The sequence below is a fragment of the Melanotaenia boesemani genome, chromosome 17, assembly GCF_017639745.1.
Source record: "Melanotaenia boesemani isolate fMelBoe1 chromosome 17, fMelBoe1.pri, whole genome shotgun sequence".
NCBI lineage: Eukaryota > Metazoa > Chordata > Actinopteri > Atheriniformes > Melanotaeniidae > Melanotaenia > Melanotaenia boesemani.
The window spans coordinates 12,218,187-12,290,275 of NC_055698.1; the positions used below are offsets into that span (position 1 = coordinate 12,218,187).

Below are 72,089 nucleotides of genomic sequence, written 5' to 3' on the forward strand. Positions count from 1 at the left end.
GTGGATCTTTAATGCTTCATCCAACAGAAAAGCGTAAATACACAGCTCTTACCTCTGACCTACCACTTGTCCCAGAAATCTGCCAGGGGTTTGTTAAATGTTACACAACCTGTGTTTCACAACCTGTGGGCCTCTTTCAGTCCCTTTAGTTAATCATGTGGTAAATCCAAGCTATTCCTATTTCCGTCTAGGTATTTGGACATTGTTCCGTTCTGAAACATCCTGTTGTTGTAGTCATGGCTGTTCCATTAAGCTAAATAAACAAATCAGCTATTTTTGACACAACGGTTTGGACATGAACAGAGAGTCATTTCACTCAGAATTATAAATGATTCAAAATGACTTTCTTTTGTCAAGAAACAGTCATAAGTCACACATAAAATGGCTCTGAAGGCAAAAGTAGATGTTTGATATTTGTCATGCATTTACTCATTTGTTTTAAGCAGACTCAAGTTTTCAGCATCTTCACAGATTTTGCAATATACTATTAGAATGGCCTTTTTATAACAAAGTAGGTCAACCTTTAGTGTGATAAAGATTTATTTAAAGGTAATATAGGATTACAAATCAGTGATGTCACGGTCAGAGCATGTGATACATTTGCCTGCAACATGGTGATGCAGTGCAAATGGGAAAAATCAGATCAATACAAGGAAATGGGTTTCTGATCCAACAGTACATATATCTTTACTGTCCATCTGCTTTAGCATTCAGCATCTATTCTACAGCGTGTAAACATTTACTCTATGCATGCATATCTTTTGATTAGTCCTAAAAGTTAAAAAGACATTTTTTCTTGCTAGGTAATGTTGATCCTCTTTAAAGGGGCAAATTAGATCTAATAATCCTAATATTGTAAGGTCATATTTATTCCAGGTTAGAATGAGTTGGATTGGTAGTTCAGAAAATGAGAAGACTCTCCATTATCTTAAATGATTTTATATATATATATATATATATATATATATATATATATATATATATATATATATATATATATGTACATATATATATATATATATATATATATATATATATATATATATATATATATATATATATATATATATATATATATATATATATATATATATAATCCCATTAATAACTTTAATGTAGCAATTATTTAAAGTATCAGAGAGGTCAAACAAAAGAAGAAGGGAAAGTGAAGGTAATGGAAATAGAGCACCAAGTCACTTGTTTTGTGGCTGTATTTTTTTGCCTATATTTTCTATTTTGTGGAGTTGTTCTTTATGAGAATATTGTCATTTATGGTTCAGATGATACACATGGGACGTGACTGCAGCTAGGGAACGAATCATTCCCCAGGGTTTGGTGATGTTGTCCTTATGTCAGAGCATGTGGGCAGGATGTGCAGTCACATGGGAATGTCTGTTACTAGCGCATTACAAAGTAAGGCACTAAATAGTCTGAATCCAATAAACAACAACAACAACAATGATGACAAGGATCAAACAATAACAATAAAATTATGACAATATAATAATTAAAATAATATAAGCTAAAAAAAAGTCAAATAAAATAAAAACAAAAACAACATAAAATACAACCCAAAACACACATTTGCTGGACACTGAAACAAAGAACACAGTATGAAAATCCTTCCTCTGTCTTTTAAACTTTCATATTTCATTTCACAAAGTTTGTTTTATGTTTTGCTGTTGTTGATATCGAGGGTGAAACAGATATGGTGATGTCAATTATATATTTTTAAATTCATGTTGGTTTTTTGTTTGTTTGTTTGTTTGTTTCTATCATGGCTGCTGGTATCCTAGGTTTAAGGGTACTCTGAGGTGCCATACAGGTACATTTTTTATAGGTTTTAAGGAAAGGATAGGGTTATGTGGGGCATAGCAGGAATCCTGAGAAGGAAGAATGAATGTACTCGGTAGAATAAAGGCCATTTGCCTGATCGGAGGGCATCTGGACCCATACCTGGTCACCTTCCTTTAGCTCTAGGACAGCACTACCAGATGCTTGGTCCATATAGCCTTTCTTGTATTCATCATAGGTGTAAGTGGCTGGTACATTGTTCTTGTACAAAGCCACCCACAGGCTAGTTCCCTTTACATGCATGTGGTACGCAAAGTAGTAGACACCAGACAAAGGAGCAGTGAAGATGCCAGTAGAAGGGCTGTAAGCATTTTGTCCGTTGTACAGGGTCCTATCAAATTTGATTGGCATGCCGGAGGGAGGGAATGGTATGGTGAGAATAGCCGTGAAAGCTGGTGCTATGGAGGCAGAGAGTGGAACCTGACTATATACAGGCCCCTTCCTGTCTCCTGGAACTTCCTCCCCACCCAACCCTGTATCTGATGGCCCCGCAGAAACTGTTTGGCCATTTCCTGGAAGTCCAGGGGGTCCTGGAGGCCCAGGTGGACCAGGGTTACCATTAAGTCCAGCAGGGCCTGGTTTGCCTGGGGGACCTTGAGGACCTATTCCTCCCTTTTCACCAATCTTGCTTGGCCCTGGAGGCCCTGGAACTCCAGGCTCCCCCCTTGGACCTGGGACACCCTGTGGGCCCATGGGACCCATCGGCCCCTGAAGACCAGGGATGCCTGACTGGCCCCTGGGACCTGGAGTCCCCATAAACCCTAACTCTCCTTTGGGCCCTGGAGCACCTGTCAGTCCTGGATTCCCAGGTGAGCCAATGTTCCCTGCCTCACCTTTGGGTCCAGGTTTTCCTATAGGACCAATGAGTCCAGGGATACCTTTTTCCCCAGGGTTACCAGGATTTCCAGGAGGCCCAATGGAGCCTTGATCACCTCTAAGACCAGGCAATCCTGGAGGGCCCTTGGGGCCTAGCTCTCCCTTCTGCCCTGGCATTCCATGTTTTCCTGGGAGACCCATAGGGCCTTGAAGTCCTGGTGGTCCTGGTAGTCCATCAAGACCTGGTTCTCCATTTGGGCCCATCATTCCTTGATCTCCTTTGTCCCCTGGGAGACCAGGAAATCCAGTATGACCTTTTTCACCCTTTTGCCCACTCAGACCAGGTTTTCCATAACCAGGAGTCCCAGCAAGTCCAGGATTTCCTCTAGGCCCTAGTTCACCTTTTGGACCAACTAGACCTGGTCCTCCCGGAAGTCCATCTAGACCAGGCTTTCCTATCCCAGATGGTCCTGGCAGACCTTGGAGACCTGGTGCCCCAGGTTCCCCTGATGCTCCTCGATCCCCTGGGAGCCCTTGATCACCTTTAAGACCAGGAGGTCCAGGTAAACCTTTTGATCCTGGTTTCCCAATACTTGGAAGACCAGGTTGTCCTTTACTGCCTTTTAATCCAGGAAGTCCCCTTATACCTGGAGGTCCTGGTTTTCCATTTCCATTCTCACCTTTAAGCCCACGCTCACCTGGTGGCCCAGTGATACCATTAATTCCTGGTTCACCACGAGTTCCTGGGGGGCCTCTGATTCCTGGAAGTCCAGGTTTCCCATTCAGAGACAGACCAGCTGGGCCAGGGAGTCCAGGCTGCCCAGGAGGTCCACGGGGACCAAGTTCACCACGAGGTCCAACCTCACCATTTAGTCCTGGAAGCCCTTTAGGCCCTAACTTTCCTGGAAGACCTGGAAGTCCTGGCTTACCTATTCCCGGAAAACCAGGAGGACCCTGAGGGCCTGGTTGGCCAGGCTGACCTGGTTTCCCCATTCCAGGTTTTCCTGGAACTCCTGGTGGTCCTGGAAGGCCTCTTGGTCCAGATTTCCCTTGAGGACCCGTTTCCCCTTTCACCATGGGTGGCATATCTAGAAAAAAGGAACAAAGAAGGATGAAAATAATAATTAAAAAAACAAAACTAACTAAATGAATCAGTCGACCGATTAATCAGTCAATTACAGACAGACAGACAGACAGACAGACAGATAGATAGATAGATAGATAGATAGATAGATAGATAGATAGATAGATAGATAGATAGATAGATAGACAGACAGATAGATAGAGATAGATAGATAGATAGATAGATAGATAGATAGATAGATAGATAGATAGATAGATAGATAGATAGATAGATAGATAGATAGATAGATAGATATATAGATGGCAATGGACGAGTTGTTTACCAGCAGGATCAGCTGACTGAGTTCTACAAAACCAAATTAGTGAGTGAAATAACACAAGTTCAACACCAGTTGAGGGGGGGAAAAAAAATAAAAAAAAAAAGGTGCAAGGCCTGCATAGAGAAAAGCAGAGAAAAATTTAAAAAATTTCTTCCAAGTACTCTGATGTGTTGTCGCTAGCTAACAAGATGCACAAGTTCAAAATGCTTACAAGGACACAAAGAGAATACAGTGTTGCATGCTCCACCAAGACATGGCTGCAGATATCCCAAACTCTCGTGTCTCTACAGTACGAGCAGACTGACACATCAAAGTAGGTAGCAGGAAGTAACAGGAAGTATTGCAAATACATCCTGGACTCGTCACTGTAATGAAGAGGACCTGGATTGATCTGTTAGCAGTGAGTTTTTACTCTGTTCTGCTTTATCTGCCACTCTATGCAAGAAAACAAGATTTTAGATGTATTTTATGCAAATGTACAGAAACACTTTTTGAGGCTACAGACTGGAATGACCTTCTATAAGCCACATGGATACTATATCAATCCCATGACTGACTGTGTGACAGATTATATCAATTTCTGTGCAGAAAACATCATCCCCACAAGAATAGTGAAATACTGGAATCACCTGGTAAATGTAACAAGAAAACATTTAGAAAAGGGGAAATGGAGAGTTATTGAAGATAACAGAAAAACAGCTTAGAACAAAGATTAAAGACAGCATAGAGGACAACAGAAACAAATTAGAAAGTCAGTTTCAGCAGAGCAACATAAAGGATGTGTGGTCAGGAGAAAGAAAAAAAAATCATCAGCTTCAAGTCAAAAGAGAATCAGACTGATGGAAGTCTGGACAGAGCAAATAAGCTGGACATTGTCAGTTCAGAACAACATTCAACATTTCCCCCAGGCTCCAAATCTCACACCTTTCACAAGTCCATAGTTTCCCTGTCATACATCCACTCTGTCACCCTGTAGCTCAGTCATAGACCACAACACAGCCTCATCTCACCTCAGGAGATGAGGCCTCCCCATCGAGCCTGTTTGTCTCCTGAGGTCAAGTGAAGAAGCAACTGGAAAGATTGAACTGAAACAAGGCTGCAGGTCCACATGGTGTCAGGCCCAGGGGTTTGAAAACCTCAGAACAACCAGGGTTAATTCTACAGCAACCTGTCAATATCAGCCTGAGTAAAAAAAGTTCCTGTGCTGTGAGAAGAGGTGGAGATGGTGAAGGAATACAAACACCCTGAGTTCAGCTGGACAACAGACCAGACTGGAAATGCAACACAGAAGCCATCTACAGGAAGGGACAGATCAGACTCTACTTGTTCAGGGAGCTGAGATCTTATAATGTCTGCACCAAGATGTTGCACATCTTCTATTAGTCTGTTGTGGAAAGTGCAGTCAGCTTTGTAGCATCTGCTGAGGCAGCAGAATCAGAGCCAGAGACTTACTGAGTCTGAATAAACTGACCAAGAAGGCTGGTTCTGTGCTGGGGAAAACTCTGGAGCTACTGGTGCTGATTGTCCTGAAAATAATTCTGCCCAAGTTGCTGAACATAACTGACAATTCTGCACAGCATTAACTTAACACAATTTGAAAGCAATGGCATGTGTTCAGTGAGAGGCTTCTTCATGCCCGTTGCAACACAGAAAGGTACAGGAGCCCATTTCTGCCAACAGCCATCATACTCCGGCACAAGAACTTAAATGAAGAATTTTTAACTGACAAATAAATAAAAATGAAATGAAATAGATAAATAATAGATTTATAAATAAATAAATCCAAAAACAGAATTTCCCTTCAGTATTAATGTTCTTTATTTGATTTATTGTAACAGTCAGTATACATGGTAATATTGACAGTTATAACTATTATTCACTTTCAGATTTTTAGAAGTTTGATACCAACTAATTATTGATGTAATGTTAAGATATGGCCACTGAGTGGCAGTAAAATCATTGTATCCAATGGGAACCACAGAGTAGAGTGGCTTCACTTCACTCATCTTCTGTTACAGTGCATCACTATTGGTGGCGATTTGGTGAGGTAGTGGATGGTGCCAGGGTGTGTGAGAGGTGGATTTCCGGTGCATGGGGAAGATGTTTGTGTATGTATGTGTGGGGGACAGCCAGATGCCTTTGGGGGGATGGCTTGGGTTAGTCTGGGGCCAGAAGGCTGGAAGACTTTGTTGTGCACCTTTTAGTGGTAAGAGTTTATAGGTGCATCTTTGCACTTATTTGTGATAGATTAGGAGTACAGAGCTATAGTCTCCAAAACCAAGGAGGTGACAAAAGGTCATGCATCATCCACTTCACCCCTGATGCAATATAAAAATTTGTGGTAACAGTGGTGGCATTTTTTTTTTTTTTTTTTTTTTTTTCCTATACTGTCTGTCTCATTCTTGGTTCCAGCTTTAAAAAAAGTGGAACTTTCTAACATTGTCTAACTGTAAACACAACAGGAAGTAAAGCACATAACTCAAATTTATAACACAGCAATCACAAAAGGTAAACATTTCTGCTGAATATGCATCTCCCATTAGCCTTTGTGGTCCAGACATGATGAGTTTTGCAAGTAGCCCCTTTGACAGAAACATGACATGTTGCTAATCATTTTTACCAGTCTGCACAATGTTGAAAACTATTAGACATGACTCTTTTGTTTTTTATGAGATAAAGAGATATGAGACGCTGTTTATAAAACATGAAGCGATAATTAATAATTACTAAATATTACTAATTATATTAAAACAAAATGTGGGTTTACAGTGCAGCAGCCAAACCAAATGTCTGCTTGCTATGTTGCTGGACAAAACAAGTTAAAAAAGCAATAATAACCAAAACAAAACAAAACAAAAAAAAAAAACACAAAAACGAAACAAAACAAACAAACAAACAAAAAAACAAAAAACAAACAACAACAAACAAATAAAAAACATTTTTTAAACGTTGCTGCAGAGATGTAAATGCAAAATTTAAATAGTTTCTTAGCATCAAACTATGTGGTTTATTTTCCTTCTTTTTCTGTTTGAAACAGCTTTTAATCTCAAATGGGTTATTTTTGCTTTGGATTTGTTTTGAAGATGGGGCCTCTGATTATTCAAAGCACTCCATATATGATCCTGAACTTGTGGCGTGTAGTTAAAAATCCAATTCCATAATAATACTGACAATGATAGCGAGCATGTTTTTTTTTTATTTTATTGATTTTTTTTCAAGAACGATGACCACCTTCTGCCTTTCCCAGTTTTCTTGCTCAAGTCTCTCTCTCTCTCTCTCTCTCTCTCTCTCTCTCTCTCTCTTTTATGTAATCTATTTTGGTTTCCCCTACACTTTTTCCTGGGAAATATGTGATAAACAGTGGGGTAACAGCATCCAGATGGTGAGAGGAGTAAGTAGCCTTGTGGTGTTCAGCTAACGATTAGCAATCGGGGCTCCATTAGGCCTCAGCTGCAGAATGCCAGATGCCAGGTATAAGCATTTGTGTACATGATGCAGAGGTTTTAAGTATTGTTGAACTGGTTTTAAATTACTTTAATATATGCCTCCACATACCCATATGACTGATGCTCAAACTGTGAATCTTTTAGCCTGCAGATTTGTTTAACAGCTTTAGCAGAGCAGAATGTGACTTACTGAACCACATGGACAAGGATCACTCACCAACATAATGTCCCTTGCCTTCTCGAAATGGTGGTCCAATTGGCCCTTTCATCATGGGCTGCATGTACTTCATGTGGGGAATGGGGGGGTAGCCTCCAGCAAGAACACGACCCCCAAGCATCAGTAGCACACAGACAGGAACCGACAGCATGGTCACCAGCATCCCAGACTTTTGTCACAGGCAAAGAACTGCAAGTAACAGATAAAAAAGAAAGTTAAGTTGTCTGGTTTGGGTCAGCGATATTAAATATTTGCTGTTATAAATATATGACCTTCCATGTTTTCTACATCATCAACAAATAAGATGAACCTAAGGGCATAAAACGGATGCATACAGTTAAAGACACAAGTTTCCATACACTCATCAAAGACATGAATGTTATGGCTGTTAACCTATTTTAAATCTTACTTGTCTATAGTGTAGAATGAGCTGACCATAGTCATAAAAAAATCCAACAGGAGCAACATTTTATGTATAGTTTAGACAAATGGCCAGAAGTATGTTTAATGGGGTAACGCTGTTGTATGGATCAATGCACCAAGTGCTGGTAATGGCAGTGGTAGTATTATGATCTGGGCTGCCAGTGGAACTGGTAGATTGCATGGAGAGGACAGGATAATAACAAAGTTAGAATATTCTGCATAAACTCAACCATCAGTTAGACCAGTGGTCCCCAACCCTGGTCCTCAAAGCCCACTATCCTGAAGGTCTTAGATGTCTCCCTGTTGCAACACACCTGATTCAAATGAATGGCTCACTAGAAGACTTGTGCAGATCTTGTCTCAGAACCATTTAATTTGAATCAGGTGTGTTGCAGCAGGGAGCTATCTAAGACCTTTAGGATAGTGGGCCTTGAGGACCAGGGTTGGGGACCTCTGAGTTAGACAATAAACTTGGACAAATTTGGTGTTCATATAGCATCAAACACATAAAATTGTTTGTGGTATGAATATAGCAGTCCAGCATTATTCAGTAACCTTTGAAATAACACTTTCAAAGTCATGCCTCAATCCTATCCATTCAAATAGGAATTTTACTTTAAAGTTCTGTCTGTGCTCCAGACCAAACCCTTTTAATTAAACTTTACCTACTTTGCAAAGAAAAGAGGTCACATACACCAAAAGTGCCAAGTCAACAGCATTTAAATGATCACCTGTGAGATATAGAACACCTTAAATATCGGTGACATATATTTCTCTTTAATTTACATTAAGAGGAAATATCTCACATTGCAGTTAGATATTTTCTCAGCCATGACCAAAAAGCAAAAAGGAGACCACCACAACACACACCACATGTTTGTGTATCACATGCAAGCAGCTGTAGGTGTGCTTACATATGACCAGTGAAATGATGTGTGGAAAGCATTCATTTCCACTCCAGCTGTCCCCTGAGCTATTTTCCTCAACCCTCTTTGGACTAGGGTTTTATTTTATGATGATGTGGGATGCAAAATTTAATTTCAGGCTCAGGCTGCTTGGTTTTAAATGCCAACCCTATCACAATTTTATTAAGCATGGAAACTGTAAGCCAGGTTACTTTTCACTGCGCAGCCGTATTTGTTTACATAAGAATTTACCGAACTAACTGAATTGTTGTCCTGTTGTTCTTGTACAGCATTGTGCACCATATAACAAGAACACAAGTGTAATATCTGCTGCCTTTGTTTCAGGCACTTTTTTTCAAATTAACATTTAGTACCACTCTAGTTTATTTTATTCTAGTAGCTATCTTGTGTCTGTTCATGTGAAATAATCATTTGCATCCCTCTGTAACCTCTTTCCATTTGGGTAGTTATCATCCTGTCACTTCCACTGTGGGCGCCTTGTTATGTTCTCTGATGATATGAACTCTGTTTGGACTGCAAGAATGAGAAGAGGGCTCGCTCTGAAAATTTATACTGAACCACAGCACTTACACGAACATGAATTGACATTTTCTAATTTGAAAATTACATCTCTTTACACAATACGCTTAATTAGCAGCAGGATTGGGAGTCATCTGGGAATTCACTTTAAATCACAAGTACTTAGAAAAGGGTGTGTTCATTGCCACCAGATGTGCTGAGTTTAGTTTTACAGCTCTGCTTTTGCTGTTGTCTGTGATTGTTTTGGAACCATATACTGGTAGCAAGATAGGCAAATTTTTGTTTTAATGCCATTTACTGAAGTGTTTTTGAGGTTTCTTGGACTCGTCTTGGATACATCTGCCTGTGAGTTCTGCTTGTTTATGTTGCTGGAGTCTTGGCAAGGAAGAATCAAAGATCTTCACAATTTTCACATCAAAGCATAATCTAAGAAAAACGAGGAAAGCAATGAGAGAGATGTTAAGAGAAATAAACAGAAGAAAAGGAGAGCAGTATTAGTCGGTGACTGTTTTGTCGTTGGCCGACTTTCTGGCTGGCTGGCAGGGAAGTTTGTCTGGTACAGGGGTCTGCGGTTTTGGTGTAAATGTAATTTAACTGGCAGGTCTGGATGCCCACCATTCTGCAGGCATCAAAACCAACCAAGAGCCAAATTGGCACAAGCCCAGGAGCTTGTGCAATGAGCAGGGATCTGTCGCATAGTCCTCTAAACCCTGTTTGTCAAATGTTTTTGTTGAAAAGCTCTGCAGACAAAGTTTAAAGAAAAATAATAATAAAAAAAGGGAAGAATCTCACACGATGGCCACTATGAGCTGCTGCTGGACAGGGACTCACACATGCTCCCAAGAACACCCAAGTAACAAAATACACAGTCTTGGTATGCATGAGAACACAGTAAATGGTTATGAAGGGTGTCTCGAAAATGCTCGTTAACCTTCACCCATTTTCTCCTAAATCCAGTCCACTGAAAACAAACTATCAGAAAAATGGCTCTAAAAGGGGATAAGAGCAAAGATGAATCAATGCCTTTTTCAGTCATTAAATATCTGCCAGGTTTAGTGATGCTTTACACATACATTTATACAAAATATATAGCTTGCATTATTCATCATATCTCCTGCTACTGTAGATAAATCTCACTGTGGCGATAAGAGGATAATGTGTCCCTCTATTAGTCTAAAATTCATATAAAGCAGATTCAGAGATTTCTAGGAAAACATGTTATGTGTATTAGACAGTAATAGTTTCAAACATAAAAAAAGGCTGAAAACTGTGTCTTACTGAACGGTTACACAGATTTTCATCAATTTTCTGTTCAGGATTTTTAGGACATGTCTAAAATGACCAGTGCATGACACAGTGAGAATGAATATATTCAGTATATCAAGCAAAGCTGACTGGAATAGCTATACATCAGCTTCAAATTAGCCACTAGCTTGCTAGCTGTTCTGCCTAGATCACTGAAATATGTCTCTTCTGGATGCAAGAATTTGCATATTTTAATCTGATTTTTTAAAATGCAGAGGAACAATGACAGCAAGAACATCTGGAGTAATTTAGCAAAGAGTGAAGCTGAAATACAGGATGAGCTGACAACACACCAGCTTAGAGAATCAGATTAAAGCTTGATGGACAGAAGCGTTGAGTTAACCATCTTGTACTGGAGTTATTGATTATTTGTCCATGTATTGTGGATTAGTTTTGTGAAGAGCCAACACCACCCTGTGGTGGCCTCAGGACTGTGCATCTACTAAGAAAACCAAAGTGCATGAGAAGCTACAGTCAGTGGATGCTCAGTAAAATCATTTTGAGCTGCAGTGATCGAGAGATCAGGATCACCATCAATATTTGCCAAATTTGTAAAGTGGCACTTTTGTAAACCTTCGCTGGAGACAGTCTGGAAAACATGCTACACTGCTGTGAGTCAAGGTGTGATAGTTTTAATCATTCATGCGTGGCTGGGTGGTTAACACATTTATCTGTAATTTGACACAGATAAATGTATTAATCCACTGTTTTAAACTAATTTGTAAGAGTTGTTATGATTTTATGTAGTTTTTTTTTACATTAACATTAATATTCAACTCAAGAAGAGTTCCCTACAAGGAAGGTGCAGAAGAAGAGATCTAAGCGAAACATCCACCAAAAACATGATGGTGTCATAATCAATATTCTACAAAGAAGAGGAAGTCAAGCTTAGGCTTAAATTGTTCTGTCATTGCTGTTTATCGCTAGGTTCTAGTAGCGGTCTCATGTGGTCTGTTGATGCTCCAGGTGTGTTGGCTTCTTTTCAACTCAAGCCACGGCTTTTTTATTTGAATAAACTTCCCACACTTCCTTTGGAAAAAGTGCCCTTTAAAAAAGGACCAGAGGCACATGATAGTTTGGGCAAAATATTTAAAATGCCTCTATTTTACAAGGAAATGCATTTTGATTGACATTGTTTTGGTGTACATTTTGGAAACAATACTTAGAGAACCAATACAGAAATCTTTCATTTACAGTAAACCTAACAGATCTAACTCCATTCAAAAGAAACTTGTAATCATATTATTTCTTGCATATGTGTTGGATGCTACTTATATATAGCTGAAACACCAATTTGCAGGTTGCCAAAGGAGACACAACAGCCTCCAAACCCAAATTCAGCATCATCTCTAGAGGCCTGCTCAGACATGCTGAAGAGACATAGCGAGACAGCACTGCTGAGGAAAAGCCAAGTACACACTTTCCTAACTGCTCTGTCTACCCACTAATAAAATTAACAGCGTCAAGGAGGTGAGGCTGCATAAATTTTACCTCCACTTCCCTTAAGCTGTATATGTGTGGATATTTCCTGAACCACATGGCACAGAAAGATTATTGGTGAAGCCTCATGTAAGGATTCACTGTCTTGCTCAGGGGGAGTGACGCTTGCTTTTGTGGGGAACATATGAACTATTTGAGTGGAGGAATCACCACCTCAACATCATGTACAGCATAATGTCATCTTTTACAAAAACACCAAATGGATCTGCAAAAGTCAAGTTCCACAATGATGAAATAGTTTTGGTTACAACCACAGAGCTGCTCTTAAGACCTGGCCATATATTTTAGCTGATTCATCCAATTCTGACAAACCTCAGCCACAGCTCTGACCATAATGATTCTTAACTCTAACCATGAACCCACATGGGTTATTCAGCCACAACTATCTTCCCTTACCAAACTCTTGTGAATTAAACAAGCAAAAGCTGGAAAGTTTCAGTGAAGCATAGGCAGCAAAGAGAAGGAAGGACACAGTTTTATCTGAATTCGTAGTCATTCAATGTACAGTCTGCATAAGAATATTGGCAGTTTTTTTTTATGCTAGTATTAAAATATTTTGCATGTTTGAATGCAAAAAAAAAAAAAAAAAACTCGTACAAGTTATGAAACCAGGTCCACAATGCTATCTTATTAACTTTATTGGCCATATGAACTCTTACTTCTTTTAAGTCACAAAATATCTTCTTATTCTTAACTCACTGCTGCTTGTTCAATAACCCCTTGTCTTACTTTTCATCCCCTTTTTCATCATTCCTACCGCACAGAGAGCTGCTTTACACCTTCCCATTTTAACTGATCAGCACCATTGGTAAAGAAAAAAAGAATATCTTGACTTTCAAATGGCCACACAATACAGTATATTTAATTTCAACTAGTTTTTCTGACATTTTCCATGTTGTCTGGGTGACACATCCTGCAAAGATTATGCTATCAACCCAGAAAATCCAGTAGCAGCACCAAGAATTATGCTTTTTAGGTACGCTTTGCTTTCAAAACCAATGGAGCGGACTCCTTTTCAACCATCAGTATGTAAAGCCTTAGGTTTGAGAACAGGTGGTTTAAAAATACAAAGAAGGAAAAGCCAGAGAGGAGAATAAGCGCAGTGAGTCCTGATGTGTATTTATGTGAAGGAACGTGAGTAAGTTGAATATTTTTGACTGAAGATTGGAGTTTTATGTTGGGGTTTTATTAAGAGCCACCATCATTTGAATGAGGTAATCCCCCCATCAGCCTGCGCACCACTTTGAGGTGTCAGCTCACAGCGTAATATGTGAGTAAAAGTATAAAAGTGGCTGTAAAGTTATACTCCATGAGTATGAGTCGAGACATTTACATCTGCTACTTTAGTTGCCACCAGCTGGAACAGGTATTACAAGTTATATTTGGTTGCATTTCAGGAAAAAATTGCTCCCACCTGCTCTGCTACAATGAAAGGTCCAGTGTTCACTTATTTGTGTTTCAAATAAATCATTAGTTAGGCAAAGAACTGTCATGAGAAACTCTGTAAATGGTCTTTGTTGACTTAGAGACACAATTATTTATGCACATATACATGACCACGTGTTTAAACATAAAGTACACAAGGTACCTAACATAAAAAGATCAAGTCCAAAAGATCTTAGGACACCAGAGCCAAACAAGCGTCATCCATCTTTCCCTCTTTGAGCAAAATCCAAAATCCTGTATCAGATATAAACTAAAAACACAGAATTTTAGACTTTTTTTTTCTTTGAAAAATGAAAGAATATGCCATCAGAAATGGGATTTCTTAATGTGCAACTAAAGTAAGACTTGTTATCCTTTTTTATTCTCCAGAAAGACACTCTTTGGTTACTCTTCAAATAAAGCAATGGACAAAGAAAATTTACAGTAGAACATTTTACCTGATTTCTTTAGTAATCGAAGTGGATTATAAAACTGCCCATGAGAATTTACAAAGATAGCAACCCAACAAAACAAACCCGATGGCACGCTTTACTCTCAAAATATCAAATACAAGTGATTTTGAGTTTTGACTTTTTGCTTCAGAGGAAAGTAACATCTGGAATATGACCTGTAAATGAAGCAATTACATCCTTGTTTGATTTCAGTGGTGGTCTTTAACTATTTAACTCTGCAATTTCATGGGGTCATGAGGAGATAGTTTTCAGAGGATGTCAGCTGGTGTCAGTCATTGATATGGATCTCATCCACAGCTGCAGCGTATTGTCGGATGAACAGTCACATTAACAGATGTACAGCCTGAAGCATCTGTACATGTCAATCCGCCAAGCCAAAACAGCATCTAATGTCACTTCTATGAAATAGGGAAAAAATTTAATAAAAAACTAAAAATTTGTATTAAAATCAGGTAAATCTAAAAGCCCATGTTAGATTTACTCTGGCAGAACCAGTCATTTATAGATACTCTAAAACTACATTAGCACAGCTCATCCCTTAATACTGAATTACATTTTTCCATGTACATCATGCTGTTGCCACAAAGGTAAATATGAGAGATTTCAGACTAATTTGTGTTAGAATGCAAGTCTGTGACATCTAGAAACAATTAACAAGAATTTCTTCATTAGTTCAGCAAAAGCTAACGTATCAATCTTAACTGCAGATGAAAAGGAAAACAATCATGATTTTTTCTATTTTTCTAGAAGACTTACTTATAACATGCACAAGAGCTTCATGGCTTCAAGTTATCATAAAGTCAGATATTCAGATATGCATGCTGTTATCATAATAATAAGAATATATAGATGATACTCCAGCCTAGCTTGTAGCAGACAGCTTTAGCATACCAAACCACTCTACTTGTGTGAGGTGTGTGGTGACATGTTCAAACAGGAAATGTATCTCCTCTGCAGTAATCACCATAGCCTCCTAAAACATGCTTTCACACAGACTGTTATGACTACCTCTAGCATGAGGCTGTGGTATTATGAAGACAACACTTCATGCAGCTCTAACTTTCACAAAAAAAAGAACTAGCTGCCAATGATCAGTGCCACACCTACGCAAATAAGTCACAATAAAAAATAGCTTCTTTAACATTAGCAGTGCAGTAAACTTTATCAAAGTTTTTGCTAACATTTCTTGGTGCAAGGCACTTCTCACAGTATCTTTAACTTATAGACATTCAAAAAAAAGGACCATTGATGGGGACACTGTCCACTTCGGTACACCCAGTTAGTCTGTTAGTTGTGCCTGCCTCATCTTTCCTGCACATCCCAAGGATTCCCTTACCAAGTTGATTTAATGGGAAAATTAATCTGGTTTACAGCTCAAAACCATGCAGTTATCCCCAAAAAAGTTTCTGGACAGTTTCTTTGGAAACATTTTCACAACACGATGGAGTCCAACTGCAATACATTACAGCATGACGATGCCATTCATTTCTGATGTTACTACATGACACTGTAGTAGACATATCGTAGCCTGCTGCATGCTGACTGTCAGGCAAAAGACTGCAGGGCCGGTGCTCTAGTCCAAGACAACTTTCCTGATTTCCTCCATTGCTGTTATTTTAAAGTGTTCAAGATTAGGAGTAAAAATGTATATGATTAGAGCAAGAATTACTATGAATACACATGACTAGGATTAGATACGGTGATGCCATGTGGACGCTCGTCTTGACAACCCAGCTGCCTATAAATGCATTGCTATCTTATGTATGTGTTAACATATCCACCACTTACACATTTTCTTAGGAGACATCCTTAGCTTTGAGAGAAATTTTTTTATGTGTTAAAAAGCTATTATTTAGCATAAACTAAGGACAAAGGGGGAAAAAACATTCTTCAGGAGATGACTTGGATAACAGAAAAACAAATCAAACACAGAAACTAAAATAAAAAAAAAGATGGAAGAAAATAGTCGTATTAATTCCTGGAAAATGTACCAGTGAATCTTGAAACAGGTGCGGAAGGATTGAGAGAGACTGAGTTTATGTTGATGGATTGGCTAAAAAAGGAACAAGCAAGAGTAAAAGGAAATGGAGGTCCAGGTCGTGTAAAGTGTGGAAAGGGAGAGAGGTTGTGTAGAGGGGAAAGGAGTGAGGAGGTCAGAGAGAAGATTTTCATTTTCTTGATGACTTCATTCAGGGAAGCATGTTAACACCCTTGGGAGCGTAGCTGAGTGCAGAAGCAGACAAGCTAATAATAAATTGGGGGCTGATGCAGTGTGCAGATGAAAGTGCTTGTGTGTGGGACAAAAGGTGAAGAAGTCAAAGTGAGGCTAATTAGTGACATAAAACGTAAGCTGTAGGTCCGCACACATGTTACATGTTACACAGTTCCGTGCAGAAACAGTTTCAGGCCAGCGAAAAAGCATCAATTACACTATATTAGCCAGACTGATCCCCTGCTGCTTTGTCAATTCATGCTCCATCAGCTCATCTTTTTGAGAGCTTGTGAAAGTTTGCAATACATCCAAAGGTACCTCTGACCTGCCAGGAAGTCAGATACAGCAAATCGGGAGCTGAATGAGAAAAAAGGGAGAGTCTGCAGGCAGACACAGACAGCTGTACCTTTCCGCCTGCCCTGCCGGTGCACCCAAACTCTATACGAGAGCTTGATTAGGTAATCGAAAGGAAAGAGTAGAAAAATAATCTCATAAAGGGCTGTCTGCTTCCACCTTTCCAAAGCAATAAATGTTCTGCTTTTTGAAGCTGCAGGACAAGTTACTGAAAGCCCACTTCTGCGCTCTGAAAAACTGACATTACAAGCTTTGTAGCATTTTTCTAATCTGGTGAAAATGAGAAAGGAATGCTAAGAGAGAGAGAGAGACTTATAGATGTGAGACATGAAGCTATAAAGGGAGTTGTTTGTTAGAGGGCACTGTGGAGATGACCTCACCTCGGAAGGAAAACCTTGAGGAAGTCCAGTAATATAAGCTCCTGTAAATCAGAGCGATCGCTCTCTATTGCTGTCTTGCAGGTCTCAATGACCCCCCTCCACTCTCCAATTCCCCCCTTTCTCTTCCTTAAGCCTCCTGCTTTCTGTGTTGCTCATTGCTGGTGTGAATAGTCTTATTGTTTGCTGCCAAACTGAGACCAAGCGAGGCGATTCTTTCCCTTCTGTTAATTTCAGTGTAAAAAGTGTAGGTGGAAAAACAGGAAAGAACAAATTGGAAAAGGAAATGAGTGTTTGGAGGATATTGCTTTTTAAAGTGAAGAAGATGTAGATACACAGAAAAAAAGGGCAGTGCAGATATCAGGTTAATTAAAGAAAAATCTTGCTTTATTGTCTGGTTTTTGTCAAGTTTTTTGGCTCTTTGTACAAAGGTGAGCATCACAGATCTCAATAAATACAGCCTCAGAGCTGATTTAAAAACAGTGTTACTTTGCAGGTGTATAAACAAATGTGAGGATGTTAAACTTGCTTGGCCATTCCCATAATCTTTTACAATTTCCACTTTTGTTCACATGCTGATGATTGAGGCACACCCTGCTAACATTATTTTGAATTACACTTCTCATATGTATTTCAGTGTTAAAGGTACAGCCAAGTCTTGGTACAACATAAAAACAGCTTGAAGTGAGAATATGCTCATGCATCGTACGTGCCAGGCCGGGACCATTTTGGTGTAAATTGTTTTTTCTCCTTGTTGATTGAATTACTTGTTGCTATTTCCTATCAAGTTCAAAGCTTAGTCAGTTTTAAGCAGCTGTTTAAAATGCTTGGTTTAGGTAACAAATCCGCTGGTTTATGCACTAAAACTACAAGGTTAAGTTTAGGATCAAATACATGGCTTTATTGACTTATATTATCCATTTATATTAACCTGCTGCCTTTCAAACTGATGCATAAACCTTTCTGCTGGTAGAAGTCTTTAACGGATTGGCAGTTTATGATGCAGTGAGATGTGTATTTAGCAATGAGGTAAAAGTATCAGAAGTGATGTTACATCCAATGAAAGTTAAGGTTTGTAATTAAAGAAGAAAAAAAAAAAAGGAAGGACATTTTTTGATCTCTGCAACAGATGATAAAACTTAAAGATTAAAAATTATGGAATTTAAGGTAGTTATTTGGAGAGAAATTATAATCTAAATGACCTTAAAAAGGTGGATTTTTCTGCTCTGAAGTTTCTTTCAGCTCCATCTGCAGTCAGTCTTTATGCATTACCAAATAACATAAAAACTTAAGGATGTGGTTGAGCTATTTTATACTAATACAGAGAAGGCAACAAAAACTAGCGGGGATACGAGTTTCAAAATTTTGACAAATGAAGCTTTATCATTCAGATGGAAAATAACATTTTAAGTACAAATTTAATCTTAAACAAACAGCAACAGAAACAATGGAGAAGTAGCTGTACACATATATATTATATATACAAGTACGGGCTGATAGAAGTTAAACATTATTGATTTTATTTCACTTTTATTTTAGATTAAAGCATGTTTGCATGAACAAATAACTTCACCACCTAAATCACGTCTGTCACATCATTGTTCAGTGCAGGATTTGGTGAACAGTCTTAGGCAGGATGGTGTTGTGCAGGATCAAGGACTGAATGCTGAGTCTGTATGGCTCTAATGTGGTGGTAAATGTTATGTCTCTTGTTTCTATACTGTGTCTTTAAGTAGATGTTTCTTGGTTCTCTCACTGGGTGGGTGGTTTAACCTCTGCCTTAACAGAAACCTTTAAAAGTGCAGAAGAGAGAGGTAATGCAGAGAAAAACTGACACAGTAGACAAAGAAAACAGCTCAAAAACAAGCCGCCACACAAATTATTCACAATTTTCCAGAAAGCGAGTTCTGCTGTGAGCTTTTTGCATTATAGCTTAGTTATTCCGTAACTGTGTATCAAAATATTCCTGGTGGCAGGTCATCCAAAGTCAAAGCCGGTTGTGGCAGAGTGTCAAAGCTCATGTGGAGCAGGAGCACATGGGTCTATTTAGGATTCAGCTCTCTGAAGGTGAGAAATGTTCTAGGGCCCTGTAATAAGGGGGCTAAACCCGGAACAATCACACATCATCAATTGTTCCATTCTTATTTGCCAGGACTGGAAAAAATCCCAAGCTGCACGTAGCTGGGGCTAACTTCCAGAAAGGAAAAGCCCAGAAAAATCCTCTAGTAGTCTGTTTCTATCAAAGGATTCCAGTCTTTTACATTCCATGAAAACACTGAGCTATTACTAATCAGGCTGTTGAATGCTATCACTGCTGGTGATGGTGGGGAGCTGAAACTTGTGTCAGGACTGCAGTACCTCAGACATTTAAACAAGACTGGAGCAAAAGAAGAGAAACGGGGGAAAAAAACTCCATGAAGGAGACATGAAGTCATTACAAAAGGCTGAAAAAGAAACAGAGAGATGGAAAGAGGGAAGAGAAAAGTGAAAGCTTTAGGTTTTGATCTCCCCGTTGACCTATTTCAGATGCACACTCTGCCAATCATCTCACAAACTCTTTCCGCTGGCTGCAATGACAGCTTCACAAGTACATGCACATGGCGCACACGCACAAATGCACACATCGGTTGGCAGAAAAACAGAGAGGGAGGCCTATTTTTCTGACCAAAAATGAAGGGAAGGATAAAGAGAAGAAGTAGAGGGGAGATTATAATTTAATAAGGGGCAGGAAATCTTGGTCAAATCCCCCTCAAGGAGTTGAAATGCCTCCATGCCGGAGGCTATTGCACTGTAGTCTGAACGCTCCATCTGAATGGGCTTCTCTGGCACGGACAACCAAAAAGACAACAAGGAAGAGAGATATTCCACTATAATGTTGATTTGGGTACTGTAACATGAAATCTCTAAGCACAAATTTAGGAATTCCTTCAAAGTGAAGTATAAAAACATGGTTATCGGTTTCCAAAACTAACTTCAGAAATGCATTATGACTTAAAAAGCCAAGCTGTGCAACTTTTGGTTTTGAAAAAATAACAAGTACTTGTCAAGAATCTAAAAGTACTTGTCTGTGTTATGTTAACATTTAGTGAAATCAAACAGCAACCTCCGAGACAGAAAAAGAATCCAACAAAAAGGGGTCAATATCTGCAATTCCTCCAATGTTCGACTGGTGCCGACTCCAAAAGCTACAGTAATCAATCCCCCCTATAGACCCCCATGTAAAAACTTCCAACTTTATAGCTAAAGAAAACATTCACAAGTTTTTTTTTTTGGTCCTTTTAGCCTATTAGTGTTTAGAGACTAGATATATTCTTCTTAAGGAGAAGTTATACCTTTTCACTGTCACCTCCATGCTTAAAACGGGGGATTAAATTGAAGATTTAATTGGATCTATAAGGTACTTTAGCTAGACTAATTTTTATAAACTGGAGATTGAATTAGACTGAGATGTATAAGACCCAGCACACATTGGATGGACAACATCTCGCAGCTGGCCTGGGAATGCCTCAGGATCCCCCAGATGAGTTGGTGAATGTGGCCGGGGAGAGGGCAGTCTGGGTTTTCCTACTTAGGCAGCTGCCCCCGCGACCTGACTCCGGATAAGAGGCATAAGATGGATGGATGGATGGTATATTTTTGTGTGATTCAAATAATGAAGAAGGAGTCTTATGGAAATTGATTTTGTTCTGTGCTTGACATTGTACCTAATGTTCATCTTTTTGTAATTTTCATTGTGTTCACTGATGACTTGAGGTGTATGTTGTTTGCATCACACTAGCAGCTTCTTAAATTTTTAGAAAAGTAAATAACGCTCTGTACATCAGCACAATGCAGATTGTAAGTTAACTCCAAGGCCGGTCCAAACAGTCTCCAGGATCTATAAAATTAATTTCCAGCCAAATCTCACAACAGTAACAACCAAATGACAAACCCAAAACTTCAAAACTCCACAAACCAATGGGTATAACAGCAGCACCAAAGAGAGAAAATGATGTGATTCAAGTCAATGGAAAACCATTTGTATGCCAACTGAGAATTTAGCAGCATCCTATCATTAATTACATTAACCACCAGTAGTTCATTGGATGTATTGTTCATAATTTAACAGTTGCTTTGTTCTAGTGTAAAACTAACCAGACGGTACATTGCAAGATTACCATAAAACCAAGAAATGAGCAGGAATGTCATAAAGGGATTCACTGATTACTGTACTGTTAATGCAACGTATTAGTGCACGAAAGCCTTCCTACTGTATCTGTTGTAGTCAAGTTTTGAAGACCAAATCACACAAGTTTCTACAGCTGAAGGTCCATGCACCTGTATGCACATGCATTATTTTAGTCAGTCATCCAACTTTAAGTAGAAAAAGGTTGTACAATGAGTCTGATGTATTTAATCTTTTTGTCTGTATATCTGCAATACTGATATTTTGACATTCTAAGCACCCTGCATCCTCGATAGAAACTGCTTCCACTTCTTGCTGGCTCCCTGTTCACTTCAGCTCTGCTCCTCTCACTTGTTGCAGCCATTTGTCTCACAGGTTACGTTACATTATTTGCATAGCCTTAATTCACAATTATACAAAATTAGAACATAAATACTTATTTTAAGCTCCCAAGAACAAAATTTCTACTTGAAATCAGCACTCAACCTACTATTCTCTAATCAAGCTGTTCTGCAACAATCTGCCTTTACATTGTTTGTCAGCCAGTGTTTTGCTCTGTATAACAAAAGTAATCAGTTTGTAGAATATCAAACCTGTCCCAAAACCTTTAATGATGAAGAAAAGCTTCATACAGCCTGTGCAAATATGATTTATTGTTAGAAAATATTACATAAAAATATACAGATTTTGGGAGCAAAGGTCTTAAATGCTAGGGTCACAGTTACTTGTCAAACTGAGTAGGGGATATTTAGAAAAGTGACTCTTTCCTCTAAGCTTTTTCTTTGCAAGCTAAAGAAACCTCACTGTACACCTCTCTGTTCAGAAATCTCTTGTTCTTTTACCCCTCAACATTTCAAATTCAATAGATGGTTTGGATCCAAGTTGAGGACCAAACAGTTCATTGATCAGTCATTCAAAGCCCCAGCTGGTTGTTTCAGAATTCAGCTCTATTCAGCTAAAAAGAACACACAAAAGCACCTCACACAACTTACACGCATACATGCATATCGCCAGACCACCAACATACAGCTCATACTTCCCTCTGACTGTGGTCCCGGCTGAAGCCCACCCCACCCATCAGGATCAATGCAAGTCTTTATTAGCAGCTGGCTAAGACTGCTGGCTGTGTAAGAGGACTCCACCAGTTCTGGCCTCACACCTCCCAAAATCTACTGCTGGGCTGTATAAATATGGCCCAATGTCTGTGTGCAAGCGTGCTTACAGTTTGGGTGTGCATGGACATGTTCTGTCTACAATGTTGTAAAAGTGGTGGAAAACAAAGAAAGAGTGAAGCTAGGAATGAACTTCAGAAACATGTCATCCCTGGCATTTAACACCATCATTGTTAAAGATTTTCCAAGGACCTTCCATCTGTTGAAACAACTGTTCAGTGTTAGTGGAGCAAGCATGTGATAAGTGGGATTTTAACTGTAGAGACATTAGTGCAGTCATAGCCAGTCTGCTCTATTAGCATGAAACACATAAAAGTAGCTATTTGGCTGCTGAAATCTACACAAGGGGCCACGTAAAAATGGTGAGAAAACCAAGTGATTTGTCCAATGGGAGCTGTCCACAGCAGGACCTATGGAGGTTATAAGAGCCACCAGAGAGCAGCACAGGTCAAAGTACACAGTATTATAAACTCTGGGACATGTCAGACACTCATGACAAGTAGAGATTTGGGTTCTTGCCAAGTTTCATTTCACACAACCTCCCACTACAAGATGTCTGATTTAATTAGTTATTTTATACAGAATATAGCCCCAAGTACAGAATATGATTGCACGTCGTGGACTACACATGGTTATGTAAATAGCAATAGCATAGAGTAGCTACCAGACCCATTAAATCCAACTGTGAAGCGTGTCCAAACTTTTGACTGGTAGTGTACATGCAAGCAGAAAATCCAGAAAACAAATACACTTTCCTGCCTCTTCTGACCTCACATTACTCTGCTGCAACAGCAGTGGTCAGTAATGTCACTTCTCATCGTGTCCTCTGCGCTTTAATTCATAATTTTATCTATTAGGCTGAACCACGGTGAGTGAGGGACATGGGGAAAAGTGAAGCTATTGGACCATAGAGAGTGGAAAGAGGAATAAATCAACCCAAGCTTGGAGGAGGACAAGAGAAATGGCTCTCGTTGATACATGGGTTAACTTAGCATTTCCTCCCTACAAACTTACGATTCATTGGGAAACAGAGTTTGTTTTCTCTTTATCTTTCTGTCCCCCCCTCTCTGACACCATATGTCCCTCTGACCTTCTCTACTGCGCTCACACTAATCGCAGAGGCACTCCCTGTTCACGTCGCTTCTATTTGATTGATTAGTTTTTTTGTCATTGTATAAGCAGATCTCCTCATCCTTCTTCTCTTATCTCCTCGGCTCAGTCATCATCAGGTGATCTGAGATGCACACAATGGAATGCTTCATTTTCTATGGGACAAGATGTAATGATGAAGATCAAAAGCACCATCAGGCGAGTCTGGGACAGTTCAGGGGGGATGGAAAGCTTACTGTGTAAAGTTACATCATTTGGTTGTGACTTTTAACATCTCGCATTATTCTGATCCTATGTTTAAGTTAATGAAAAGCAATAAACAGCCTAGTTTTTGTTATAGCTCAAGAAAAAGAAAAAAAAAGCAGGAGAGATTTTAAGTTAATGGGTTGTAAAAGTGTATGGTTTGCTCTGCAGAATGTCAAACTTGGGTAGAGTTCATCAGGACCAAAAAAAAATAATCTAATGACAACAAACATTCAGAATATTGGGTAGTGTTGAATGAAATCCATTTCCTTGTTCACCTGCCTCATGGAATTCCTGCAGCTCTGCCAAGAGCCAATTAAACAGCACATTCAACCTTTGTGAGGCCAGACGCTGTAATGACCGTCTCATTCTGCATTATGTAGCAAATGGTTGAAATTTAGTGTAAATAAAGAAACAGTCAAGACTTTTTCTCCATTTTTGAATGGTGGAATCCATGCTTGGTGCTTTAATCAGGTTATATCCATGTATCTAGCATAATAGAGCATGGTTTGGGAGGTTATGATAAGAGACTGCATCAGTCTGCACACATCTAATGGTTCATTAAAGGGTGATTCTCAAGATCAGATTTGTTTATCTCAGGCCTGGCAGCCAGACGAAGGGGACATTCTTGAGAGTCTGGAGTTCGTATAGATTGATGGGCCCTCACTTAGATAATCACCAGACCAAAGGAAGGCTGAAGCAGCTTCTTTGTCTTGTCTTGGCAGATGGAGAGGACGGGAGGATTGGTGGGAGGAATATGAGAGTTAGAGAGGAATAAAACTTACACCACAGACATGAGAATGAGACACAACCTTGGATGCCAAAGTTACTGTGGGGGTGGATGGTGCGATGCAGAGGCGGCAAAGGCCAGGCTTCTTAAACAGAGCCTATCCAGAGTGGATAAATCAAAACAGACACAGAGACTGGTGCTGCTGTTTTTGCACACAGTACAAGGTGCACATGTTGTTCAAAAATAGTACACGAGCCTTTCAAACATCTGGATGATGGGCATGCTGTTCTGTCTGAACTTTACAAGATTTTCTCTAATGTTGAACTCAGTTTGTTTCTGATTACTTCCAGTTACTTTACAGGCAACATATTTCTGTAAGAAAAAATCCTTCCTCTGATCCCTAACTCACTAAAACCCCGTCATAGTCCCCGACAGCGGACATACATAAAGAATGATTCATTTGTTGCACAATTCACCAACAATCTATATGGTTTTTACCTCAATCTGTGCAGTTATGGGGTAAGATCAGCTGTGGTGACCGACACCAAGCCTAACCAATCAAAGCAGAGCTCCTTATTAATCCCACTCTCCAATCCAATAAGCCATTTAGTCTCAAAACCATTACAACCATCTTTGAACTTTTCTGAAATTGTGACATGCATCTTCAAAACTGCAATAAGTGAGTCTTTCTAACTTGTCATCTTTAGCTGCTTCTGGCTGCTTAATACACTCTGAATTTAACAGATCTAAGATTCAGATACCTCCCTCAGGAATTGGACAATATGGTCCAAACAAATGCTTATGCTGTGTTATACCAGTCAGCTATTACATTATGACCACCCACCCAGTTTTTAAAATAGTCACAGCGCCAAAAGAGCAATCTTCTATTTTAGCCTAATTTAGCAATTATAAACAGTTTTATTTAGTGTTCTCATAAAACAATTATTTTTATGTATTTTTAACATTAATAATGTACAGTATATACCAATAATATCAATCACCTCTGAGTATTTTAACCAGAGTTAGGAACCACAACACAGAGGCATCTTGAATAGAGCACCGATACCTAGATTCGTCACGGCAACCGCTGACAAAAAGCTAGTTATGTTACCTGATTTAAACTAGAGGTTTGGAATTCATTTAAAAAAATAAAAAAATAAAAACAAGGTTAAAATCATAAAACATGCTATAATCCTGGGTTAAAACTGGGTTTAAAAAAAGTTCTATAAAGACTGGTCTGTTGGTGGGGAGTCAGCCCTATTATAGCTAAAAACACACAGACAGACACAATTCCAGAATGATTGTACAAAAAGCTAAATAATAAAAAGAGTACAATAAAAGAAGGTCAGATCCGTAGTAATGGTCCTCAGTTAATGACACTACTATTAAGACTTCCCTAGAGGCACCACCTCAGTTTGGTAGTTTTTGGTCACTGCCCAACCCTCTTATCTGTGGCCAACTACCAGGCCAGGTGAGGGCAATTATTCAATTATAAGTTCCAGGCAGGCCTAAGAGGCAAACCTGACAAGCTGGTACTACTACACATACATTTATAAGTCATCAAAAACCCCTCATTTAACACAATGTCTCCACTGTACAGTATACCACTTAAAAGATCCAATATGGAACATTAAACGAAAGGAAAAAAAAAAAGAAATGAGCGAAAGGTACAATTTCATGAAGTCATATTCAGAGCTTCCAGTTAACTAAAGCTCTCCAAGCTGTGTTATTACTCAAAACAAACCAAAATGACCAACCTGCCAAAACGGGGCAAGAGAGGGGATTTCAGGGAGGAGTGTTAAGCAGCTTCTTCCACCGAGTTTGTTTACAAATCATCAGATGGCAAATAAGTGCAAAGTGGAGCGAATAAACATCAGGTCAAGTGTGTTAAGGCTGCAGCCGGTCAGCAACCGCTTGCCAGGTTTAGGCTGCGATCTTGTCCTGCCCTACTAGATGCCTACAAAATATGTTGAAGTATGTGGGTGAGATCACAGGTGAGAAAATGTGTCATATTCTCTGGGAAACACCCTTGTTAATGATCTGTTGAATTTAACCCACAGTAGTCTTTATGTTCTGTTAAATATCTGACACCAGAAGGAACAACCTAGTTCTTCAGTGATTTATCAGATGGTTTCTTGAGACAGTCTGTCTACTTTTTCTTACTCTGAAGCAAAAGGTTGTCATACAGACTGACAAGGGAGACAGGTTTTAAGAGGGAATTGTCAGAGCAGACAATATCTGCATACTGATTAAGGGACTTGAACTCCTTCCACCAAACTAAGCCAAAGTCCAGCAACTAACACTGCGGCCTAATGACAAAAGACAGCAGCAAGAAAGGCAGAGCTGCTTCGGATGAAAGAGAACAGGCTGCAGCAGGAAACCTCAGCCCCTTCATTCTCTGTGGTGAGAACATAAAAAGCTCCAGTGTTTGATCTCCAGACCTGAATATGTCTCTCAGCTTCATAATGCTGCTTTGGAAACTATATTCCGCAATTATTTCCCCATTATTTCTAACCTACCCACTTCTTCCTTCCATTCCTCCCACATAAGCATTTCTGCCTTTCATGTCAAAGTGAAATAAAGCTTAAAATCTGACAGAGGGGAAGAGTGGCATGGTATGGGGCAGCCTGGCACTTTGCCACAATTTTAGACAGGGCTTGATCTACAGAGTTATGTGCCCTCTGTCTGCCCACCGGTAGCTATAGTGAGCAAAGTTTACAGGAAAATAAAGACAAGCGCTTTGTTTCCTCAGATTTGGACTGACTGAGCCTGAACTGACAGCTCTGCATTAAGATGCATCCATTAGATCAAGAACCCTCAATTTCTGTTTCCACCTTGTTCGCTAACATCTCTGCAGGACTTTAAAAGCCTTCGTCTGGGAAGAAAGTGACCCTGTAGAACTGTAAAAGCCTGTAATGTTTAAGCTTCTCTTTGAACTTACAGCCCGTTCTCCCCCTTCACATATCTTATCTGACATCTGCCCACCAGCTAAGCATCTGTCAGTCAAAAGCCACTAGACCATCACTGCCTCCTTGCTTTCAACTGTGAATGCACTGTGACCCTTCTTGACCCAGGAAATGTAACCAATTACAAAGCGCTTGGTGGGGTCAAAGGGTCTGATCTCATGTCTGATACTTTTCAGGATCATGCTTATGAGCCTTGTCATACAGCTGGTCAGGTTCTTTATCACACTCAGAGTCATGTTTCTGTTTTACCTGTCTGCAAACAGTTAAATATATATTTATACTGTTTATATATAAATATATTTTTTTAAAGATTTAGTTCTTCTTAGTTTTTATGCACTACACAGAGAAGTTACGACACCTCCATATGCTTGTTTGCTTTTTCTCCAGTTAACCATGCACCTTCTTGTTACAAAACACTCCCATAGACATGAACTAATATGATTCAAGTCTATATATGTTGGTTTTTATCTATGTAAAGCGATTTATGAGCCATTTTATGGGCTCCAAATTAAGTTTCACTTTTAGATTTGGCTCAGTTTGCTTTGGTCTGACAGCCATGTTTATCAGGTCTGACATGGTTCACAGTATGACATGGTCAGACAGCCATGTTTATCAGGTTGCACATTTACACCTTTAAAGCAGATACCTAGAAAATTAACTAACATGTGTTAATGTTCATTGTGCTAAATTTTCCAAAAATATAATATGTAAATTTGGCTCATGCAAACCAGCCTGCTTAATTGTCTGACAGGTACAGTTTCTTTGTTTGAAGACCAAAATATTTTATTGCAGGGGCACTGAGGCCTTGCACTGCCCCAAAAGGACTGCAGCCTATTTCAGCTGCAAGATAAATACATGTCTGAGGTAGAAATGTCAGCCCCAGAAATGAGTGAGGTTGGGGACTTACTCTAAACCTGGGAGGGTTCAGGACTTAGATGGAAGAATATTTCCAATTCTTCAAGTTTTCACAATTTTTTTTTTATTTCCACCTTTTTGTCTCAGCCATCTCATATTTAATATTCACAATGTCTTGTAAATACAGTTTACTTTAAAACATAATTTATAAACTCAGACATTCATGTTTTCATCAGTCAGATTAGAAGATACTGGACATTCTGGGCCCCAAAAATGTTAAAGAAGTGAAATCAGAGCAATAAAATGTTTTATATATATAAATTAACACACACACACACACACACACACACACACACACACACACACACACACACACACACACACACATATATATATATACATATATATATATATATATATATATATGAAAACCAGCCCATAGCTGTCAAGATATCTAAATCTGGTCAAACAAGAATTTCTATTCCACCAGTCATGTCTCTTACATGGCTGAAAAGATAGAAAGGTAGAATTTCACTTTAACATGATTCTATCTCTTTGGCAGATATTCCACAAAATATGTAATTAGATCCATGCACATTTTGCCTTGTAAAAAAACCAAGTCCCAGGCTTAACTGCTAAAACTCGCTCTACACTCGCAAAAGGCAAAGAGAACACCATCCCCGACTTCAAAGAAAGAAAGAGGGAGCAACAAAGGGGAGTGTTTGAATCAGTGGAAAGCCTCAACCAATCCCATAATGCTACCAGGCCTATTTCCATACCACATTCTGGCTTTTCATCCCCAATGCCCTCAAAAAAAAAAACCCTTTGGCATAACACAGTTGTCGGGTGAGAACAAAAAGAAGAAGAAAAAAAAATATTTTAGCAAGTAAGCCATGCATTTTTCAACTGGCTCTCAAAGTGATTCATGGACACTAAAGACACATGTTTTTCAATCCACAAAAGAGCTTTAAACTCTTCATTTAATTTAGATATGGTTATATTCTAGGATGCTACAGTTTTTCTTTTCTGTTCACAAGTGAGAACATAAACACATCTAAATGGTGAGTGGCATGCAGTGTGCTACAAGAATAACAGCGCTGCATATTTGTTTATCTTAATTAAAATGAACATTTAGCATTTAAAACAGCAACAGATTTCCTGCTACATACACAGTTTGTTTTCCTCTGTGAGACTGGCCAACACATGGGCCAAAGTTCATCTATGAGAAACAGGGACAGAGGAGACAGAGTTCTGGAGACTCTGCTGAAGATATTATCTTGTTCCCCAAACCTGCCGTTTAATGGAAATCCTAGGCCTTAGCCAAACTACACGCTGGTCTTAAGGTATGAATCTCCAAACAGATCCACACCCCTTTCTCCCCCTCTCTCATTCCACCAAATATTTTCATAGGACATCTGACTTCAGTGGCTCGCTATTAGTTCCACAGGTGTGGAGAGACAAACTTCATTAAAACAATCCAGGACATTCCACTCCTCTCCTGTCTGGGGTTCAGTACATGAAATATTCCCCTTTTCTTTCTCATTTCAAGCTATATAATTGTTCATTCTGATGTCACCTGATTTTCAATTCATACAAAGTTAATATTTACACTTCTGCCACTCTTTGTATACTGGCACGTGTGTGTGTTTAAGTGAGCATGTTTATTGCTACAGTAGCTGAAAATATGCGACTAGTCTTCAGCTCTTCTGTGAGCTGTTGCTGTTTTAAGCCCCCTGGAGGTCTCTGTATCACTCCCACTCAAACTGGCACAGGATCCAAACTGCAAGCAGATGGAGGACTTCTGCCATTGTTTTTCAGTTGAGCAATAATGCAGGCTACTAGAGGGCAAGACCAAAGGGAGGGAGGAGATCATGTACATCATCCACCCAACTTAAAAACTCTGCTCAGAGGGAATGTTTTGTCTTTGTGTCATTTGTTTTTCTCATGTACTTATTGGTCCCCCCTCCCCCTTTTTTTCCCTCTGTTTCTCTCTCTATGCAAATATCATTTTTCCATTTTCCATCTTGACTGTGTGAGTGTAATAATAAAGTAGAGACAGAGCATGTGAGAATGATGGCTATCGAAAAGAGAAATTATGATCTGTCCGGAGCACAAACAATGGCTGCCTTCAACCCGCAACCGACCCCAGGATGACTCAGAGTCCAATGTATGTAAACTGCCCACAAAACCTTCTTGTCCTTTAGAATCACTCACCCGCTGCTGAGAAAGCATAACCTCGGGGCTGTGTCTGTCTTTAGTGTGCCTGTGTATGGTTTGGAAGTCGGTGTGTTTGCTTAGGTTTTGGGGCTGTACAGGGTAAAAACCCCAACAATCTATTAGAGTCTTTACCCCGTCTTTACTTCTACCAAAAACAAAAAAAAAGACTAGAGACACTGACTTAAACCAGAGGTTTAAGTCAACTTGACTTGTGTCTGAGGTCTAAATGATGCATGTCCTGTAGGTTTGTAGTAGGGTATAAAAGAGAACAAACCAACATGTGCCCTGTAAAGCTCACGGATAATGGCTTTTGAATGGTCTGTATAAATGTTCTGAGGTCTGCTCTTTAGAAACATGTTTGATGGGTGGATGCGTCCACATCTGTGCACTGTGTACATGGGTAGCATATCTATGTGATGCTTATTAAAAAAATGGAGAAATAAAATAAACGGAACAACAGTAGAGCGTTTAACAGTTTCTAATGGGGTTCCAAAAACTCCAGGAGTCCTTACAGTTCAGAAGTATAAGAAATGTTTTACACAAACTTTTTACTGGTACTGTACCAAAATACTTTCTCATGAGCTGTAGATCCTAATGTGCTTTGGAATCAAAATGAGCCAAGTATCACAACAAAACTATATGGTCCAGTAGTTACTAGGACATGCTGCAATAATATGTAAAGAAGTATAAACACATGATCTGACTTATGTATTAGGAAAGGAAATGTTCCTAGAAGTGATGAGTCTTGAAGAGATTCTTTAAGGCAGGGATGCCTTTTTCTGATAAGATTCAGTGGTTTGTTTTGCTATCACGGAACCACAAATGAGAACAGTCTGGTCTGAGATTGCCTTGTGCTGAATGGATAGCAGTATCAGATACTATTTCACAATAAGGGTGCACACATATGCAATGCACTCAATTCAGTTTCTCAGTCCTCTACCAAATTAACCAAACTATTTTATTCAATGGTTGTAAGCCTCTGTTTTTGATTAGATAGACTGGAAAAACCCATAATATTAGCAAATATCTAGTTTTACTGTATATTTAGTTGCACTTAAAATGAATCAGAACAAACTCAAGACATTTTGTCCATCAATCCATCCATCCATCCATCCATCCATCCATCCATCCATTCATCCATCCATCCACCCATCTATGCATCCATCCATGCATCCATACAGTAGCACTTGTATTCAACCACTTGTTAATGGCAAACTCAAAATAAAACTGCATTCAAGTCACTTTTATGATTATTACTATTTGGTTGGACCAGAAATACAGGATTGGTGTTGGTTGACATCAAGCTGGGTAAATATGTTGCATTAATTTTAAAAAAGAACTTTCTTTAGCTGCTAAAGTTTGCAGAACAGGTTGAGTGTCCTTGTTCGTTTTTACTAAGAAGGTTTAGATGAAGCATAAATCCAGTATGAAGAGCAAAGATAAAGAGTCTGAACCATGGATGTTTTAATGCTGTCCATGTACCCTTACAACCTCGGTTACTGGAATTACTCTTAGTGGACTTCAGATAGTAGTTTTCTAATCTTTGATTCTTGACAGATAAGATTAAAAGATAAACAGCTGCTACAGATGAACATGACCAAACAAACTTGCTTCCTATGAGATCTGGTGTTGTGTCCTTAGCATTACATGTGTGATGCACCAACGACTGCAAGTTGTCTTGTTAAAATATGTGGTCTTTGGTGTCACATCTGCCATGTTGGGTTGTGTTAGGATGAAAAACTAGGATGAAGGCTAGTTAATCCAATTCATTAGAGTTTTCCATCATCACCTTCAGCAGACAAAGCCCCAGAGACTGGCTGAAAATACTACTGACCATCTGCATGGTCAAATGAAGCTATAGAGTGAGCTAGTTGAGCTTGTGTAATTTGATGTTTTCATACCTCCAATTTAGATTAAGATAGTGTGTGGAGGGAGAAAACAAAAAGTGGAGGGATGAAACATCAAACAGAAGGACGTAAGGTATCTAGTCAAAGAGTATGGTTAATTCAACATCTGCATTGCTCTACAGCATATTTACTCTCACTCTGCTTTGCTAACACTGGCGAAGATCCCATGGTATGAGAGAACTGTGTTTAGACGGCTATTCACAGCTCCTCAGTTGAGAACAGTGCAAATAGACATAATGCCAAAATAACAGTCGCCGGAATGCATTGATGCATATGTGGTTGTTTGCCTTGGATAGAGAATTAAGGTCATGAGACAGACAGATAAACTACCCCTACTTTCCTGTTACATGCTGGTCTGGTCTAACATTGTCAGAGAGTAGTCTGGGGTCTCAGTGAAAGGCCTGAGTGAAACAACAGTCAGCTAGAAAATGCTAGCAAGGTGCATCAGGGTCAAAAGTCCCTTACAACGTCTCCTGGCAACAAGTTACCGACATGAGATCAATATTTGGAAAGTGTAAATAAACATCACTGCTTTCAGCACTACACCTGTGGGAAAAATCACACATTTAGCTAACAGATGGCAAAGCTGATTACCGATAAGCCTTTGCAGCTTCCTGTTATCAATGAATCATTTTCCCAGACAGGAGAACTCATGACCCTCTCACTTTGAAAAGCAGCAAAGAAATTTAAAAAGACGAAAAAAGCAAAAGAGCAGACTGTAATACAAACATTGTCTGATTTGCTTTTCCTGCATTTTCTTTCTATTAGCCCTCAGCCATAGCCTGTCCATGCCATAACTTTGTCTACCCCTCTCTCCCCTGGACAAGGTATTATAACAGGAGGCGTTTTTATTGGAATGACTTAAATGGCTCCTGAAATGCCGCTTGAATGATGGGTGCTGGTGTCTACTCTGTCCTCTCTGCGTACATGTATGTTTATGTGTGAGTGGGAGTCAACTCCAGACCTCGTTTCCATCAGCAATGCCAAATTTCTTTCACCCACCCGACCCCCTCCATCCCCCACTTCTTGATGTTCACCACATCTCCCACAGTGGTCACACTCATTTTTGCTTGTGAGAGGTTTTATTTTTCCCCTTCTCTGCTTATTTATACACTCTTTGGGGAAAAACACAATTGCCCTCTCACACTCATAAGGTAATGGCTACAATTTGCTTATCGTGTAAGCACAGATGTGTAAATAAATGGAGTCTAGACTGATAGTGGAGACAAAAACCTTACCATCTGGGTTTAAAATTGGGTTTCCCAAAGAATTATATGTTAACAGAACAAAGATGCTTTTGTACTAATATACTTGTCAGAAAATAGTCCAGAAAGTCTTCATTTCAATGCCTGATGATCAGATCATTTGCTTAGATAACAAACAACACCTTGTATTGCTTTGCCTGGCTGTCTGTGCTGTCTGTGTTTTTTCTGTATCTACACTCCCATCCACCACAAATGCTTTGTTTTACTGTCTGGGCTCACGTCTTGTTGCAGAAAAATGCACAGAAAGTGATTACAGACACATTCCAGACACCCTGTGTGGAGTGAGTGATCCACCAGTGGAGAAGCATACACAGAGGAGATGCAGGGAGTACATAGGATGAAGTGCATCTGAGGTTCCAGATGAGGCATGACCACTTTCTTTCCTCACTTTAGCCCCGAGAATGCAGAGGAGCAAAGTCTTAGTCTCTGCATGGGAAAAGGGGCTTGTATGTATTTTGCAGATGATGGCACACAACAACATTGCTATGCCATCTTCTGACGTCAGACGGTGGCAAATGGACGAGGCAGAATCAGAATATGTCATATAGAGAAATTAATCCACAGGCAGGCAGAGGCTGTGAATATGCTGCTGTCTGGTGGGACTGAGAACTATTTGGACAATTTTGGACCTTGGCAGCATTACAACTAATGCTCCCCCCATCATTCCTCTCTGAATAATCGTACTTTGAGCAGTGCAATGGGTAGGAGCGAAAGGCAGGAGTGTCACATGGAGTAGATTAGCAGACTAATCAATGCAGACTCTGTGGAGTGTATTCCCCAACGTTTTTCTCCCATTTGTTTGACATGCATCATTGATCAAGATGGAAAGCAGCAGTGAGAATATTTGTAATCTCAGCTCCTTCTTATGCTATTGGTTACCTTGCACCATAGCTCACCAAAAACTTCTGTATAATGTGGAGGTGTGTAATGTATTATGAGCAAGTCACAGTGTCCAATATGAATGATCCAATACAAACACAGCAGATATTTACATTTGGATTGTCAAGAAATTTTCACAATACAATTATAGTGGTTGTAAATCAGACAAATAGAATCAGTCACAGACTAATTTCTGTCTTCTTTCTTTTTCAACTGAATTACACTCAAAATAAAAGGTTATTAACTTGAAAAATGGTTGCAGAACTTATCTGCATCCAATTGTTTTTAATAACTACTTTAATAGTTTGGGAAGATAACATAAGTTCAGTGTGATTCTCAGCCTATTTCCGCTCAGTTTCATTTCTCATTCCACTCACTGCTGATTGTATTTTATTTTATTTTATTTTTCTCCTTTTGGGTTTCTTTATTTTATTATATATTTTTTTTATTTTATTTTAAACACCCTATAAGTGCATTACTGCCAACTAGAGGACTGTGCTGAGGGACATGTACTTGGCTATGTAGCTGGATCAGATGATAATATCTATAGCTGAACACAGATCAACATAATTTCTCTTGCAATCTGTTTTTGAGATTGTTTGATCTCCCAGCCCTATCACTATTATCATTAACTCTTGGGCCACCTTCTGTTGTGGTTGAATACCTCATTATGTAGACTGAACGTCAGTAGAGTATAAGAATATTGTTAACTTGTTCAAATGCAATGTGATTGTGAAATGTGAGAAGGAATGATGACTGTTACCATCAGCAGCCACAGGATTACAGATGTTTGTTGTGCAGCACCAACATGTTTAGAGCTCTGGAATAACACTGTGTGACTGTCATCATCCTTAAAACAAGCAAAACTCAGAACAGAAAGACATTTGTGATCAACAGAATTATAGACTAGGATAGAAAAGACACAAGATGGAAGGAAATGTCAGTGAACCTGCTTTTTGGATCACACACGTATATATACAGCCCCCCAGAGAATGGCCTTCCACTCATTAGGGGACTTGTAGTGTATGCAGTGCTGTCTTGGAGGGGGTCTCTGCACATTCCCCACAAGTGCTGAAGAAGTCTGGATTTGTCATTGTCTACATATCAGAGCAATTGGCTGTTGTGCTTTTCTCTGCCTTGTTACACCTGGCTTGGCTCAACTGGCCTTCGTCAGCCTCCCCTGAGATGAGATGTCCTCGCTGATTCACACTCAGAAGCGTACGAAGCTCACAGAGCTATAATTCTCCTTATGTTTATGATATCTTACAAATTTCCTCATATCACAGATGCTTGTTTTTTTTATACTGCGAATGTAAAACATCTGCATGCAAAGTCAAGTTTCAAACTTTGAAGTATCTTCTCCATATTTGTGTGCCTTCCTGCTAGATGGACAGAATATTTTTTATCTTTAAAAGAGCTCTGATAAGAGTCATTTTGATATTTCCAACAAGTGAAATGTTTTGTAATCTTGTGTGTTAGACAAAGGTCAAATTGTGTCATAATCCTACTTTTAAGTCTCTACATTTCTGTAACTCACCAAAAAGTAGTATGTTATTATGTTATATATTATGTTATTTTTGTTTCATTATTTTTTTCTTTAAACTGTAATCTCATTTCAAAATGCCATTTTTGATAGTTCATCTTTTCACAGGTTTTTCCACCAACACTTTGTTGTGACCAGTTTTCTTTCCTGTCACATTTGTCCACATCTTCAGCTGCAAATCAGACATTGTTGGCTGATATGATATGCAATGAAAGATTAGATTTAACAATTCCCATGTTGCAAGATGATCTTTTTATTTGACTCTTCCAGCTCATGGTGAAATGGTAAATTCAGCTATCTATCAATACATTTTTTATATCTGTCTAATCCAGTTAAGGGTGGAGGGTTGGCTATAGACCTTCTGAACTGTAATTGGAAAGAAACGAGTTACACCCTGTTCAAGTTAAATTGTAAAATATTTGATTAAAAACGTGAAGCATTGAGTTACAGTACAAAGATATTTTTTTGTGTGTTATTTTTAAGTAGAAAATTCTTGTTTTTAATTGTTTCGATTCTTTGAAACTGTAAGGGGATACAGGATATGTACCCTTTTTATTCCACATATTTCCTGGATGTATATTAAATGTCGAGTGTGTAAGATTTAGTGACATCTAGTTGAAAAGTTACAAGTTATAACCAAGTAAATATAACCACCCACTGCAGGCATGTAAGCTGGATAAACTACAGTGACTGAGGAAATGTAAAATACCAACTCTGGAGCCAATCTGATTCTTCTGGTCCAAGTTATTGTAGAATCCCATCGATTCAAGACTACTGACTGTGAACAAGAATTTCCACCAAGGAATTTAGTTTTGGACAATTATACACCAAAATTAGCATATTTAAACGTGTTTCTTAACAAGGGTAAGCCTGTTGAATGAAACCAATTAAATTCTTTCCCATTGCCAGAAGTATTAAAAAATACAATTACTTCCCAGGAGGCCAGCCTGTAAGGTACAATAAAAAGTTAATCTAGTTTTATTCTAGTCTTTGCAGGCTAGAATAACGAGCTTGTGCAGTCAGTTTTAGTGTCTCTGTCTGAGACATTACAGTCTATAAATGTTTCTGCATAAGAATAAAGGGTTCAGAATTTGGGATTTTATGTTATTTTAGTTGCATTTTGTTACATCCGCAGCAGGCCCTGCCACGGACACACCTGTCACGCATCATCGGAGTCAGTCCCCTGAATACTAATCAGTCGCACCTGCGCTCAATCTGAGCCTTGGACTATATATACTCCAACTCCACATTAACTCCCCGTCGGACCTCATTTCAACACTGTTGGACGTTCCTGCTTCCCCTTTCCCGGTCTCGACTCCTGGCGATTATCCTGATTCCAGAGTCCTCCCCTGGGCTACTCCAAGTTGTAAGATCCAGTGTAAAGATCCTTCTCTGTGAATAAAAGCCTTGATCTGATCTGTCTGCTTGAGGTCCTTCATAACACATTTATTGTTGTTTTGTATTTATTTTTTTCTGTTGTGTTGGTTTGTGTTTTTCCATTTCTTCCAGGCTGAGTCAGAGCAGAGGTCCAGGGGTGTGTCAGCACGTCTGCATGCCATCATCTTTATCACCTTCATCATTTAAGGACTAGTGTCGCATTGATTCAGTGCCAGAGGGCTGCTAACCATTTATGTTTATCTGGAGGACTGACTGCCCAGGACTGTTGCCTGCCTTTATTTTCTGTGGATTTCCCTGGTGACCTTGTTATTTGCAAAACAGCCTCTTTTTATGATGTCTCTCCAATCATCTTAGAGCAGGGATCCTTAATCCTGGTCCTCAAAGGCCAGTGTCCTGCAGGTTTTAGAAGTTTCCCTGCTGCAACACACCTGAACCAGACTCAGCTTCTGCAGAGCTTGACATCATTGATTTCAGTCAGGTGTATTTCATCAGGAAAACTCCTAAAACCTGCAGGCCCTTGAGGACCAGGATTGAGGATCACTGTCATAAAGCAATATATGAACTATTTAATCTCAGTTTTTTTTTTGTCAAGGGTTCTTTCTGGGTAAGCATTTAAGGCCTCAGATTAATCAGAAATATTAAAGACTTTGCCCTTTCTTAGAGGTCCACAGCATCTTCAGTAAAAATTAGCTTGTACATCCAAATGTTGTGTCCCTGTCAATTCTAACTGGAGCCAGAGCTTCAGTAAGAATTGGATTTATTTAGAGATTAATTTTATTGGGTGAATAAATGCTGATTAAAGTGAGCATTGGGTTTTCTTGACCAGTGCACAAAGGACTTTAGTATATAATAATCTTCAAACTTTCTAAAAACAAGGTCATGAGGTTGAAGTTAACACTAATGAGAGAGGTGTAAGTGAAGCAAAAGCAGACACAGGCTGTTAATAGTAATGTATCTGAAATGAAACGCTTAACAAAGTCACTAAGTTTTGTATTATGTATTAAGAGAGAGTACCCTCTCACATTACACATTTTTTTAAGTGCAGCTAAAAGGAAAACTAGATTTCCAAACTTCTAACTCTAGTTTTGTCTTCACTTTCTCTCTGACTTCAACATGAGGTTCAAATCAGCAGGCTGTCATATGGCAGGGACTCGCATTCAGGACACAACCTCGTACTCTAATGATCTGGCAGTCATGTCTGCATCCTTGTCTTCCTCTTCCACCTTCTTACGATCCCTCCGTCTTCCTCGCAGACGATGTGAGATACAAAATATACCTCATCCCTTGGATGGAATACATTGCTTGGAGAAGGAATAATGGAATTTGTATTACATGACCAAATGAGACATAACACTTCTGCCGAATAAACTCAATATAAAAGGCAGCACTGTTTTACTGAAAGGTATCTTTAGATCTTCAAAACCTTCCAGATTTGTGTTTGCCTTAGAGATTAATGACATAGAAAGTTTAGCTGATTGCAGGAGTTCTGGATTATTACTGAGCTTGTTGCTCAGCTTGAGGAATGGGCTGACAGGGTAAACAACACTGGAGTAGTAAGGAGTTTGTGGCAAATTGAGGCAGAGTAATTCATGGAGGAATGATCTGTGTCTGGGAGCACAGAGACGGCCCCTGCATGTGTCTGTTGACACTGGTTCAAATCCTTCGCCAGATCAAAGACACCACATGGTTGCAAACTGAGTGATCCTCAGACCAAGCTTATTTTCTCATTCATGCTTCTTTTACCTTTCCATATTTGCCTGTACTTTACCTCTGGTTGCCGCTTCCCCGCAATCGCCACCTCTTCCACTTCTCTCCACATTTTCACCACGTCCTACTTCTGATCTTTCAAATGGGTCCATTGCCATCCATCTTTCCTAACCCTAGCTGATGTTTCCCATATCCCTATCACAGTTTCTCCACATGTCAGGAAGACAAGGGTTTGTGTGGTTTCTGGCCAGCTTTGGGAGTGGTCCAGCTCAGGATCCTTTGGACTGGTTGATAGTTTGTCTTGTAGAGTGAGCCGGGGCCCAGTGTTAGGAAATGACCACTTCTCTGGTTCGAATTAGCAATGAGGCAAAGGCTACAGAGATTTTTTGGAGAAGGGAAAGTTAGAGAGAGCGTACAGCCATCTGCAAACCACATGAAAGTCAGTGGTAACTGATCCAAAGCCTTCTGTAATTAAGTATTATGTTGGTTGGCCAAAGAACATCCTCCAGTGGTGGTTATACTTCTGTAGCTTTCAACGTCCAAACAATCACAGACTTGCATGGCTATCGTCAGTTTGGGAGGATGTTTTATTTCCATTCCACTAAAACTGTAATCTATCATCTACTGTACAGGACATCCAGCTTTTAATTGGGGTCGTGTAAATTTTTTTGACTTTCCTCGGTTTTTGATAAGGCAGTCCATGTCTGCAGTGATTTACGAAACTGCAGTCATGCTTTCACAGCCAACAGCAGTTTCCTAATATATTTAATTCTGTTTTCATGTGACTAAAAGGGGTAACTAAAACAGGGACCATAGTTGAGCTGAATTTCCATAATCAGTCATGTTTCTACCTAAACTACAGAGCAAACGCACGACGAAAAGGGAAATGGTAATGCTGATATGCAATTTCTTTTATATTTATTTATTTTAGTCTTCACTTCACGGGATCCACATGTAACCTTCCTAAACTGTTTTCTACCAAAAACTCTCACTGTGAGCAGTAAATAAAATTCTTAAGCTGCTTCTTTAAACATTTTTGGGTGCTGCCAAACTGCATCGCCTCTGCTGTCTTACTTCTGGAAGCATTACATATATTGTAGGAATGAACACAAACAAGACTAATTTAGTAATTACTGCACAATCACACACACACACACACACACAGGCAAGCACAGAGTAGATTGTAGTGACTAAAAAGCAAAGCTCACATCATGTTCACCTCAAATGAGCTGGAATGAGCCCAAAGTTGCTTTTCCATTTTATCGTTTCACTACTTTGCTGCTGATTACAGGAAATGATTAAGACTAAAGTCTTTAAGGACTGGTTGTGTTGTAGACCAGTTAAAGCCTCCGAGCATTGCATTATGAAATACAAGTTGCTCAATGACCCCAAAGTCTGTACAGAAAGGATTAAGTCTCTAAATTGAGACCATTTAGGAATATAGTCTGAGAAGTTGGGGGGGGGGGGGGGGGGGGTATTGAACAATCATGGGATTGCATAACTGCTCAATAAAATGTATGTTTGCCTTTTGTTATTTCAAACTCATGAAGATTTGCTATTTTCAAGGTAATTTCAAAAGACTGCATGAACCTTTGAGGGTATAATTTCTGCACTTGAGATGCTTAACGTAGTGTGACGTGTCAAAAACCATGCCAATGCCTAGGGTGGTCAATGGTAGGGAACGAGTCATCTTAAATCCATCGATTTTGAGGAACACTAAGAGCCAAGGTAAATTGTAGGTGTTTATATGGGAAATAAGTGGCTAACCCCCCTGCCAGTTTGCTTTAGCCTGGAAAAAGCGGGCTTACAGATGGTTTTGGCCATGTGACAAGGGCTTGAGGTCACATGCAAAGACATTAGAAACTGACATTTTAATATGTTTTCATTTCATATTAGCCTCGGCAAAATTTACAGTACATGATCATAAAGTCTACATACTGCAGATATGTAATTTATTAAAGTTTGTAGAGCAGAGATCCTAACATAATACATTAGCTCAGCTGAAATTTAAAATTCTAAATAATTTACATGGAACAATAAAAAAGCTTATTCCTAAAAGTGCGGGATGACTCACCAACATAAGAAAAAACCTAAAAATATTACCAGCAACACCAACATACACTATTTTTGTAAGAAATACAGGTAATAAATGCTGTCAGCTGGATCATACTGACATACTAAGCAATGCATTTGAATTCATGGTGGTTTTAAAGGAGAATAAATTAACAATCTAATAAATAATGTTACAATTCTTCTCCTGTCTTTAACCAACCTTAAAACTGTCTTTCTTTTAACTCTTTTAACTCTTTCTTTTACACCAGCCCTTCTTAACCGAGCCCTAGTTTGTTTGCTTACCTCGTTTGGGGAGGTGTAAATGTGCAACCAAACTAATGTGCATAAACAATGCAATTTTTCTTGTTTATTGTTTGTTTTGTAGTCTTCTTTCAGCAATTCTTGATGCACCTTAGGTGAGGAGGATAAGACATTATACAAATGGTTCGGTTTGCTTGACTGAATGCAGTGTGAAAGCAAACTCAGACCAGCTGAATGTTGCAAACCTGAGAGTCCAGTGGACTGTTGTGTGTGAAAATTTAAAGGAGCTGACAAATTTGAACATCTCAACAACTAAAAACTTGTTGTAGTAGCCTGAAAATGAGCATTCTGAATTTTTCCAGGTTCTTTATTTAATTTCTGTGTCTTCTTTTCTCAGGAGGCAGGGTCATTTAAGAATATTTTAGATATAGAAAGACATTTAAGGTAACAGATTTACCTCTGAGGGAATTGGTGGAACAAGACTTAGTTGACAGCAGGTATATGGAATTATTATCTGCTACTGAAGAGTAGGAAAAATTCCACTGTGTAAGGGATATGATGCATGTGGCACTATAAGCTACCATTTCCTACTCCAGAATATCTGTCTCTGTGAATAAAATTCTTTTTATTATCCTGCTCCAAGGGGATCATAACACCACAATAACCCCAGTCCCTTTTCTCTTTTTACGAACACCTACGCATACATCTAAATCAAGTTCAGACTGAACAATAACAAAGTCTGGAGCTTTTCTAATAGTCTCAGAGGAGCTGTTTCCAACCTTTTACTCACTATTGACCCATCAGAGAGAAATATATCCATCGTGCATCTGAAGTGAAATAATAAAAATAAACACTTGGCTTGGGAAGTTGGTTTGTAAAATGATGAAAAGACTTTAATTTGAGGAGTTGACCCTGTAAAGAATCGGCCTGACATCCTGCTTTCAAAAGCCCCAAACAAAACTCTTGCCAGCCAGCCAGTGAACAGAGGGGCAATGAGGTAGCAGATTAAAAAAAATGTAGGCAAATAAACCTACCCACATACACAATATGTATATGCTCATTTGTTCTGACTACCTGAACATACAAACACATGTGCTGCACAGCAGGCCAAACAATCTTCATTTGGCTTCACTCAGTTTTATGGATTCCTGTCGTTTTTTTTCCCTTAAACTTCAGAAAGGTTGTCCCACACATCCTGAGGAGATGCAGGGAAACTCTTGCATTCTTGTATCCAGATTTAAAATGAAAGAAATTGAAGGAAAACTCAGCCTCAGTGGCAGAACAGCAGATGTCACATCCTGTTAACAGCTGGATGAGTACAGATGTTCTCATACCTGTTTGTTCCTGTTGGATTCTGTTTGAAAACATAAGCTGCTGTTCTTAAAAATGTATACAGACTATTGGAAATATAGAGAATTGACTCCAGAAAGCATCGCTCAATGTATTGTTACTGTGTTTTGGTTAGGTCTCACTGATAAAAAGAAATGTTTGGCACTGGGGTTTTAATTTGACACCATTAAGAAAATCCAAGTACAATGTAAAAGGTGGTGACAACGGGGAATGTTACAAGCAGAAAATGTGACAGTGCACTAATGACCAGCTTTATCTTCACCACAAATTTCCTCCTGTTTCGTTTCACTAAGTGGTTTTGATAAGACCCATCTGATAAATGCTGTTGTCAAGCCATTCTGAGCTTGCAGGCCTTCCTCAGAATGAACCAAGTGCTGACAGAGCCAATGGGAGGCGGAGGAAAAATAACAAGGGGCGTCTGCCAAGCCTCCCCACAGCAAACTCTCCCTGTCTCTCTTACTCCGTCCCCGTGTAGCTGCCAGCCCAGTGGAAAAGCTTCCTCTGGTCCAGACAGTTATAAGAGAATGAAACAGCAAGCGGGATGTTGATAAACTGAGATATAGGGAAGCATTCAAGTCAAAATCAGAAAAAAACAAGAAAGAGAATCACAGAAAACCATCCTTCCGCTTCTTGTCCGCTTGCTCAAGCTGAGTCAAATCAATCATTCAATATAAGTGGCCTGATTAAAAAAATGCTGTCACATCCATCCCTGAGGGTCATGTTCTCTTGAAGACCCAGTGTCTCGGCTTGCAGCTGACTGATTTCCACATATTCTGAGTGTCCAGGCCAAGATGGCTACCGGTGGTGTGCAAACAGGCTTAAGAGAGCATAAACACATGAGGCAAAAGGAAGCAAAGGTGCAAGTCTTTAAGGATCTGCATGCAAATAAATGTGTTTATGTTTTTTAATACTCCATCTTTTTCTCATTCCTCTTTTAGCCAAAAAAACAAATCCAGGCAATTAGTCTTGAATGTTTTGATCCAAGCTCTGATTAAGACCAGGACCTGTATTCTGTTTCCACCACCCTCCACTTCAGTTCCTCCCTCAGCATATCAACAGCACCAGTTAGCATTCCTTCTAATAAGTGCTGAAGAGTGTGTGAACACACAGCATTTGTGCTTGGCTGTAATTGCAGCTTCCAGCCAAAGAGAGCACTTAAAAAAAACAAACCCGGAACAAAAGCAGGAGTGCCCAGTTTTTATTCTGTCGTCTCTTTGTATACCTATGAAACAAAAGGCTTAGATGAGAGACATTTTTTTGTGAAAATGTGTGTGTATATTAGTGTGTTCCTGAGTACAGTAAAGGAATAGATGGGCGTTAACTTTTCCTTGAGAATGAGTGGCATTCTCCTTCATTTCCTGCTAGCACTGAAAGTAACAGAGGCACATGTGCTGGCCCACTGTGTGACTACAATATACATCCACAGTGAAGAGAAAGGTTTTGTTGAAGCAGCCTTGGAGCCTTTATCAAGACTGAAGAAAGTAGTACATTTGGTAAATGGGGTAAGAGCTTGTAGAAAGCGAGATAAATTTATCATTATCAACTAATTAACTAATTCCTCAAAAGGAAGTTGTGCTATTAGAGATGTTTGCCTTGTTAGTGTAGCAACACTCAGACAGCCAATATAGTTAAACCTTCACACATTTATCTGTGCAACTAAATGCAACATCTCTTGTGTACACAACACTTTTGTCTGTTTATCTAGCAGAGAACTGTCTGCTATTCTGCCCTCTTGTGGCCAAAAACTGTAACCTTCTCCATAAACCTGAGAGAGGGTGGCAGTGAGGGTGAGAGTGCATCAGACAGCTTAATAAAAAACACAAAGTAACTCCTTCCCTACACTGATAGATTAATTGATAGGTTATTAACCTCTTTCTCCCTACCTTTACAGAAGAAGAAGGGTTATTCTCCTAAACGCCCAAACAAGAGAAAATCAAACTGATGAAAAGTTTGGGATCTAAAAAAGTTAAGTTCAGCATGTTCTGATCAATGAAGTGAAACCACCAGAGCAGGCTTAATCAGTGGGAGTGGGATCATCTGTTTGAAATCTGCATGTGTGTTTACGTGGAGTGTTAAAACCATGTAGTTGTTTGCATTGCACAAAGCTTAAAGTATGCCGTGTGTGTCCTTGTGTATCCAGTGTGAATGTTGTTTGTGTATGCTTGGTCACGCTTTGGCACTTTGTATCAGAGGCCTGAATGGGCAGACGGATGGAACCTGGTATATGTGGTTAAATGATGTACTGCTTACACAAGCACACACTTAGGCTTTTTGTAACCACAAGTCAGCCACTTGCTGGCCAGATGCCACATGCTGGAGGACACAAATCAGTGAAAGTCAGTGGTACATGGTCACCGTGGCTCCAGTGCAAAAGTTGCCATTACAAATGTGCCAGAATTTGCTCAAAGAAAAAATGAAATCTGGAAAGAATAGTAGATTTTATTTTTTATTTAAAATATGCATAATCAGAGCAAAAAGCTTGTGGGAGCTCACTAGCAGCTCTGCAGGTTTGACGACTTACATTGTACCTCGTCATTAGAGAGAATTCACACTTAAATGTTTATATTGCCATTCTGAAGATTACATACTTTAATTCTGACAGAAACTAAGTCACACAAGTTCATGAGGGGCTGCACATGCACTTACAGACACAAACTTAACACACACACTCACACACAGGTACACATGCATTTGAATTTTCTTCCCTCAAGCCAGCAAAACAGAGGGATGCTGCCAAATGTTTTTGGATTTCAGAACTCCAGACCACTGTCTTTTCCAGACTCTCCCTCTCTGTTTGCCTCTCTCATACTCTGCTCTGAAAGCCTGCTGCTAGCGCGCTGAAACACATGTGATCATTTTGGATTCATCTTCGCATTGTGGATAAGTTTTTTTATTATCACAAATGTTCTACCTTTTCCTCCCTCTCTCTCTTTCTCGCCATTTTTTAATCTTTTTCTCTCTACAGTTCTTTCTCTCTCTGAGTTTGTCACATGGGATACCTGAGGACACAGTGTCAAGACTATCTGTCCTCTGTCTGTTTTCAATGGAGGGATGTCGTTACAGGAGGAATGCAGCACCGCTTGCCAGAGGAGTCACAGTGGATGGACAAAGTGAAGCAACAGGAAGGGGGGAGAAGAGTCCATGTGCAGTCTTTCTTTATCTTGGTATATTCACAATGTGATTAACAAATATATCAAATAAGTTCCAGTGTATGCCATATTAGAGGCAATCTCATAACATAAAAACACAAGATCCATCCACATGGAGGACACTTGTGTTACGTCAGTTGTTGTACATAACCTGCTACCACAGTGCCCTATCCAGATACACACTCATGACACACGCCACGCCCATTTCAGCATCATCACAGAAATCCAAGATGTGCAAGCACGATTTCATTAACAGAGTCAAACCCCAGAGCTGGAATTCACATTCACAAAGCAGGATTCACACTCTCCATCCACGCCATCACTTTACAGAGGTTCCTAATGATTACAGAGAAAGTAAGGACATCCAAAAAGTTGTTCTTGGACAGGTTCAGTTAGCAAACTTTGCTGGTTCATTCTAATCCACATGTTGTTGTGCTGTGCACTAGCTTAGGGCTAAGGGGAATTACACAGGTCTCATGACTCAGATGTCAAATATGAATTCTTTCTTAAATATTTTCTCTCCTTCTGTTTCTTTTGGCCAAGTTCAACGCAAGTGCGTGTGATGAAGCAAAAAGATGACAGGACATGAGGATGCTAGCAGAGCCAGTGTAAATATGAGGAAACATAAAGTTTACCTTTATCTCCTCAAGTGGGTTGACAGGTTGGTTTGGGGAGTGCACCAAGTAAGGGCAGCTGTAGGTGTGTGCTTCAGGTGGGTCTCTTTCTTCTGCCTCCCTCCTCACTTCAGCCAAGCGAGTCTCCCATGAGATGCAATAGCATCAGATATTCAGCAAACATGCAGCCAAAAATGAAGAGCGGTGTCGTCCTAGGTAAAGAGCAGGCACCTTAAGCTGGTCCAGTGCTGCTCAAAAGTGCAGGGAAATATATATTATTTGAAAAAATAAGAATAAAAAGCAGCAAAAACAGAAGTTAAATTTGTGATATTCTCAGCTGCAGGTGGAGCAAACTCTTCAGTTTCAATTTGTATGCCTCCAGCAAGAAGAAAAAAATATATTATAAAAAAAATAAATAAAAAAACTAAAAAGTCGTTCCATGAGTTTTTTTTTTGGAAGAGATGGAGAAAGCAAGGGGGGATTAAGTGAGGGAAGAGGGGAAAATCCTCTCTGTGCCGTCTTCAAGCTGTCCAGGCGCAGGTCTGAGAAGCACCTTCCCAATCTGTGCACTCTCGCTCTCCAGGGTAGAAAGTAGGAGGGCAGGAGCAAGAGAGCAGGATAGAGAGGGAGAGGGAGTGAATAACAGTGGAGGGAAACTCAGTCTGTCAGTCAGTCAGGTTAGTCAGGCAGGCAGGCAGCAGGACAGTCTGTGGAGCTGAATGCTGTGGGTTCCAACAGCATGCGCTTCCCACTTCCAAGACTTATAACCAGGGGCAGTGCAACTCGCTGCTCCAATCTCCCTGACTTACACGCCGATCCCTCTCCCACTGGCTTATTTTGGGAAAGACAGACAGGATTGTTCATTGCCCCCCCTCCCTCCCCCTCCATACAAAAAAGCAAGTGTCTGTGGCTGGCTGCAGAGAGGAAGGAGGGGAGTGAGCAGGATGGGGTGGGGTATCAACAGCACAGAGATGGGTGGGGTAAGATGGGGAGAAGGGAACGAAAAGAGACGAGGAGAGGGGAACTTTGAGGCGTCTCTTCTGCCTCTCTTCCCTCCTTCATGAATTCATCTCCAAGAAATCAGCCTGGTCTTTAACAAGTGTCTTCTAAAACATGAGTTTAAATTAGCTCAACAGATAATATTAAAAGTTTAGAAACTACCATGAAATTTATCCATCCATCCATACATCCATCCATCCATCCATCCATCCATGCATACGGCGAGCTGGAGCCTATCTTTGCAACTACTAGGCGAGATTCTTGTCTTGATGCTGCTGTGCTTTGGATCATTATCCTGCTGTATGACCCATTTTTAGCCAAACCTTAGTTGTCAGACAGATGGCCTCACATTTGACTCTAAAATACTTTGCTATCCAGTGGCGTTGATGGTTGAAACAAGTATGAATTATCACCTCTCCACCACCACTCTTCCTTACAGCTAGTGTGAATATGTGTTTAAGCTGATATGTAATATGTGACGGTAGGTATTTCCTTGTCACCAGTGCTTGTAGTATAGAAGTGCTCACACTTGATAAGATCAGTTAATTAGGTGCATTTTATTCGCAAGACGTGTTTGTTACTTAAAGCAAAACTACATTGTTTTCCACCCTTAAAACTTACTGTCATGGCTTACTGACAGTCAGTACATTCGGTCATCATTAACCTGTAGTATCACAAGGCTGAGAAACTGGACTTCACAATTTTATGTTCCAGCCCAAAGCATCACGTTACAGCTGCATTTTGCTTTACGGCATCATGTCCCTTGCCAGCAACTGGATATCAACACACTGGCCCTTTGTAATGTGCACTGTGGTTAATTCATCAAAGAAGCATATAAAGACATTATAACCATGTTTTCGCTGTTCGCTTAAAACCTGAAAGTGCCATTCCTTATCAGTCATTGGGTAACTTCCAACAGACCAGAGGGTTACAAGGACTTCTACAGCCACAGCAATCAGAGTTTAATTGGTGAATGCTAGCTGGCCCTGTGCAACGCAAGTAGACCTTGAAGGGCATGCTGTTCTATGACTCTGATTGGACGTGCCAGAGGAACGCTTGCCGGGCCCTTTCCTGAAAGACCCACAGGGACTAAGCCATTGGCTTGGTTTAAAATCAGATAGAGTCTGTGATTTTCAAGTTTTAATAATTATCAAGCTGCGCCAGTTGGTACTGATTTATTAGAGGCTCTGTGGTTTAAGCAACACCCGCCGATTCATTCCTTCAATCAGTGCATACGTTCCAGCCAGTTATCAAAAGCTGGCAGTCTTGCTGCACTTCTCTCAGTCATGTTTTGCTCAGGAAGAGTAATAAACATCCCAGACAGTATAATCTACCAACCATTAGAACCAAAGTTGGGCTGAACACAACTTTTCCTTGCATGAGAACCACAGGCAACATCTCAACAAGGACATGTTTGGATAATGTCTCTTATATGTAATGGGCCATTATGGCCAAATTTACTGCACATTTGCACATTTTGGCAAATTCTGCATATATAAATACAGGAAAATAATTAAACATGCACAGATAGAATAAAATATGGGACTCATTTTCTAGCAAACATGTGACCTTTGCTGTTGTAAGGTCATAAACTTTGCTGTTGTTCTGAGCCGTCAAATTTTCTGAAATGCTTCTAAAAACTTATTTTGTTCAAGACTGGGGCCAACTAAATTGTATAATCTTTCAAAAATAAGCAGCAGGCGTCGCGTCTGTGAAAGAGCCATGGTGTGGTGTCGGTCAACTGAATGGCTCTGTGAACATGCAAAGGGTGGAGTGACCAGATGCCTGGCAATGATGTCATCAATAGGAGCCCTGTGTGGCATTCTGACTTGCCATTCATGCATCCACCAGGTGTGTGCTTCTGCATGAGCCCGCTGTTGTTGATCACACCTTACCACATAAGCAATGGTTGTCTGTAGCTCAGTGAGGCAAAAAATTGGTTGTTGGAGCCTCACACACACCAACACAAGAAAGCCTCCGCCTCTCCCAGTCATGGCTATGCTACAGTTACTCTGAAGAATTCAGCCGCTGGCTCCTCAAAATCTCAGCTCTAATACTCTCACACAACACACATTTATGCTCACTCATACACTTTGGTCAGCACACACTCCTTGAAAAATCCCCAAGCCATTCACTTTGACTTGGTACAAAAATCCCCTCCCACTCACTTGCTTTTACAAGGTGAAACATTCCCGAGAAAAGGGAAAAAACACCTGGTTGTCATAAGTTTCTTTTTTTTTTTTTAAGCACTTTTCTCCTCCTCTCCCTTCCATTAGTAAAAGTGAAAACAAACAGAGGCAGTTTACTGACTGGAAAAGCGGTGCATTGCATCACAGAGACCCAATTTGCCACTGAAGTTGGTCAAAAAAGCTCCAAAAATAAGCCATGAAAGGCAGGCTGGCGTCACAGATACACCCCACCCTACTCCACACCCGGTGTCACCAAACATAGACCCACTATGCCTTGACGTATGAGGGTTTGTTCTCCTAAGAGGTGGTGTGTTAAGGGTGGAGTGGAGTTTGTTTGGGGGTACACTGACTGTGCCTTTTCCTTGAGAAGGTTGTGTGAATGGCTGGAGTGTGTTTTAGGGTGGAGTTGTTTGCAAATTTGATTGGAATTAAATTTTGGGTTGTAATATGACCTTGTTTATTCCACTAAGTGGTCACTTACTGAGTAAAGTATTGTGAGCTAATAACTGCACTGCTGGAATGAGCTCACAAGGTTTTGATTGTTTCTTATTTTTCTCTTTCTGTCATGGTTCAATACTGGATTAGAGGGCTGCTTCTTCAGTTAAGCCTGTTTATATTACAAGATATCAATATCAAGTAATAAAGGTCACAGTTCAAAGTTCATCCAAAAACAGCAGACAGGTGCTTTCACTCTTTTCTGTGCTGCTTTTAAAGTCCCTCTTGTATTAGCTATCAGCCTCTCTCTCCCGTGGGTGACAACTCAAAAAGGCTGCTTTCTCCTATGTGATGTGGTCTACCTTTGTCTGTTCTAACCTTACAAAGGAATGCCTGGCATTTACCAGGCTGTGCCTGCACAGGGGCGTCAAGGAGAGCACTAAAGACTGGCAAGGAAGGATGATTATACACAGAGGTTGAACCAAAAAAAAAGAAGGTTTAAAGCAAAAGGGTAGGAAAAGAGAAAAAAAAATTAGGGATGCTATTGGACAAGCAAGGGAAGACTGATCTCTTCACATGGTTTGGATAAAATCTGGACTCTTTGATTTGATTGATAGAAATTTCAACAGGGAAATTCCCATGAAATGGGTTTTGGGTGCCGCTGCTTAGCTGGCAGGAGGGAGTAGTGTTCAGGCAGGGTGATGCAAGGGCACAAGAGAGGAGGAAAGATCCTGAAGTCTGGATGGATGGATAGAGCAGGTAGAGGAGGAGACATTTTTTGCACCCTAGTTTCACCTGAAGCATATTGTTGCTGAGCTCAGTTTCCCCATGGGTAATCATTTGACACTGATAAAAGGGAAAAGAGAGGGGGACAGTGCAGAGAAAAAGGATGACAGTGTTTTCACCCTGGGAAAAAGCTCTCCATGGAGATTAGAGGACAGCTGGGGTAATCCTTCCCTCTGTTGAACAGGGTAAGGGAAGACTAGGGGAAAACAGAAAAGAAAAGGTTGGTTTTAATACAGTTTTAAAGTCTTTTGCACAGTAATTCTTCCACTTCATTCTTCTGTATTCACACATTATTGACTAACAGGCAAGAAAAATAGGATGGGGGTCACATACGACCACCTATGTGTGCATACAGATATAAACACGTGAGATGCTGCAGCATGTGCAAATAGAGGAGTGGCGAATGAATGGTATTTTACAGCTTCTGTATTCATGGCAGGTTATTTTGACCCTGGGTGGTCCCATGTTGAAAGAGTTTGAGGGTTATTAATCATTAGTCAAGAATCAGATGTCAGGTGTGTGTGTGCATGTTGAAGGAAAGCAACCAAGGAAAAGCATGAGAGGACTTATTGTGCTTTATTTCAGAAAGAGGAAAAATGCAAGTGTGTGCATACTTGAGGTTTGCTTTGCGTACCAGTGGATATCCTAATCAGCTGAGCTGGTGGTGAGATGAAAGAATGTGAAGATTACTGCCTAGTAATTGTTTCCAGAGTGTAACAGTGCTGCCATCTCTCAAAAAGAAAAGCTTTCATTGCATTATGTGCACACAAGGGAAGGACATGGGATATGTTCACGATCTGAGCGCCCACTGAAGAGAATCCAAAAAGAGCAATTCTTTGAGTTGAAGCCAGTCTATCAGATTATGACGCTGTTGTAGGGTCCATAAAACAACTCCATCATGTCCCTTTGCCTTTCATTTATTGATTTTGCAAGTGTATCCAGACACAAACCCACTTTGCAACCATAATTTCCCAGTTCACTAACTTAACCAATGTCCTGCCAATCCTCCATCAAAATTTAGACGCTTGCACGCAAACAGCAAAAACAACACACCCAGAGATGTGTGCTCAGCTGATAACCCTATTACTCCACCACTATTCAGCTATTTAAATTCTATTCTCTTTCTCCCTCTCGATGAAAGACTTTTCTTGGTTAGCCAGCACAGAGAATGCCAATCCTTCATAAACAAAGAGAGAGAGAAAAAAAAGAAGCATTTAGGTTTGTTTAATAATTTAAAAAAAACATTTTCTGTTTTAGAACCAGCAGGCAAGAGAACAATTTCCTTCACTGCAGGAGCAACAGAATCCCCAAACCCAAACAATCAGGTTAGAATAAATAAAGTCGACTGTCTGAATTTAGAGATTTGTGCAGCATATCCAAAAACTCCACCCCGGTTAGATATGAGGGGCTGGCACTGTGCTACAGCAGAGTTCATTCATGGGTGTCAAAAGGGTGTCATGGGTTTGTGAGGATGCAGTTTTTTTTTTGTTGTTGTTTTTTTTATCTATTCTATCAAAATGTTTCATGTCACCATGACTTAATTACCTCATCTTTTTATATACATTTTTGTACATTTGTCTGAAAAATTAAATGAAAGGGGGCATGGTAGGTCTGTCTGAATAAAAAAATATGCAAGGTGCTTTCACATTAAATAGAAAATGGATTTTAGAAACACCCTCTTATCCTGCTTCAGTTTATTTGCCTGGAGGCAAAAAAATACCCGGTGGTTTTGCATTGGGTTCAGTGTATCATGTCCTTGGTTTTATGTGATCTTCCATCTGCGATACAGCTTCCGATGCGCCACCAAGGATGTTTCCACTCCTGTAACAATGTAACAATGTTGATACTTGCAACATAATCACGTCAACATCTGCAACTCTTAACCTTCCTCTTGTTTTAGCTTTGGCACTGACCCGTTTTTAGGTCTCAAATGAGTCAAAGAACTACATAAATATGTATTGCAACAAGTCTTTTTGACTTTGTCAGGAACCTTTATTACATCTAAATAAATAAATGAATTTTCTCTAAATTATAACACACTCTTGATAAAATTGTTACCTTTTTGTTAGGGTCGGTTTTAACCCAGTTGTTAAAATAAGAATATAAAGCAATAATTAGAGCCAAAACTGAAATTATAAATATACTTTCATCCAACACACAGTCATTTTTACTTTAGAGGATTCCCTTTTTGTTTTCCTGTATAATAAAGAAATAAAATAATAAAGATGGGCATGTCCAGTGTTCAGTAGAGGATTGGTGACTCACAGAGTGCACATTTCCAATTTACAGAGAACATTTTCAGTGACCCAAGTTCTGGATAATATTTTTGGTGAAAATAAGCAAAAAATTTGTGCCTTTCTGTGGAGGAAGATACTGTGGAGTATCACCCAGAAGACACATCTGATGAGTCTGATGAGCAAGTGTAGTTGCTACCCCTGAAGGACTCAAATCCAAAGATGGTAAAATCTTTTGGAGGTCAGTACCTCATGATGCACATGGCAGGTCAGCTGCTACAAATGTCATCAGAATGACCCCTGGAATCACAAGGTTTGTCATCCGTAAAAAGAGGCATTCTTGCTTTGGGAAACTTGTGGGGAAAAAAAATGTGCTGGGGGTAAAAAGGCCCTTTTTCCTTCTTTTTTTTTAAAAGCAAATGTATATGGATTAAAACTGACTTGTAACACCATGGATGAAATTATAGATAATGATATAAAAAAGAAAAATATAATTAAAGAATATGTTCTAATAACCCTCATAGTACGGTAACACAGCAACTTTTTATTTATTTATATGGTTCTCTTGAGGTTCATTTTACCATCTTTTTATTGAAACTGAGGGGCCATACTGACAAAAATATCCTGGAGTCCCACACAAAAACATTAAAACATTCAAATCAATATTTTCATGAATAACAAAGCTTGACAAGGTAACCAAGAGATAAAATAAAAAAGAAATTTGATGATAGATTATTGTTTTTTGTGCATTTTACAGCTGATTTAAGACACGGGTCAAAACCGACCCATTAACACAAGAGATAGTAACAGAAAACTAAAACAAGAGGAATGAGGTAAAAAAAAATGTGGTAGTGAGGAAGGGTTATTGGACCTTCAACTGATTGGCTAGTTTAAATTTCATGAAACATGTCAAAGGAATTACCTAAAAAATAGTTTAGTTTCTTTTTTTGTAATGATTTTCAAGTTAAAATATTTAATCATAAATAGATTAAGATTATCCACTAACACATAGCAATATAGAAAGTAGATAATGTTCCTTCTTCTTAACCCTTTGAGCCCTGTGCCTATTTTTTTTTTTTTTTTTTAAACTCGGCTCAAAAACAGCATCCCCTTAATGGAATGAGTATATCTTTGCAACCACCAGGGCTCGAATTACACTGGGGCTCGGGGGAGCCTTATTTTTGCACGTGCACTGCACTTCACACGTCACGTGCACGCACATTTTTATTAGTGCACACAGGGTGGTCAAAAATATCGTTACTATTTAAAAAATCTTCTGTATGCAGCTTGTTTAATCAAACAGCAAGGGAGAGTTCTTTAACCACAAAAAGAAGCACATCAGGTAGTTGTGTGAACACTCACAGCACACAACGGACAAAAAATGCTGGCTGTCCATGGTGCAGAAGCAGAACGGATCATCCACGTCGTTTGGAAGATTTTTAGGGCTCCCCCGAACGTATCAGCTGAATCTCTTTAGGGGAGCTCCTCTGCCTTTCAGGGCAGCCAAGCTCCCCTTAGCTCCCCCCGTAATTCAAACCCTGGCAACCACAAAGTCTGTTTGAACACTTTAGGACTGATGGTATACTTGTGAGATTTGTTGAGATGTGTACATATTAGTTTATGTGTTACCTAGTAAGAATAAATGAATATGGTGCATAGTACAAATGGAAAAAGGTTTCAGGCTCATCTAAAAAACCAAAACTTTCAGGATGAATATAAAAATCCTCTTGGAATGATGCAGCTGCATCTATACATCCAGCCAGATAATGTGAAGTAGAACTAAATTAGAGATGTTTTAGAACAGAGTTCAGGTGAGGTCTCCAAAATGGCAATTTTAACACAGTTAAGCACCATCTGTTCTAAATGTCCCCAAATTGAGGGACTTTAGGTATTATGAAGGTTACTCCGTGCTTCTAACCTATGTTGATGGCACACTTACATTCATTCTGCACATTCCTGAAGCCATCATTTCCCTGCAGCAGCTTCCTAGAAAAGAAACATCGCACTGGACAGATAACTGTTCCAGCCCAGTGCATCATGTGACAGCTGCATACAGCACTACATCCCACTTTAGCAACACACTGGCCATTTTTTGATGCACACCATGTTTGATTCAGCAAAGAAACAAAGAGACAGGGTGCAGGATGGGTACTGATTTAAAAAAGCAAGAAAGTTTTGTACAGTTGCTTCAATAATTTTTATTCATGAAAAAAAAAAAAAGAAAAAAAAGCCCCAAACATGAAAAAATGTAATGGCTGATTCTTTAGTTGTAGGAAAATGACAGAAGTACAGTCTTACTGTGTATTATTTAGCCTTTGTGTTTAAATATGAATATTTTTTACTTGTTAATGCCTGTTTCAAAATGTCTAAGTTTTACCATCTAAGTGCTCTCCTGCTCTTGGCTTTGTTTCATTTTCACTGAAAAAAGCTGGTTAATGAAAAATAGACGTTTCTCATTGTCTCAGTGGACTGAAATGTGTTGCACGTCTTCAATTAACGAAACAACCACCAGGCACAGTTTTAATAAACAGGCTGCACTGCAGCGTGAGTTCAATTGGGTCAACAAACATTCAAATTTGCTTGTCGGACAATGTAAATAATCAAAATGTATATGTTTAATTTTATGACATGAATAAACTGCAGATGAATTACATGAACTTCATTTTATATACTTCTGCTCAGGTCGCCCCAGTCTGAAGCCTGCTTCATGAAAACCACTCTTATTGGGAACATATTCACTTTTCTCCTCTGTGAAAATGTATATCTTTCAAATATAGGTACTTCATCACCTTTTTTAGGAAAATCACTGTGAGTGAGCTGTTGAGTTTTTTTGTTTCCAGTTGAACAAAATCTGTCTTCATGCTAAGAAGCTCTCATCCTTTGAGATTACATGTATGTAGAACACAGCCAGAGCTGAATCTGGTTTGAGTTGCTTCAGTTAAAAAAAAAAAAGAAAAGAAAGAGAAAAACAACCTCAGCTTAAAAAATATTTTAGTTCAATAATTAACAAAGCTTATCCAGTTCCAAAACATGAGTGCTAATGAAGCCGATGCCTGTCAACATTAATCACAGGGTGGATTTACCTTGAAAAGTCTTAATTTCAGTGCAGGTGCAGGCTGTGAAATAGCTTAAACTCCAATAATCAGAGGAGGAATAGACATATTCTTGGGCCTAGCTCCACAGACCCACTGTGATTTCTACTTCCTTTCCACTGATTTGAATCACGATAGCGTGCCAAACAGTTTGACAGTGTTTTCTTATAATTAATTAAAGCATTTAAGCTTTAGGAAGTTATCTTCTGGACAAAATCTAATAGACTGTCAGCAAAGTTGAGCTCTTGGTGGTTATTTAGTTGTTAGTGCTCTCCCTGTGTCAGTCTGTCGGTCTGATGGGTCACTCCAAAAGAGGATCAATTGCAATGTGGTTTCAATTTTGAATAAATGGGTTCTTTAGGTTGTAATCATGACAGAAAGTGTTTCATACAGAAAGATAACTAGATAAACTTTTCTTGGCATGTTTAGCACAAAATGAACATTTGTTGTCTTTGGAAAAACAATGTGATAAAGAATACAGGATAATCAAGCAGTGATCTTCGGATAACGAGCTAAATAAACATGATAAGTAACTATGGCTAACTTTTCGCTTTGAAAGCAAATGGAAGATAAGCATAGAAAAAAGACTGTGGAGGTAAACCATCAGGGGAGCCTGGTTTTCCTTTGTATTCCTTTTTCAGGTTTTTAATGCTGAGAAAGGGTGCATTTTAAGCCAAGCGGATTTTTTTTTTCAATTCTATCTAAAAAAATGACTCATTGGGTCATTTGCTCATGTGGTCACAACTGACCTTTAATTATTTTTAAACAAAATGCAGCCTCTAGTGGTCATAAGAGGTACTACGTGTGAGGTGTAAATTGGTGGCCATTAAAAACAAAACTGTGGCTGTGACGTTTTTAAACACCCAAATAAGGTTTTGGCTTCTAATCCTTACCAAGAAATATTTTTGTATCAACACCGAGCAGGAAGTAATAAAAGTTTTAGTAAAGGGAACTGACTGAAAATAAGTGGGTTCAGTCCATTTACCAGCCAGCCAGCCAAGTAGTTAGCCTGGCCTGGATGAGTTTTCACTCCATTTTAACTGCAGGACTGGATACTCCGACAGATCCAGTGGCACATTCTGCGAGAATGCAACTTTAAACTGCTCAGCTGGAACAAACTAAACAGAGTAGGTTTGCTGATAAGCTTCAAAAAATGTTCCAACTTGATTAATTTAAGCTCAGCAAATAAAAGTTTCCTGAAACAACTTTGCCTGCTTACATTTTTATTCTGTTGAGTTGCTCTAAGAAACAAAACATCGTCCCAATCCAATAATTTCACACTGTATTTTCCTAACGTGTGCAGAGACCTCCAATAAATACTATTGTATTTTGCAAATGGTCAACAAGTGAAAGTGTTAGTTGACCACCAAACTTTAAATAAACTATCACAGTCTAAAACAAATGGGTGCAAATGATGTCAAATGAATCTACAAGTGTTTTCTCAAAAATATCCCACTTAAACTCCTCCTCAACATCATGAGGAACAACATGGAGAAGATGACCAACCACTGAGTTTTCCCACCAGCATAATAGAGTCCCCATGGTTCATATGACTGGAATCTTATAATGAAACGTTTGGAAATTTTGTTTGTTTTTACATAGACTGTATATAAAAGATGGACGGAGCCTCTGTGACATCACCTGTAGGTTTCTGAAGAGCTGAATTGAAGCTCATTGGGCGGTTCCCATCATCACCATCTTGGCAACATCACGTTGTGATTCAAAAATGTGCAAAGAGGTGGAGCTGAGAGGGGGACTGTGAAGGTGGGGGTAGATGATTGACGTCTATCAAACTCAGAGCTGCCTGTAGCCAAGAGTGTCACGTACCAGCAAGGAGGACTCATAAATTATCAGAAAACCCAGGGATAGGTAATGGAGGTTTATTTAACAGACTGACGAATAGCAAGGTAATATTGAAACTGACGGTGATCAGAGAGTCCGGGTGGTGGAAGACAGCGGCAGGTGCATCCGTGTCTTCCGATGAGCAGCAAAAACCAAGTCCGTGATCTAAAGGGAGATTCCAGAGAGCAGTCCAGGGGTCAAACAGACAGGGGGTACAAATATTAGCGGAGGCAGAGTTACCAGTGAGGGAACGAGCAGAGGCGAATATCCAGGTTCCGGAACGCAGGGTCGTCAACAGGCAGGCAGGCAGACAGGTAATACGGGAAACAGACAGGTAACAGAGGCTGGATACGTGCAGGGTGAAACCACGACGATCTGGCGCTGGAGGAATGTCACAGAGCTGTATAAATAGGGCTTGGTACAGGTGTAGCGCATCAGCCCTAATCAAGAGCTGGCGGAGATGAGGCGTTCAGGGCAGCTGAAAAAACTGAGCCCCACACCACAGATCATGACAAAGAGCTAACTAAGCCAACTCGGATTTAACGTGAGCTAACCAGCTAACAAAAGTAGGTGGGCTAAAGTTAAGGCGCACTGTTAGCCGGCTAAAAACCGCATTTGTGCTACACCCTCCCTTCTTGCTGCATACGTTGGATACCTGTCAATCAAAAGGACACGCCCCTAATTATGCCAAATTTCAAGACTAAATAACATCCAAACGAATGAGTTAGAAAAAAATTCCCCCTCCTCACAGTTGTCATGAAGTTAAACTTGACCTATTAATCCTACAATGTTTTTGTTTTTTGTACCAGGCTTTAAACATGTGTATTTCTGCTATGGAGTTGGTCTTTTTAACATGGGGGTCTACAGGGATTTGCTCTGTTTAGGAACCAGCCCCTAGTGGATGAGGGGTGAACTGCAAGTTTTGCACTTCTGCATCGGCTTCACATTTTATCACCCGTTGGTTTTTTAGCAAAACAAACGTTTAAAAATGCAGTAGTGGGTGGTGTAGGTGTGTCAAGACTGTTCTGTTTTGAAAGCTGCCACTTGGTTAGGAAATGTCTTTATTGAGTTTTCATCTAGTATGGAGTCATGGAGTCATGAAAAGCAAACCAAAGAAACACTGCAACACACCACTAGTACTTTATTGCACCACCTCTTGCTTTTTTTAACAGCATGGAGTCTAGACAGAAAACTTAAAGCAATATGTACTGAAAAAAGAAAATGCACAGCAAAACAAATGAGGAACAAATGGGTGGAAACTAGAGTCAACATATGTGACCAAACTGTAAGAAACTACAAGTAAGAAACTACTTGTAAAAACATGAGATTTACAATGCTTTTATTTAGCTTTTCTATGTTATAGAAAATATTTTAGAAAAGCTAAACACTTAAACTAAAACAAAAATGTTACAATGGGCTAAGGAAAAGTAATCTTGGACTGTGGATGACTGGATGAAAGTTGTATTCACTGATTGAGAAGGTGGTGATGCTGGAATGTTTGTTTGGAGCCATTCCAACTAGATTCATAAACAGGATTGCATGATGATATCAACATTGGCTGGGGATGTCAGGTAAAGGCACTGGGGAGATGGCTGTTAATATGTCTTCAATAAATGCTTTAGTTTGCATTGACATTTTGGACACTTTTCTTATTTTATCAATTGAAAGGGTGTTTGGAGATGATCACAGCATTTTTTTTAAATGATAATGCATCTTGCCATTGAGCAAAAACTGTGAAAATTTTAAGAAAGACTCATAAAGTTAATGCCATGGCCTGTAAATAGAAATTCAAAGCTGATGGTCTCTGAAGGCCACAAAGTGCTGAACCCAAAATATGTCTTGATCAAATAGACATCCCTTACAAGGATTGCAGATTATGCTCATGAAATACTAAGTAAATAATAGTCATTAGCTAGATCCATTCCTTCTACCAAGTGTGCCTTTAATCTTTCTGAAAATGATTCCATATTTTGATAAAGATTATACATTTTTGTTCAATCAGATTTTAAGTTTCCCTCAAATGCAAACGCATTCTTCTATGAGCATTAAAAAACCCAAAAGTTTGGTACATGCACGTACAACGATGATATTCTGTTAATGCACATGTGCTTACATTTATACACCGTACACCAGTGGCCTGTCTCACCTGGTTTCCTGTCTGGCTGTGTGAATGTGTCCTGACCTTGGTGCTCAGGAACCTCCTCCCTAAACAGCTGTTTCCACGTGTCCCACCACCCATGTCCTCTGTACAGAAGGAAACAGAGAAATTGCAATGCAGTCAATGCCCATGAAGTTGGGTCACACACAATCTGTGAACATCACATCATGAATTTTAAATTCTGAGAATGTAATATGATAAATACCTCTGGGAAAAAGTTGGAATAACAGTAATTTGCTTCTCAGCAAGATATTTAGAAATATTAACTGTCGGAATGGATCATTTTTCCATTTTGATCATACGGGCTGTATAAATACTGAACAATATGACCTTGTTCAGAATGAGAGAATTAACCATAGAGTGCTGGTGATTGAGTGACTGTTTGATCTATAATGCACCCTTTGCGGAAACACTGTTTTTCATACAAAATTCATTAAGCTGACTTATTCCTCTGTAATTGAGAAGACAGGGAGGAGAGAAGATAAAAGTGTATCTATGTTACATAAAACAAGCTGTCAAAAAGGAGTATAAATACTGAGGCTGTCAGCATGAGTGCCAGGTCTGTGCCAACAGACCACAGTCGATATCAGGGGAACAGGGCTAATGCTAACTCTCACTTTCATCTATGGGAGAAAGTGGCACGTTGATTTTGAAGGAAGAGCTTGTGTGTTTTTTCTGCCACCCTGCTTCTCCACCCTCCCTCTGTTTTCCTGTGTTTTGCCCAGTTACTGCTCAAGATCCTGTGGATGTGTAGATATGCAAAGGAAAACAGGTCCCAGCCCACCTGCTTTGGTTAGCATTGAGAGACATGCCAGAAAATCAAAGACCTCCAAACTGTACAAACAAGAAAAACTGCAGCAAAGACCACCCATGATGGAGGAAACCAGGACCTTAATCATTTTCTTGAATGAGAGTGATACTAAATAAAGAGTATGACATGTGAGTTCTTTACATATGTACCAAACAAAAGTTACATGATGAAAGATAATGGGAAGAACTTAGACTGTATTAAAATATGGACATAACTACTGTGACAGAAACACTTGCTTTGTTGACAGCTATTTTTAAACGTTGTATTCATTGTTTTGATCTTCAGTGCCTCACACTTGTTGAAACAGGGAGTCATAAGTGAGTGTTGAGTCAAGAGGATGCCCTGCTACAAGACAAACATGATCAGGACCTTAAACATGTTAAGAAAATGTTTACTGGGGTGACAGATTGAGTGAAAAGTGAAGACATGCTCTCACAGACTTCTGTCTATAATGTTCATCCATTTTTATTTTCCAGCAACCACAGGAGTCGCTCCCTGATAGCCATTGGATAGAATTAAGTTTCCCTGCTTCTGGCCTCATTTTCCAGGCTGAATGTTACATCTATTTTTAATGTATAACTTCTAAAAAGAAATTGCAGGTATGTCATAATCCAGCTCAATATCCCAAGGAATCATGTTGACATTGAGATATTACATATACCTTCATAAAATGCATTGCAACTACAGGAAGTAGGCGTGCGTTAAGGGTGAGGCCTTGTTGCAGTGTATCCACAGTGGGAGACTCAAGTTTGCATCTAATCACTAACTTATAATTATAATTCTGATTTATTACCCATGACTAACCAAATGTTTTAGTATGTTTATCCTTAGGCAGAAATTAAAATAGTAATTTTCATTCTTGTTGCGTTTTTTAAGGATCTACTTTATATGAATTACATCACAAACAGTGAGTATGTTTGAAGTGCAGCCAAACAAAAATGAAGGCTCACATGTTCTACATGCTCTTTAAGAAAACAGCATGGCGCTAGATTACCTTGCTGAGAAGTTGGACAGTCCAGCACCTAGAAGACCTCGTCATATTGTTGACATTTTGTCTGCCACGTCAATATGTTCTCTGCAATATTAAAATTGTTTTACTACATATATTGAAAAGGCAGCCAAAAAAAATGCTGGGATTTTATTAATAACATTGTGGCTGACATAAGTGAGATAAGTTTACAGTTTTGGAGGATTACATTTATTAACAATCCATCTGAAGCCCTCATTCAATTAACAAAAAAGATCTAGAGCAGGACTGAAAGACCATTGAAATCAGAAGTTAATCACTATCAATGTTCTTTTATAGGATTACACATTAAGAATCAGGTCTGGTGAATGTCTTTATCCACTACTGCCTTTTTCAGCTTCCATATGCTCACCAGCACCAAGAAACTCACCCCAAAACACTTTACAGCTGCCTGCTGCCGGCTTTGGGCCACAGCCTATCTGCTCACTCTTGAGAGTAGTCTGTTTGCACACCTCGAAGTGTTTATGAGGAAGAGCTGCAGGCCTGGATATTTGCAGGACATCTACATTTTCTCACGTTGATTTCCTGCTTTGACTAGCTGCAACTGGCAGGCGTGTCTTTTCTTTCCTGAGACAGCCAGATAAACATTATTGTTGGAGCACAGACCCAGTTGCTTGTATCGAACAAGTAACTGGGTCATGACTTTTGTTAGCTGTACATCTGCACATTCAGGAAAGACACTAACAGGGCCTTATAAATGCAGGAAAGAATATAAGCAAACAAACTGAAAAAAGGGCTGCTTGTTAAACTAGTTAAACATTTGTCGTTTGTGGCACACAACAGCTTATCTAATTTGCCACATGAATATGTTAGCTGATATTTGTGATACTTTTTGTTCTGCCGGTAACTGCAGCCACTCCAAATAATACCATGTTAATTTGTTCCCTTTGTCAAAATCAGAGAAATGCAAGGAAAACTCCAAAACAAACAATTATCTGTGCTTTGCATCCAATACTGACATGATTGAACTGTAAAAATATCTTGGAGAGAGACAGGCAACGGCTACAGCTCTTTCCTGGCCAGTTTCTCATGTATGAAAGGATGGGAACTGCTGAAAAAGAACATTTTTAAATACAATGATAATTTCCTTGATGGCGCAATTCCTGTCAAATTGCATGAAATGGTCACAGTTACAATTGGGGGTAATTATTTAAGTCTAAAATTTAAGCACAAACTGCATGCTAGACTTTAATGGTGATGTTTATTGTCTGAGAATGTTGTAGTGTTTGCTCAAGATTTCTGTGTGATAGAAAGCCATAAAATGAAAAAGAAATCAAAGAAAAATATTTCCATATGTACTGACCTTCGGGTCACCTTTATGTGGTCATTCCTCATCCAGTATCAATTTAACACATCTCCATCCATCCATCCATTTTCTGCCGCTTATCTGGAGTCGGGTCACAGGGGCAGCTGCCTAAGCAGGGAAACCCAGACTTCCCTCTCCCCAGCTAAATTCACCAGCTCATCCGGAGGGATCCCGAGGCGTTCACAGGCCAGCCGAGAGATGTATTCCATCCAGCGCGTCCTAGGTCTTCCCCGGGGCCTCTTTCCGGTGGGACTGCCAGAGATGGGAGTTGAAACTCTTTCTGACAGGGGACTCTGCCAGACTCACCACCAGGTGGTGATCAGTTGACAGCTCCACCCCTCTCCTCACCCGAGTGTCCAGAACATGCGGCCGCAAGTCCGACGATACGACTACAAAGTCGATCATCGAACTGCGACCTAGAGTGTCCTAGTGCTAAGTGCACATGTGGACACTCTTATGTCTGAACAAGGTGTTCGTTATGGACAGTCCATGAAGAGCACAGAAGTCCAACAACAAAACACCACTCGGATTTAGATTAGGGGGGCTGTTTCTTTCCAATCACACCCCTCCAGGTCTCGCTGTCATTGCCCACGTGAGCATTGAAGTCCCCCAGCAAAACGAGGGAGTCCCCGGAAGGAGTGCTCACCAACACCCCCTCCAAGGACTCCAAAAAGTGTGGGTACTCTGAACTGCTATTTGGTGCTTAAGCACAAACAACAGTCAGGACCCGTCCCTGCACCTGAAGGCGGAGAGAGGCTACCCTTTTGTCCACCGGGGTAAACCCCAACGTACAGGCGCCAAGTCGGGGGGCAATGAGCATGCCCACACCTACTCGGCGCCTCTCACCGGGAGCAACTCCAGAACGGAAGAGGGTCCAGCCCCTGACAAGGACAGTGGTTCCAAAGCCCAAGCCGTGTGTCGAGGTGAGTCCAACTATATCTAGCCGGAACCGCTCAAACTCGCGCACCAGCTCAGGCTCCTTCCCTGCCAGAGAGGTGACATTCCATGTCCCTAGAGCTAGCATTTGCAGCTGAGGATCAGACTGCCAGGGTCCCCGCCTCTGGCAGCCGCCCAGCTCACACTGCACCCGACCCCTATGGCCCCTCCTGCAGGTGGTGAGCCCACGGGAGGAGAGGCCCATGCCACCCGTTTGGGCTGAGCCCGACCGGGCCCCATGGGCAAAGGCCCGGCCACCAGGCGCTCGCCTCCGTGCCCCACCTCCAGGCCTGGCTTCAGAGAGGGGCCCCGGTGACCCATGTCTGGGCAAGGGAAACCTTGGTCCTTGCTTTCTCATCACCATAGGGGGTATAAAATGAAAATACATCTGATGATCTCATCTTCAAAAACCTAGCAATTTTTTATGAACAATTTCTTTCCTTGCTTGGGGTGAATTTTCTATTTTCTACTCCTGTTGCCTTATAAACCTTAAGTCACACGATCCTGGAAAAGATATCAGCCTGGCTTATGTTTGAATCATAAAGCCACATCACTACCTTCATTTTAAACTTGCCACTATTTAATGTTAAATGGAATGAACCATACAAGTACATGTGTTCATGTAGGCTACATGGGAAATCCTTCCTCTCCTCTCTGATATTTCGTTAACCATCTCATTTCAATGCTTTAATTCTGTCTATTCTTGAGCCTTCTGCTCTCCATCTTCTACATATTATTCCTTGTTGTGTTTTTTAAAAACTGAGCCTTGAACCCGACCACGGCCTGTGGTTGCCTCCTAAATTATTCACATGGAACTGGTTAGAAAGACATTCCTTCCGTGAAGGGAATGTTTGGAAGCAAGCGCCTATAATACAGAAAATCATAAATGGGAGGTCCAGCCTAATCACATCTTGGGCACTTTCACCCTCTCCAAATTCCCTCTTCCTCTTTTGTCTTGTTCTTGTCCTGAGGAGCTGCTAAGGGGAAGGGGAAGATAGAAGAACATTATCTGTTGTCTTTTCTTTTTTCTATGCACATTGTGCATGTGAACCAGTGGTAAATATTGACCAACTAAGATTTTTCTGTTTGGCAAATTTCCTTGCTCATGAGATCCTCTGCCAGCAAATCCCAGGTAGACAAAATCATTTGGTCACAGAAAATTCAAGTCAGAAGAAATAAACTGAATCAAGCAGTGCTAGTAAGGCACACTAACCTAAGGGGTGAATTTATGCACTAATCATCCTGTTTGGCTGTTGATGTGTTGAAACTAAAAAAATAAATAAAATAAAATAAATCTAATCAAATGAATGATAATTTGAGAAAACAGTAATAAGTGATATCAACATAAAAAAAAGATCAACAAAAAAAGATGAACATTTGCATGTGTAGTGGTTACAATGTGTAGGCAATCTAAAACAGGTGGGTTTTCAGTGTGGATTTGAAGACTATCAGAGTTACGGAGCAGAGTGCAAAGCGAGGTGGATGGAGGAGGAGGATCTGAGGGTACATGTGAAGGAGATCAGACAAATTTGGAGGGGTGAGGTTAAGGATGGCGTTGAAGATGTAGAGGCCAAATTTGAACACATTTCACTCCTTAACTGGGAGTCAGTGGAGTTTTGTAGGATGGGGGTGATATGGTGATATGATGGGGTTTTTGTTGATGATGGGGATTTTTGGGGTGGCATGGCTCAGTGGGTAGAGTGGTCGTTCTGTAGCCCAAAGGGTTGCCGGTTCGATCCTGGCCCAGAGCGCTCATGTTAAGGTGTCCCTGAGTGTCCCTGAGCAAGACACCAAACCCCTAATTGCTCCTGATGAATCGTGGTTGAGTGCCTTCCATGGCAGCTTCCGCCATCAGTGTGTGAATGTGTGTGTGAATGGGTAAATGTGACGTACAGTATTTGTAAAGCGCTAGATAAGTACAGTCCATTTACCATGCCAGCAGCAGAATTTTGAACCAGTTGGAGCTTATGGATTTCTGAGAAAGACTAAAGAGGACAGAGTTGTAATAGTCAATATGTATGAAAAATACACTTTACTTTTAATTACACTTTTTGACCATTTGGAAAAAGAAGACACTAACTGTTGTAGCTTTGCAAGCTCTACATTTCTGTACTTAAGCCACAACTGCTCCCCAGGCACTGGAATCTGGCCCTCTCTGTTCACCTTTTCAGGATGAAAAGATAGAGTAAGAATTTCCCAACTGGGATAAATACAGCATAATAAAATAAAATACCTCCATAAATGATGGTTATGCACACTACACACTGATATCATCTTTAGACATAAAACCTGACTTCTGTTTTTTTTAAAAGCATCAAAAACATGAACTCTGCCTATACATTTTTACATACCTCCTTATGTAAATGGCCTTTTGAAACTTATTTCACCTGACTCCTTGAATCTACTCGGGATAAAACAAATAGTTAAAGTTAAAAAGTTATTTTCAATTTATTTTTAACCAATCAGTTTATTTAATGATTTTTTTGGACAAAGTGTTAAGCCATAAAGAACCCTACCATAAATAATCTAAGCCTTTGGTTAGTGCTCCTTTTATACCCAACCCTGACACCCTAACCAGGCACCAACAAATCTTCTAAGATGATTAGACAATCAATAGTTTTACTTATATTTCCTATACATTTTTCTTTATTTTTTTTCCCAACTTCTTTCTGTGTGTCACAGGTAATTGATTTTGGATTGGTTATATATATCTCAAAACAATAAAAGTGATCAATTAAGGCAGCTACAATTGTTTGTGTGGACTTGTGTCTGTTAGATGAAGAATCAACTGTATTTAGAAGTTACAGATTTACGTTTTGATTTCCTTTCAGAAAACTCCCCAACTTTTATAAAATTGGGTTTGTATAATAAATCAATCACCTCCTGTGAAACTATTGAAAACTTTATTCTTTTTTTTTTCTAAACAGATGAGTCACAGGTCTTTGCCCTGCTCTTACTTTTCTCTACGTCTCTCTGGAACTGCATGTCCTCTCTAATAAGCTCCAACAAGTTTTAGTCAGTTTTCTGGCTCAGTATGTGGAACCTTCAGATGTCCCTGCCTCTGTTTCCTATTCCCGTTTCTCCCCCTGCCACACTCGGCCCTAATTTATCCTGTTGGATAGAACCAAGGCAAAACGGGGCAGTAGAGGACTACTTTCATCTTAGTCTTTCAATCAAGCACCAAGTAGAATAAGTTCCCTACTTCTTTTCCCACTCCTGATCTTTGGTGTTCATTTATTTATGTTTTACAATGTGCAAATAAAATTTACCAGTTTCCACTAGTAAAGTTCATGAATTGTATGACTGTGTCAAACTATTATTAATAATGTCATATGCTGGACATTTTCTAAATGAACATACTGTTCTGTGCAACTGGGGCAAACAAAGTCAAACATGGTTGTTAAATTTATTGATTGTCTTATCTAAATCCCAGGAGTTCTGTTTCTGAGATTGGTTTTGCAAAGCAGAATGAATAAAAAAAACATGACAATGTTGTGGTCATTGTAATTTAAAGGGGCAACATGTTGTCCCAGAACACATACAAAATAGACTATATAGAAACCTGACTGTCCTTATTAGGTTTTTGTCACTTAAAATCCTGTGTGATTTTAGGAGTTTTCTTTATTTTGCTCAAACACCATGCCACCTCCATATCTCTCTGGGTTTGGTTAAAGGAAACACACCATTATTGGATCCTTGAAAAACTGGCTAACGGGAAACAATGGTGCCCTTGAATTTCTCTCACTCATTTTGCATGTAATGATATCTAGATTAAACATAATATTATTGCTGGCCCATGCAAGCCTATCACGATTTTCTCTCACCCATGTAAGAGTATGCGGTTGTGTGGAAATAGTCTTTATTTCAAAATAGCAGCTTTACTTCCAGCTTCCTGGGGGTAGTTTTTGGGAGAGTGTCAGGGAAAACGGAGCGGGTAATTACAGTGTAGAGAGGGATAAAAGACCGAAGTAATGAGGGAAATCAATGGCATCCTAAAGATCAAGTGTTGCACAGTGGATATGATACAAAATCTTTGAATTTAGGCTTGTTTACACAATGGTCATTTTTTAAAAGACAAGCATGAACAATATAAGTTGGAAGTCATGCAGATGAATGATTTTTTTTTTTTTTTTTTTTTAAGGAAACGCTTATTTATATGTATGAATATTTGCTAAACATGTCATGCATTTTCTGTCTTACATTATCTTTTACATTTTTCCTTATTTTTTTTTTTGATTGTGAGTTATGTATATAAACACTGGTGGGAAATCTTGTTAAACAGACTGACAACAGTATCTCAATTATAATGATTGTGAGTTATAATACAATGTACGTATGTGTTCATTTAAATGAGCCATTGATTTAACCTGCATGCAAAAATATGTATGCACTAAAGATTAAAACAATTTTCTAGAAAAAGAGATACTTAAGCTTCCCTTACATCACTCAAAAGATGTTTTGATCCTGTTTTAAACTAGCAAATTTTTGCTGACAAATTTGAACGTGGCTTATGTAACCATATGTGCTTAGTTATGCAAAATATTTTAAGACTAACTTTAGCTTTTTACTTTTTATTGGGGGGGGGGGGCAGATTTCATTCCCTAGAATAGACAGTATCCTGCTGGTAGAAAGTTACATAGACTTACAGTTTTCCTGCCATTGTATTCTGTAACTGAAACTTTTTTAATGCACTGATACAATAATACAGAATATCCACTGGAAGATAAAAGTAAATACTTAGTAAAAGTGATGTTTCTGCCTTAAATGTTTAACTAATATTTTACAGTGAATGTGTGTATGTGTGCACTAAAACAATTCAGCACATCCAGTTGAAAGTAATCAGTGTTGCTGTGTATTCTATACTCTGCACAATGAGTCGTCATAGAAAATGTTGATCACCCCTTATGTTTGCTTGACATCAGTGCAGTTTTAAATCTAGCACCATTTCACAAAAAAATATATATTTTAGAGCTTTTTAAAGACAGCCTAATTTAGTTCAGGTCAAGTCTAGTGATGTATTGTCCAATTTATGGTTTAATATTTTAACTTTATGGTCAAATTCAGTTCAGTTAATTAGAATTTTCTCATAATACAATGGAAACAGATATAAATTCTTAACAATGTTTTAATCCTTCATCCTGAGCAATATATTTAGGTCATTAAGGGGTTCTGACCACATCAGTGGAGTGGAATTCAAAATATAAGAATTAAAGTTAGGCTTCGAACCTACTACTTATGTTTTTAACCTTATAACTGATGTTCCTAACTAATTTTGATACTACACTGAAATTCATTACATACATTCCTGGGGCTGTCATTAAAGATCAGATGGCTGCATTTTGTTTTACAGCACCACATTACATGTTAGCAACGGGGTGTCAACACGCTAGCCATTTTGGACTCACACCATGAAAAGAAAACCAGGAGGACATTATCAGAGGAACTGAAAAAAAGAAAGAGAGAAAGTGACATAACAAGAGTCAACAGGATGCAAAACAGATGCCTAATTAGACTCTGTTAGAGGGTGCCACAGTGCAAAAATCTGCTGAAGTTCAGTAGTGTTGTTTTAAATCTACTAACTAAACCATTTTTTGTTGGCATTTAATTTATCTTCACTGGTAAATCAAATTCTTGTTTCTAACTTATTTCTTTCTTCTTATTAGACTTGCATACACTCTAAAACTGAACTATAAAAAGCAAAGAGTACAACCAGATACATCGTCTCACTGATGACTGTACCATTTCTGAATCCAGCTGAAAAACTTGCACTACTAAGAGAAGATGCATAAAGTTCTTCAATACGATGAATATATTGTTTTTTCTGTCACCAAGCTTTCAGTCTTATCTGTCTCCTCACCTGGCTCTCCTGAATAACAATCAGCAGCACACAGAAACATAGGGTAATCTGTCTGGGTCACCGTGACGGGCTATGCAGGGGCTCATGTGGAGGCCAGCCTAATCACCTTTCGGATCAGCACTGAGAACAGAGAAGGCTGTACCTTTTATCCCAAACCAAAGTCAACAGGACAGGATTCTTGGGAGGCATTGCAGACATTCTTGAAAGCAAAAAGGAGGGATGAAAAAAAGAGCCACTGACCCCTTTCTTCCAAATTTAGGAGTAGCAGAAAGAGAGAAGATGCTCCACATGCCTTTGTGATGCCTCTTTTTTAATGCAGATTATGAGTAAAAAATTCGCAGCTTCCTGCAGCTCCCCTTTAAAAGTATTTGGGAATATGCTTCATACCATCACAGACAACCTTAGCCCAGCTTTTCGCTCTTCTTTCTTTTCTTTGTTTAATATCTTCCCCTGAACACATACACAAACTCTGGACCAAAAGTTTGCTTGATGACCCACGGTAATTAATAACTCCCCTAACTAGGTGCTATTTGCACAGATGGGCCTCCTCCCTGAGAACTGGCCTCCCCTTTTGCAGATGCTATTTCCTCTCTGCTGTCAGCCTGACATATCACATGGTGTGTAAACACTGACACTCGATGAACACGGCAAGCACAGCAGCACTTCTGTATGGGTTTAAATGTGTGATTAGGTTCTCCTTAGCAAAACCCCAGATGGAAATCTACCCTTGCATTCGGGACATTTTTAGTCTAATATTAATAACAATTTAATAATATGATTTTTCTGAATCCTAATTAGAACTCTGACCACATTTGAAAGCAGAAAAAAGAAGAAATGTAAAGAAAGTTAACTGAAAACAAAAGATGAGGGAAAGTGGTAGGAAGAAAGTCAGGAGTGGTGGCAGTTGGAGGATGGGATTGGAGTCTTTTTGGCCAGGGATGTCAGAAAGGAATCAGTGAATAACTTGGCTTGTTTCTTTGTGGTGAGAACAGCATGGGCTAGAGGCTGGAGCCAGAGCCCACAATGTCTAGCCTGGAAGGTTCTCTCATTAGAGAGGATGGAGCGCACAAACCCCTGGGAACAGCAGCACTCATGAGAGCCATGGGAATGCTCAATATCAAGGCCATCTCACGTATAAAGTAATGGTAAATTTTGATTTGGTCTTACTTTTTTAAACAGTCTTGCTTTTGTCTTTTGTCTCTTGTCCCAAGTATCTATAGTGATGCTTGCCATTGCTATGCACATATCTCCCCTCTTTGTGTCTGTCAACTGAGAATGTGTTTGAGAATATCTGAGAATGTCTCCAACAGGAGAAAAGCCTCCTTTGAAGAAGTGCAATAGCATGCCAGTGTTTTTTGTTTAAACACTGGTTTATAACTCTCAGGGAGCTATGCTGAGCCGGTTGGCAAGAGAAATGACAAAATGCAGAGAAGGAGCACATGAAGAAAGGGGAGAAGAAAAGCTAAGGGTACAAATATTCCAGTGTGGGGTCCGCGGCATGCAGCTTGTCGGCAAGGTCTCAGAGGCGGCCTTAAATGTTCCCTCCATAAATGCGGAGAAAAAATATATGAACCTGTGTACTCA

At 39.6% G+C, this 72,089-nt stretch overlaps 1 protein-coding gene and 1 long non-coding RNA gene across 3 annotated transcripts; both read right to left on the reverse strand.

Moving 5' to 3' along the window:
- Positions 1-1,101: 1,101 nt before the first annotated feature.
- On the reverse strand, positions 1,102-47,644 carry col8a2 (collagen, type VIII, alpha 2). Its single transcript, XM_041967214.1, has 3 exons — positions 46,855-47,644; positions 7,737-7,925; positions 1,102-3,758 (listed from the first exon to the last, which is right to left on the reverse strand). The coding sequence occupies exons 2-3, from the start codon at positions 7,897-7,899 to the stop codon at positions 1,861-1,863; spliced, it is 2,061 nt and encodes a 686-aa protein (XP_041823148.1). The 5' UTR covers positions 7,900-7,925; positions 46,855-47,644; the 3' UTR covers positions 1,102-1,860.
- Positions 47,645-58,499: 10,855 nt separating this feature from the next.
- LOC121628012 lies at positions 58,500-61,088 on the reverse strand. 2 transcript variants are annotated; one of them, XR_006008097.1, is made up of 4 exons: positions 61,078-61,088; positions 58,955-58,959; positions 58,651-58,791; positions 58,500-58,575 (listed from the first exon to the last, which is right to left on the reverse strand). It is a non-coding gene; the product is annotated as an uncharacterized LOC121628012 (long non-coding RNA). The 2 variants fall into 2 exon arrangements; XR_006008096.1 differs by lacking the exon at positions 58,500-58,575 and having other exon boundaries at positions 58,636-58,791.
- Between the last annotated feature and the right edge of the window lie 11,001 nt (positions 61,089-72,089).

Excerpts from the sequence above, each read along its gene's own strand:
- col8a2 (XM_041967214.1), bottom strand. The coding sequence starts at position 7,899 with ATGCTGGTGACCATGCTGTCGGTTCCTGTCTGTGTGCTACTGATGCTT. Across the intron at positions 3,759-7,736 it reads AGGCAAGGGACATTATGTTG|ATATGCCACCCATGGTGAAA; the intron begins GTGAGTGATCCT and ends CCTTTTTTCTAG.